Below are 52,500 nucleotides of genomic sequence, written 5' to 3' on the forward strand. Positions count from 1 at the left end.
CTTGATTACACATTTCTATAGTCTCGTTTGTCATTTATTCAGATGAACTCATGTTAACCTCAGTTCTTGTGGCTGTTTCTCTGTCACTATCGCTAATAACTACAGATTAACCCTATAACCCTTAACATATAACTTAAAAAACAATTTACTTCATGTATGACTCATTTTTTCCTGTCCTCAGATGGAGGTTTCATCATAAACACACACACAGCCGTGTCTCAGTTGTTTGTGAGTAAACACACAAACACACACTACTAATAAGTTTGTGCTGACAGACGTGTTTAACAAACAGCCGGAGCTCTCGACAGGTGTGTCAGGACGACTGACGCTTCCGACAGATCCGTTTTGAGTGCTGATAATCTGCAGGGGTCAGGGGTCACTGAGAAGGAAATGACCTCATGCATGGCCCCAGTGGCAGCCTGTTGTCATGGTAACAGGATTTTATCATCAACCCTAATGTTGAAGATGACATCTACATATGCATCTAAAATGAAAGTGTGTATATATATCAAGTTCAGCCATGAAACTCCAGATGACACAGGCTGATCGGTCCTGCAACCAATCACATCATTACTGAAGGACACAAGCTGACTGGCCTCTGCTGATCCTGCAGCCTTTTCAACATCAATAATAATCATAAATGTTTCTTGAGCAGCAAATCATCATATTAGAATGATTTCTGAAGGATCATGTGACACTGAAGACTGGAGTAATGATGCTGAAAATTCAGATTTGATCACAGGAATAAATTACACTTTACTATATATTCACATAGAAAACAGATATTTTAAATCATAAAAATATTTCACAAATTTTACTGTATTTTTGATCAAATAAATGCAGGCTTACTGACTCCAAACGTTTGAACGTATATACATATCGTTCCCTTTGAATTATGTTTATTTTTCTTGTTTTAAGCATAAACTTCTCCAAAAATGCATCTTAATTTAAGAGTGTTTATTTTTAGTGGAAAACAAGACAAAAACACTGAGGAAGAACATCAGTTTTTTGCAGAGCAGTGGAAACATCAGGACAGAAAGCTCTCGCACACCCTGATCCCGTGAGCGTTCACAGTTTAGTTTGGGTCTAATGAGCGGCAGTGAGCTGGAAATGAAGGAACATTCTAGAAAAGCAGCTGAAATAACCTGCTGTGCAGCTGCAGGCGCTTCAGATCCAGGTTTAGCTGGTCAATACGGTCCAGTTAGTCCCTGCTCTGGTTAATCATAGCGACACCATCTGAACACAAACAGCATCCGTATTCACTGATGAAGTAAACAGACTAGTAGATGTTTCATCAATGATTGAGGCTCTTAAAGCGGTGCTTCTCATCTTTTTTTACTCCAAAGCCCCTCACTGTCCACAAAAATATCAAAATATACCTGCGTTTATCATTTACAGGGAAAAAAAAAATGTCTGTAGATTAAAATAACTAACTAAAATAATTACACTGTAGAAATCCGGAAGTTTGGGGTTGAATCAAATTAAGAATTATCTTGATTTCTAAGGGGTGGTTGATTATGATTTCACTTTTTTAACTTTAGTTAGTGTGTAATGTTGCTGTTTGATCATAAACAACATCTGCAAAGTTACGACGCTCAAAGTTCAATGCAAAGAGAGATATTTTCTTTTACAGAAATCACTACAACAAACGGCTGGTAGGGACTACAACGAGCTTCTTCCTGGGTTAGTGACATCACTAACCCTAAAATTTACATAAACCCCGCCCCCGAGAACACACAACAAAGGGGGCGTGGCCATGTTGGGCTGCTTTAGAGAAGAGGAAGAGTTGTTGTAGTAGAGTGTTGTTGCCATGCTGTCATTTTACGCCGGACTGCTTCACAAACGAGGGTCAATTCAACGCTGGATTTGCACAAAAGATTAACATGACGGCACATGCTAGTCGATGAGTTGAATCAACTCCACAGCAACTACATAAATTTATCCACTAACCATTCAGAAACGTCTAAAAGTTGTAACTTCTTCCTGAGTCTCTCCATCAGTGTCGACTCCGGTTTGAACAATGTAAGGCTGAACACCGTTACTGACAATCCTCATTTTAGCTGCGTGAGATTCTCCAGCTTTGTTGTTGTTGAGCGACCAAAGCGTGAGCTGTTAAAGCTCCGCCCTCTTCTGGAAAGGGGGCCGGGAGCAGCAGCTCATTTGCATTTAAAGGGACACACACAAAAACGGTGTGATTTTGCTCACACCCAAATAGGGGCAAATTTGACAAGCTATAATAAATGATCTGTGGGGTATTTTGAGCTGAAACTTCACAGACAGTCTTAAAGTGTGAACTCCTCTCATATTTGTCCTGTTTTCTGTCAGCTCTCGTTCTTCTGAGTCTGTGTGCTGATGAACAGAACGCTGTTTCTGAGAATGGGATTTCTGATATCATGCGGAAACAATCCAAGGGAATCCTGAGGGGAATTTTCTTAGTATTACAGTGCAACAAGAAAACAAAACAAAATCCAATTCTTTCAAAATGCAAAGTTCCCATTAGAATCAAAAAGACTTTCCATGGACGTAATGGTTTTTATACTGTACAAACTGTATATTCTCTCCGCTTACACTAAACCTACCCATCACAGAAAACTTTCTGCATTTTACATTTTCAAAAAAACATAATTTAGTATGATTTCCTCATGGGGACAAGGATTTCAACACTGCCATCTTTATAGGCACATTTTGTCCTCATTATGAAGAGTTTAGCTGAACCACACTGTGAAAATGTGTCAAAATAAAGTGAGTTTGTACTTAAAACAAGAACAAATATCTGCCAATAATCTTGTTTTCCCATTGAATTCTTTTTTTTTTTTTTTGACGCCATTAACAGATATTTGATCTTGTTTCAGGCACAAACTCACTTCATTTTAATACATTTTTCAATAATATCTTCAGTCATTTTTCTTCTCCAGTAAATGTATCTTGATTTAAGAATGTTTAGATATTTGTGGTGGAAAACAAGACAGAAACACTGAGGAAGAAGTTGATTTTTTGCAGTGTAGGGAATCTCCAGCAGTGATTCAGCACTAGCTGCTAGTTACGGTTTAACTCGCCCTGTTCCGACAGGAGCTCAAGAGAAGAGCCTGTAATTATAACAGGAAGTAGAACGACTCTCAGGTGAGAGAACAGAGAAAAACACACACGACCAGGGGCTTTCCTCTCTCCCTCTGTGTGTGTGTGTGTGTGTGTGTGTGTGTGTTAATAGCAGCATGGCTCACAGCTGTGGCTCTCGCTCACTGACACTCCACACACATACACACACACACACACACATACACACAATGAGTGTGTGGTCACCTCTTTTATAGGATTACACCCCTTCTTTCTTCTTTCCTATTATCAGTGCTAAAGTCAAAGATCAAAGAGTTTTATACACACACACACAAGCTCTTTCAAATACACAGAAGTTTCACATTTACACTGATATTTTCAGCAGATGCTTTTACCAAAAGTGATTTAAATGAAAAACATAAGTGATTTATGCATGATACTGTGTAGAAGTAGAAAAAAAAGAGACAGAAATAAAAGATTAAACATTTGATATAAGTAATAAGATCACCGGACGCTGGAGTTTTCGGCATGTTCGACATAAACTAAGAGAAAAGTGACTTGGTGAATGTGATTATAAAAGGCCAAACCACGTCTCACTGAAACATCTGACTATCTGTTCTCCTCGTCTGAATCTCAGTTACGACTCTCTGGCTGTTTCTCCGGATGGATTTGATCCAGCAGAGGATTCTGGGAGAACGGCACAGCTGGCAGAAATATGCAGCTTTCTTTAGTCACACATGCCAGAGCAGCGTTTCCCAGCCGCAGATGGCATCACTCACACACACACACACACACACACACACACACCTCTAGAAACACCCAGATAAGATAGGTATATATGTATATATAGTAAAAATTTACAGTAAAAATTGTTGTTTAATGGACATTTCATGTAATTTTAAAAATTGTGAAATCTAGTTTTTGGTAGTGAAAAACGAGTCATAATTTACAGTAAAAAATAAATTGACATTCCCAGAATTCTCTGTGACGGCTCACATTTGATGGCTTTTCATTGAAATAACAGTTCCATTGTTTATTTCTAACCAGTTAATTCTGCTACAGTAGCTATTTTAAACAGTAATGTTCGGGCAATCACATCTGCTGGCTTTTTAGCGTAATGTCACAGATATTTCCACAGATATGCAGTTTTAGTGTTTCAATTCTGACTTTATATCTCACAATTCTGACTATATATCTCGCAATTCGGATTTTATATCATGCAATTCTGACTTTATAACTCACAATTCTGACTTTATAACACGTAATTCTGACTTTATAACACGTAATTCTGACTTTATTTCACACAATTCTGACTTTATAACTCAATTCAGACTTTATAACACGTAATTCTGACTTTATATCATACAATTCTGACTATATATCTCGCAATTCGGATTTTATATCATGCAATTCTGACTTTATAACTCAATTCAGACTTTATAACACAATTCTGACTTTATATCACACAATTCTGACTATATATCTTGCAATTCTGACTTTATATCTCACAATTCTGACTTTATAACACGTAATTCTGACTTTATAACTCACAATTCAGACTTTATAACACGTAATTCTGACTTTATATCATGCAATTCAGACTTTATAAATCACAATTCTGGTTTTATATCATGTAATTCTGACTATATAACTCGCACTTGTAAGTTTATATCTCGCAATTCTGACTTTATATCACACAATCCTGACTTTATAACTCAATTCAGACTTTATAACACGTAATTCTGACTTTATATCATACAATTCTGACTATATATCTCGCAATTCGGATTTTATATCATGCAATTCTGACTTTATAACTCAATTCAGACTTTATAACACGTAATTCTGACTTTATATCTCACAATTCTGACTTTATAACACATAATTCAGACTTTATAACACGTAATTCTGACTTTATAACTCACAATTCAGACTTTATAAATCACAATTCTGACTTTATATCATGTAATTCTGACTATATAACTCGCACTTGTAAGTTTATATCTAGGAATTCTGAAAAAAAAAGTCAGAATTGTGAGATAAAAAGCCGCAATTACCTTTTTTTTTATTTCATGGCGGAAACAAGCTACCATAGTATGCTGCGCGTCGGTGCGAATAATCTTTTCAGTCTTTCTAAACGTGATTAAAGCTTTGCAGCGGGATTGTGTGTGTCGTGATGTTCATGTTGGCGGGTTTTGTGCCGCGGGTCTGTTTGGATTCTCCAGCACAAGTAATGAGGGCATCATCAACAGACACACAGACAGAAACACCTGCGAGAGCGCGCGCTATCGGCGAGACTCATCTGAAAACACACAATGCGCCAGCATGAGCGCGTTAAACACCGCGATGCGACCGGCGGTTGTGACTCAGACCTTTTTATAACGGCTAAATATGGGGAGAACCGATGGAAGAGAGATACGGAGACACACTGAGGAGCAAGATGAGAATGAAAAGACGGAGAATGTGTGTGCGTGACGTACATCAGTTATCGGTAAAGCATATATGCCCACTGAAGCAGAACTTCCACCCCCATCTGAGAGACACCCACATGACAGACAGGTGTGTGTGTGTGTGTGTGTGTGTTTCCTGTAGGGTGGCCTAGGATATTACAACACTTATTCTGAAATTAGACAGTCCATCTATCCATTCATATTTTTACTAGAATCCTTTACGAAAATTAACCATGGTTTTATTATAGTAAAAGTGTAGTCGGCTAACCATTTTTATTTTTTGTTGTTGTTTGTTTGTTTGTTTTTTGGCGGATTTATTGCCATTTGTATAACCACAGTTTTACTACAAATGGTTTTTTGGTTTTATTTGTAGTAAAACCATGGTTAATTTTCGTAAGGGATGTCAGTAAGGTAATGCTGCAGTGCTCTAATATGAATTTTAAACACACAGTACTCACAAATAAAGTGTGCAGGAAGCAGTACATTAAAATTTGATCGAACTGTTTTTATCCATATTTATCCGCCTTGGCGGCGCGGCCATTTTGAATGTGCGAGACTTCCGGTGTCATTCGCTGTTATTTACAAAACAGTCGTTATGCTGCTTAAATATCTGCCAACTGGGTCTAAAAAATAATCTTGTTTTCCATGTGAAGTAAGTTTATTTTCCTGACCCCATTGGCACATATTTGTTCTTGTTTTAAGCTCAAACTCTCTTAATTTTATTAATTTTCCAGAAAACAAAACTTCATAACTGATTTTGCTTCTCTGGTAAACGGTATCTTGATTTAAATATCATCATGTTTACTAGCATTTAGTTTCTGACTCAACAGTTTTTACACAAAATTGAATTTAAAAAAAGAAAAAATAATGTTTATATTTATATTTCCAAGACATCTGAGTCTCTTCTTTGCATTTAAGACCCCAAACATCTACAGATCAAGGAGTCATGAGCACAAAAATCTATTTTCAGAGGAAATATAATGTGTGTGTGTGTGTGTGTGTGTGTGTGTTTTCTGCAGCTGCTGTCCAGATGAATTTCAAAAGTTCCTCTGTGCAGGTTCATCTCTCTCTCTCTCTCTCTCTCTCTCGCTTCTGTTCTTCATCATAATCATGTTGGAGAGGATTGTGGGATATAAAGGAACAGAAAGGCAAATATTTGAGCAGATTCTGCTTGTGTTTATCAGCAGATGTTGGGAGGATCTGCTCCCGTCTGCCCACAAATGTTCCTGGAGCTTCTGACAAATATATCTGTATTCCTCTGATTATGATGACGAGCCTCTAGATGGCGCCGATTACAACTGAACACAATCAGACTGAACACAGACTCACAAACAACAGTCATGAACTAACATCAACACCCAGCATTCATTCACTCTCATTCATCTATAGTCCGTCTCAGATCAGAGTCTGTCCACCTTTAGCTTCAGTTTCTTTCATGTGTCACTTCAAAGAACAATCATTCATCCTTCCCCTCTTTATGATTATTAAACACAAACATATGCAGCACATATTTCACATGTCACTCAGAAGTCTTTCAGGCATCACACACACACACACACACACACACACACACACCTGGTGCTTTACTGCCATCTCATGGCTCACAGTGGAGCTGCATTGTTTTATTATTATGGTCAGTTATGATTTTTGTGCCTCAAAAACATAATGTACCATTTGTAATATTTCAGATACTGTCAGAACTTCTGTGACAAGAAAAATATTTTACAACCAGCCAAATTTACATTTACATACAATTGCATTTATGCATTTAGCAGATGCTTTATTCCAAAGCAAACTACAATAAAAAAGCAATTAGTTTCAGATGTCAAAATCATACGGTGAACCGACTTTACACAATTAAAATAAACTGCAATCACTTTTTTACTGAGTATTTTTTGTCTTGTTTTCCAGTTAAAATATCTCAAAATCCTTGAAACAAGATGAATTAGATTCAGAAGTAACACTGCATGAGATATTAAGATCATTAGGATATTCAGTGAATGTGTCTTTAATACCAGTGTGTTTTGTCTGCAATTTTTTCACTATATGACTTTATAAATTGTTGAAAGACACATGTTAAAGACACAATCACTGAAAATGATCAGATCAGAATATCACAGATGTTTTTACATAATATCAGGTCAGTCCATCACCTGAACATCAGGACTTTGATAAGCAGTTCTTCAGTCACATTATAAAACTCACATTCGATCGGATTTGATCGTAAATTCCACGTCAAAATGAGGGGAAAAATGGCATATATTAAAGGTAGAAACTGATGTGAATAAGTTCTTATGTGTACGGCAGTGGAACAGCATGAAATCTTTTTCAGCTCATACACCAGTAATTAAAATAATCCAACACTGATTATAAAAATGTTAAAGGATTAGTTCACTTTGAAATGAAAATTAGCTTAAGCTTTACTCGCCCTCAAGCCATCCTATGTATGACTTTCTTCTTTCTGATGAACATGATCGCAGAAAAATTAATAAATATCCTGACGCATCCGAGCTTTATAATGGCAGTGATAGGGATCAATGAGTATGAGCTGAACAAAGTGCTTCCATCCACATCCATCCATCATAAATATGTGCTCCACACGGCTCCGGAGGGTTAATAAAGGCCTCCTGAAGCGAAACGATGTGTTTGTGTAAAACAAAATATCCATATATAACAAGTTATGAAGTAAAATATCTCGCTTCTGCACGAGCCACCTTCCGTATTGAAGTTACGAAGAAAGTGTAAAACTTGCAGTTCGCAAAGCTTACGCTACGTCATGCGCCTTCCCTATTATACTTACGGAAAAGGTGTAACTGACGTGACGCCAGTTTACACTTTCTTCGTAACTTCAATACGGAAGGTGGCTCGTGCAGAAGCGAGACATTTTACTTCATAACTTGTTAAATATGGATATTTTGTTTGACAAAAACACATCGTTTCGCTTCAGGAGGCCTTTATTAACCCTCCGGAGCCGTGTGGAGCACATATTTATGATGGATGGATGTGGATGGAGGCACTTTGTTCAGCTCATACTCATTGAACCCCTTCACTGCCATTATAAAGCTCGGATGCGTCAGGATATTTATTAATATATCTGTGAGAATGTTCATCAGAAAGAAGAAAGTTATATGCACCTAGGATGGCTTGAGGGTGAGTAAAGCTTAAGCTAATTTTTATTTGAAAGTGAAATAATTTTTTAAGAGAAATAGTGAATCACAGCAGAGTGAGTTAAATTATTGAATATAATACATACTTAAACTAAACTATGCAATTTTTTAGATGAAATATATGTATTTTTTTCCTTAAAGTGAATTGCATTTTAATTATTGTTAATCATGCACTGACAAAAAAGGTTTATCTTCTGATTCTGATTTCTGGCATTTCTGGTTTTAAAGCCCATAATGCCTGTGAAGTGTCTGAACATAAACACGTCCTGTTTGTCTAGAGAAAATGATTGTTTGATGTCCATGATTAACTATAGATAACATGTAATATCACTCGAACTGTTTGCCTATTGTGTGTGAACTTTACATGCTTCTTTTTCTTCCCAACATCATGTACTTAATGAGTGATGCACTAGAAGGCGCTGTTGACCAACACATGAAAATATTCTTCACTCGTGCCTCTTATAGGTTGTCTATTATGGCATCTATCTTTTATAAACACCCAATTTATACACTAAAAAATGAAAATGAGTTTCATATATTTTTTCTGCTCACATGTAGGCTACTGATAAATCCTATTATTTATTTGTTTATTTATTTATTTAATTTTAATCATCAACATCTAAACCTCTGTTAGTTTTCAATAGGACCTGTTGATGCATGACAGAAATAAAGTCAAACTTGTTAGTGGTAAGTAAACCTGGTAATGTTGTTTTATTAACTGCATTGGGATAATTAAATTACTGAAATTATATATATATATATATATATAAAGCACTTACTATAAAGATTAAATATTTTATTTGTTTACCTGCATGTGACCATTAACCAACATCAGAGTGTTAAATTATCGAATATATACAGTTGCAAGAAAAAGTATGTGAACCACTTACAGAATTTGTGAAAATGTGAAAAATTTTAACAAAATAAGAGAGATCATACAAAATGCATGTTATTTTTCATTTAGTACTGTCCTGAGTAAGATATTTTACATAAAAGATGTTTACATATAATCCATAAGACAAAAAAAATAGCTGAATTTATTAAAATAACCCCATTCATAAGTATGTGAACCATTGATTCTTAACACTGTGTGTGGTTACCTGGATGATCTACGACTGTTTGTTTGTTGTGTGATGGTTGTTCATGAGTCTCTTGTTTGTTCTGAACAGTTAAACTGAGCTCTGTTCTTCAGAAAAATCCTCCAGGTCCTGCAGATTCTTCAGTTTTCCAGCATTTTTTGCATATTTGAACCCTTTACAGCAGTGACTGAATGATTTTGAGATCCATGTTTTCACACTGAGGACAACTGAGGGACTCAAACACAACTATTAAAAAAGGTTCAAACATTCACTGATGCTCCAGAAGGAAACATGATGCATTAAGAGTCGGGGGGTGAAAACTTTTTGAATTTGAAGATCAAGGTAAATTGTACTTAATTTGTCTTCTGGGAAACATGTAAGTATCTTCTGTTGCTTCTGAAGGGCAGTACTAAATGAAAAAAAATTATATTTAAATGAAATAAGAAAAATTTGTACATCTTCATCCTGTTCAAAAGTTTTCACCCCCCGACTCTTAATGCTTCTTGTTTCCTTCTGGAGCATCAGTGAATGTTTGAACCTTTTTTAATAGTTGTGTTTGAGTCCCTCAGTTGTCCTCAGTGTGAAAAGATGGATCTCAAAATCATTCAGTCACTGCTGTAAAGGGTTCAAATATGCAAAAAAATCCTTGAAAACTGAAGAATCTCCAGGACCTGGAGGATTTTTCTGAAGAACAGAGCTCAGTTTAACTGTTCAGGACAAACAAGAGACTCATGAACAACCATCACAAAACAAACAAACAGTCGTAGATCATCCAGGTAACCACACACAGTATTAAGAATCAATGGTTCACATACTTATGGATGGGGTTATTTTAATAAATTCAGCTATTTTTTTTGTCTTATGGATTATATGTAAACATCTTTTATGTAAAATATCTTACTCAGGACAGTACTAAATGAAAAATAACATGCATTTTGTATGATCTCTCTTATTTTGTTAAAATTATTCACATTTTCACAAATTCTGCAAGTGGTTCACATACTTTTTCTTGCAACTGTATATTCAATAATTTAACACTCTGAATTATGCACCATTTATCATCTGTAATACCATGGTGTAACCACTAGATGGCTGTATAGCCCTATATATAAATATGTTTATGCTGTGTGTGCTGGGAACATTGTTTGCTGACATAATTACTTTATTGTGTTAGGTTTTGCATTTGGATATATATTTAGACTAACTTATTTAATTTTAATCATCAACATCTAAACCTCTGTTAATCCTAGTAATAAGTGAAGCTGGTAATGCTGTTTGTGGAGTTGTTTAATCAGATCTTGAGAGATTTAATGTCTTTTATCTTCAGTTGACTTCATCTATAAGGCTGTAGCTGAAGTCAGTTGTAGTTCTTGTGTTTCTCTTTTCTCCTTTCTTGTTGTTCCTGTTTCCTTCACTGATTCTGCTTGTTAGCAGCAGGTGTTCATCACTAATGCTCAGTCATCATTCATCTCTTAATTATATCAGTAGGCTTGTTCGAGAGCGTTTGGAGAGCATACAACTCCTTATGGTTTTGAATTGCTCTCGCGGTACTTTGATGTCATACGCCGATCGGTCTGTGAAGTGCCGATGCATCTCGAACAAGCCTATTAACTCCAAGAATGGTCTTGGTCTTGGAGGGTTTGATCTTGCAAAAATGGTGCATGTATATATTAAGTAAATCCAACACATCATTTTTTTTATCATTGACATTATACACTTCAGTGAATGATGTCATGAATAAGAATCTGCCAGAGGAAATCATCTCACAACACAAGCGTCTTTATCTGCTGTCCGTCATCGCTGGATTCCTGCGGCTCGGCTAATCTGAGATGTGACTGAAAATGATCTGAGAGGAATGTGTTGTTGAGGAGAGGGATTTTTCTTTGATTTATATCCTTAAACTCTGATAACTATCATGAATGTGAATGTGTCCAAGAAGAGCCCAAGGCTCTGTACAACACTTTACGCTGATGTAGTATCAGATGATCACCCAATGAAATCTCAGACTTCAGCTGTTCTTTCACAGACGACGTCGAACATCTTTGTAGAAAGCAGTGGTCATGTCTCAGATGGTTAATTATCTTCTTCTTTCACCTTCTGAAAAAAATGTAATGTAAAAATTTAATGTAATTCATCAAATCCACAGTCCTGTTAGAATCAAATGTTCACACTGTTGGTCATTTTAGAAATGCTACCTCACCATATATTCTTAAATGGGACATATCATGAAAATCTGACTTTTTTCGTGTTTAAGTGCTATAATCAGGTCCCAACCGAGAAAACGTGAAAAAGGACAACCCAGTAACTTTGTTTTGGCAAGCCTTTCTCTGCAAGTATGTGAAAAAACGAGCCGCTCAGATTTCACTCCTCTTGTGACGTAAGAAGGGGATCTTATTATAATATCACCGCCCCTTAATCTGCACGTTTCCACCCACGGCGCCACCATTTTGTTTTTGCAAGAGACAACGGAGTACCAGTTCTAACGCCATGGCAAAAGTTGGAGCAAAGCACGTTGACTGCACAGACGAGCACTGAACACTATTTAGAGTCTCGTTAGCTTGGATAGCCTGCAAGTTGACCCTGTTAAGCTCGATTGCTAAAAAAGGAGCGTTTCTGTCTGAGCTGTATTTTGGAAAAAATGTTAGACCATTCACAGCATTTGATGGCCATCATAAACATTAGCCTGGTGTGTATGGCTCTGTTTGGCAAACAGAGTTGAATCAACTCCAGAGTTGAATCAACTCCACAGCAACTACATAAATTTATCCACTAACCATTCAGAAACGTCCAGTTTCATTCTAAAAACTTCTTCCTGAGTCTCTCCATCAGTGTAGACTCTGGTTTGAACAATGTAAGGCTGAACACCGTTACTGACAATCCTCATTTTGGCTGCGTGAGATTCTCCAGCTTTGTTGTTGTTGAGCAAAGGGGGCGGGAGCAGCAGCTCATTTGCATTTAAAGGGACACACAAAAAAACAGCGTGTTTTTTTTTCACACCCAAATAGGGGCAAATTTGACAAGCTATAATAAATGATCTGTGGGGTATTTTGAGCTGAAACTTCACAGACACATTCTGGGGACACCAGAGACTTATATTACATCTTGTGAAAAGGGGCATTATAGGTCCCTTTTAACAAATCATTTATATTAGGCCTATAGATGTACATTTACTGTAAAATACTGTACAAATGTTTATTTAAAAGCAAAAAATATGAATTGCCATTTAATTTAATGTGACAGTAAACAGTAATATGTATTTTAGGTATTTTGCACATAAAAATTAACATGATGCATCACAATTGATTACATCTTGTTATTAGGTAATGTTGCCTCTTGCTTTTGTTTTGTTATATTTTCTTTGTTTATTGCATTGTTTTGGTGTCTCCTGTGCTTTGTGGACCGAATTACTGCCCCATAATGCACTGTAAAATTTATTTTTTGAAGTTGTAAATAAAGATTACTGGAGTATGCTTTACAAGAAAATACCATTTCAGTCTTTACTTAGAAAATCTTTTGTTTAATTCAATGCGTTATACTTATGGAAGCTTGTTTCCATCATGGAATAATATATATATATATATATATATAGCCTTTTTTTTTTTTTTTTTTAATAAAATAAAAATTTAAAAAAAGGGTAATTCTGACTTTTTATCTCGCATTTCTGACTTTATTCTCACAATTGCAAGTTTATAACTCACACTTACGAATTGTAAGATAAGAACTTAGAATTGCGAGTTATAAAGTCTGAAATGTAAGATAAAAAGTTGCAATTAGGCTACATTTTTATGTTTTATTCTGTGGCGGAAACAAGCTCCATATGGCCTGCTTGTTGTTTCTTTGTAATTATTTGTGAAATTTAGCAATTTCTGAGTGAAAATTGTCTCAAAGTAAATCCTACACCAATTATCTCCTTATTTTACTGTGACTATCTGACATCCACAGCTGCCGTTTTCCACTGTACCGTAGCCTACAGTAAATAAACAGGAGTATTTTTACTGTGCATGCTGGTGAAGGTGTGTGCTGTCAGTACACGACACACGAGATACAGAGATTCTGCACATCAAACCACAGGAATGTACAGGACGGTGTTACAGTACGTGCCGCGAACGCTTCATGTCTGGAGTGTGTGTGTGTGTGAGTTTTTGTGCTGACTGTGTTTAATACTGCTATTAGAGGAACTCAATACTCCAGCATTAAAGAGTGACGCAGCAGATCTGCGGCTGCTGAAGGCCTCCATCGTCTCTGTGATTCAGTCGAGCACAAACACACGCTGTGCTGCTTTCTGGACGGTGATGTGGCATAAACTCGCTCTATATGAGCACAACTCTCTCTCAGAGCTGATTCTGTCTGCATGATCACAGATCTCTGTGCTTTAACACAGCTAACAGATACATGTTCATAGAACGTTTCGCTTGTAATGCTCCCATCAAGATAAAACACTATCTCTGAATGTTTTTTTTTTTTTGGTTATAAAAGTCAAGGGAACATTCCATTTTATCATTTTTGGAATGTTCTGAAACATTTAAAAAAAACATTAGATAACCGTCTAATTAAAATGTTTCAGGGAAAAAATGTTTCATGACTGCTTTTTTGTACACTGTAAAAAAATAAGTAATAGTGTGTGTGTGTGTGTGTGTGTGTGTTTCTATGAGTCAGAGTGTGTAATGGTCACCTGGTTAAGCAGGTGAGAGCCTCTATATTTGTTATTTTACTGTAAAAGCGTCCCTTTCACAGCTTTCACACCCGGAGCTCGACACACGAGACAGAAACACCTGGAGATTAAAAAGAGATGAAAGAGAGAGAAATAAGTGCTGAAAGAGACAGAGAATTTATTGTTTTCTTCCGTTTCTCTTGGTTAAAAGAGAAAATCCACTCATCATCTACTCATCCTCACGTCACTCCAAACAGGTATGAAGATTCACTGGGCTTTTAATTGTGTTCACGGTGAGATTTTAAATATATTTAATGTTTTTTTCCCCATGTTTTCTTACTTTAAGAGGTTTAAGCAGCTCATGTTGTGATTGTCTCTGCTGCTGTAAAGCTGTTTTTTTTTTGAGTCTTGTCCATTAAAGCGGAAGTTGCTCTCGTCTTTTCTCTCCTATAGTGCCGTATATCCAAGTGAAACACTTCTGGAACAAGAACAAATGTAGGGCGGGGCTTGATTTTGTCTGTGGGGAATTGATTGGATGGTTGTGGTTTGCTATGACATGTTGCCCCGCCCTCATCATCAGAGAAGAGAAGAGATGCTGCAAGAGGGAGGAGAAGATATTCTGATTCAAGATTATGAGGAACATGAATTTAACACAATAATGATGTGCACTGATCAATCATCATACACTGCAATATTCTATAAAAAAAACAAGAATTGTGTCATCCAGGTATTTGTGCACTTCTTCTTTTTGGAATTTTAAGTGTGAACGCACTATTCACACAATTTGCATTACAAAATGGCATAGCACATAAGCAGAAAAGTCTTTCCCGAGTGTTTATGAGCTGCTGCTGTAGATCAAAACAAACACCATCAGTTCAAATTAATGCAAAGAATACATGAAACTTTAAAGACATGAATGTTGAGACAGACGGATGTGATTGTGTCTGAACTCCAGACAGACAGAGAGACGCTGGTGTCCATTACAGCCGCTGTGATTGTGTTATTCTGCCGGTTAATGGAAGAGCAACACAGCGGTGGTTTGATGCGTTTCCTCTGCAGCTTTTAAAAGGTACTTCATGCTGATGTATTTAAAAGAGTCGGCACAGATGCTTCACTGGGATAGGTCAGATGTGTGTGACAATCCCATAAGTCTGTAATATTAAACCATTGATGATTCCATGAAGAACATTTAACATCCATGGAACTTTTCCATTGGCAAAAGGTTCTTTATAGTGGAAAGGAAAAGGAAACTAAGGAAAAAATTGTTCAGGAAAGAAAAAAGACTTCATATATCTTCAGTCATTTTCCTTCTCAAGTAAATGCTCGAATAATGTTTTGATATTTGTGCTGGAAAACAAGACAAAAGAACTATGTAAGAAGATCATTTTTTTGCAGGGTGAGAGGCGACCCGACCCGTTGAATGTGATGATAACAGTAACAGGTGTTATAGACGGATCTGTGACTGTGTGTGGATGCGGGGCGGCGGCGGGTGAGAAACGCTGTTCACACTGCTGTTACAGGAACTCAAGCGCTCCGTCTCCACTGTGATATAATCTGAACCGCTGCAGACACAACACACACTGAGTTCAGGGTGAAAGAGATAACACTCAACACACACTTACACTAGAACACAAGACATCACACACACACTCTCTCACACACACTTACACTATAGAACACAAGAGATCAAACACACACTCACACTTACACAAATCAAATCAATGAGATCTTTATACCAGCATAAAACTCATATAAATATCAATATCTGCCAGTAATGTCTTAGTAAGATGATATTTAAATGCTTAGTTTTATGATCAAATCTCTGTAGTTTTAAAACATATAATGCAATACAATGATGATTGAGAGATGAACAAATAAGCAAATAATCAAGTAACAAATAATCAAGTAAAGCTGCTTCAATCCAGTTGAAATATTACTAACAATATCAAAGTTATTCTTACGCTTACTTGATAAAAATCAGTGCAGATTTGACAGCAGAAAGACACATGAAGCTCGAGCTGCAGGACGTTTGTACAGTTATACTAAAAGACTTTTACTGGATAAAACAGTCTAAACTCTAAAGTCTTTCTCCTTTTCTGCATTCATCCTCTGCTCTGAATATTATGGTTCTTAATGCAAATTACTTGCAGTACTCTTCATTTGTAAGTTGCTTTGGATAAAAGTGTTTGCTAAAAAAATGTATAATTTTGAGGTTTCTTCTGAAAGAGCAGCAGGTCAGTGTTCACATACAGAGATTCACAAAACATTGAAGTTTTCAATATCTCTATAGCTGCAGACAGGACAGAGATGAGAGGTCAGAACGCTGTTAACCTTTGACCTTCACACTTCAGAGGTCAGAGTGATGACACAAACCCTGTCAAACATTCATGAGAGATGCAAACATCTAATCTTTTTACTCCTTCTGTTTTCAGAAGAACACATTGTTACAGTTGCACTAATGGGAATTATTATTAGCATGTCTCTATTACTATTACTAGTGTAGTATGTTGAAATGAGTATTCAGAAGATACCCAGATGGTCTACTTTTTCCAGTTAATATCCGAAGTGTAGATCCGTGCACAGTCTAACAGCTAAATCCATTTCAAATTGGATTCGATTCGATTAGAACTACGAACATGAGTAAAAAGTGTTAAAAACTACAAACATGGCAGATGCAGCAGAGCGGTTTAGATAAAGGGGATTGAGTGATTAATAATCAGTATCTAACCTGATGAAAAGATATTTATTCAGTGTTATCCACATTATATTTCATCTGGTCAGATACGTTTAGTCATTAACTTTTAAATGCATCATTATGCAAACACATGAAAGAGCCACGACTGGCAGATCAACGTGCTGCTGCATTTCTCTCCCATACGGTGGGAAATTAAATGAAATTCAACTGTGAAGATGATTGACAGGGAAGTTTAAACGATGACAGGATACACATAACTAAGCGACAGAGCGACCGTTAAAGACGTAATTATGATGAGATATTATGTCCCAAAGCTTGCCTACTCTTCTGATACACACTCAAAAGTATGTTCTCAAAAGTACTTTTAGGGCATAGTATAAGTAGGTGAATGAGGATCACCCCCTTTTTGAGTATAGATCTGAATTTAAATGCTTCTAATTCATAAATGCTTTGAATACAGATCTAAAATTGGTGAAACCACTTCAAAAAATAAAAATGCACAGCAAAATCACCAGAGTTAAATCAACTCTGCTCGGAGTACATATGGTCCCTCTCTAAATAGTGTTAAAGTAACACTATTAAAGTTAATGTTAAAGTTAATGAGATAATTAAGTGATTAATTATACTATGCCCTAAAAGTGATGACTGAGCGTTAGTGATGAACACCTGCTGTTAACAAGCAGAATCAATGAAGAAAAGAGAAACACAAGAACTACAACTGACTTCAGCCACAGTCTTAGATGAAATCAACTGAAAATAAAAGACATTATATCTCTCAAGATCTCAGCAGAAGCGGATTATCTTTTCTTCAGTGATCCTGCTTGTTAACAGCAGGTGTTCATCACTAATGCTCATTTATCACTTAATTAATTGCTTAATTATCTCATTAACTTTATCTCTGCTTCAGTGTTACTTTAACACTTTTTAGAGAGGGACCATATGTACTCCGAGCAGAGGTTATTTAACTCTGGTGATTTTGCTGTGTGTATAAAAGTTTACTGTAAAGCATGTACTAAAACAAACATTTTTATCTTAAACAAAATATATATCTTACAAAATAATTTGGCCTCTAAAATTGCTAGAAAGTCAAAGCCATATATGTTGTGTACCATATTTGAAGTTAATATCACAAAAACTGGATGAATTTTAAGTGATTAAGCTTTTGAATGATACCTAATTTTTTATGATTACTAAAATATGTGATTGGGAAAAAAGGCAGTAAAAAAGCTGCTTCCGGGACCCTGCAGTTAACTGGATCTATATGCATCCAATCAAACAAAAAACTGCTCTACACAGCCACCACGAACAAATCATTTTCTGCATTTCACATATGTAAAGTGTCAACTAATAATGACTGCATTTTATAATAATGGTAATGCAGGAAAAAACCTGACAGATGTGTGAAGGACAGCCTGTAGGAGACAGATTGGCCAAGAGCACTTTACATATTCACAAAGCTCTGAGTGCCGGGGCCATTCAGACCCCCAAAGGCCTTTTCTTGGCCTCAGATTTGGCAGTTTTTCTCTGACCAACACAAAGAGAGAAAATTGCAGTAATTATCTCAGTTCTCTTGATTGGTTTGGCTGGGTTTCAGTCGAGTAGTTAACCAGAAAGGTTTAATATAATGCAGAAACATCAGCAGCCATATGTTTGATGTCAAAATGGAAAGTTTAAATATCATTTATGACTATAGCTAATATAACAAGAACTTTGCAACATTAATATAGTTATTTTCTTGTTTATTACTGTGAAGCTGCTTTGAAGTAATCAAAAGTGCCATATGTTTGACTATACCATTTACTATAAAGTTTTAATAATCATTCTGATTGAGAAGTTCACACAACTATGGCAATAAGGACACAGATGAATGATTGGAATCATTTTTCCAGCTGATGAATGATAAAAACATTGACAGCCAATCAGAATCCAACAAGTGCTCAGGGGTCATGAACTGCATTGTTTTATTGTTTTAGAGTGTTTCCTGGCTTTTTACATAAAAAAATTGTCATAATTTAGAAATAAAATAGAAGGCATTTTTCCAACCCTGATTTTATCCATCTGATTTGAACGCTCTGTTTTAAGGGGCGTGTCTGATGTGAGACTTCAGTGTAAACGCCCACTGCTGTGATTGGCTGACATATTTGCATTTAAAATAGCTAAGTATTACTCTCTCGAAAACTTTTAGCACATTTTTGCTATTACAGTTCTCAAGGTTAACTAATCGTGAAAAGTGTTGCATTACATTTAGCTCTATGGCATTATATTTACATTGTGGCATGAAAGGTTGCAGTGATGAACACTGTAGTCGATCACAGACATGTTGTTGAGCTCATGAAAGCAGTGATCTCGTCATTACAACTCAATTTCTGCACACTAACGAATGCTTTCATCATAACTAACAGTGCAAATGCGATGTAATTACGAGATTAGTTGAATAAAATGGGGGTTTTGGCCCGTGTCCAGAACTCAGTCACTGATAAACTTGTGCTGTTTGATTGACAGCTCCAGTGATTGCAAAGGGAGCGTTCTTTTAATCACTGTTTAAATTTTCATCCTACTAAGAGAAACAATGTAAAGTTGAGCGTTTAGTCACTGGTTTGATTTACTGACACATAGACAAAGAACATCTGACTGTACATGAATCATTACATATCAGATCAGGCATTAGAATTAACACAGTTACTGACACGTTGTTGCATTACTGACGAGTCCGTATCGTAAAAGTCTGTTTGCAAAGCCTGCGCCGAAATGCGATTGATTTACCAAAGAATCCACAGTGAAATTGCGAATGCAAATAAATAAAGCTCAACTAAGACATTCACATTGTTGAAAATAAATAGCCATATTCCTAGCATTAGGATCCTTTGAAAGGTAATGTTATTTTTGTCCTGTATCGCTCTTCTCTCCTCCTCATCTCACTAACACGCCAGTGGGCGGGGCTAACGTTGCAATGATGAAGTAAGCGTTGATTTCTTCTGCAGAGGCGGCGTTTCACGTCATAGATAGGCACATTCCAGGAATAAAAAGCTTTTATTGGACTAACAAGGAAGTTTTCAGTTCTGAAACTTACAGGATATTCTTATAGTCTGATGACCTCTTATATATCAAAAGCTCAAGGAAAAGTTGATTTCTCAATTCATGACCCCTTTAAAGCAGCAGATGACAAAACTGTGGTGGCGTGCACAAGAATAAACAGAACGTTAATATGCGTTATAATGATCATTCTTGATTTGAATTGTAACAGATAATAGACAGGATGATAAAGGTGATGATAAAAGAAACATGTAGTGGAACAAATTACATTTTTGGTATTATTAATTTGGTAATATTAATTTCTTTTGCAAAGTAAGTAATAATATAAATAACAAATTTTTATGCAAATATTTTATCTTTGTAACTTTATGTAGTTTATTTTACATTCCACGTTTTCTTTCTTATTTCCTTTTTATATGCAACGATTATTTATGTTTGCATTGGTTATGGTTAACGTCTGCTGGCGAATGTTTAACAGAACTACATGACCCATCATCCTCTGCGCATGCGTCACGACCAATGGGCGGAGTCTCGGGTTCAGCGAGTGTCGGTCTGCGGGAGGAGCTCCACAGAACAAACCGACACACAACCCGAGTGGAAAATGTGAAAGGAAGAATCGGGATTGGAAATAACGACAGAAAACCGGCATAAGAGTGTTCCTATGTGGATGAGACATGATATCTGAGAGGACAGAAGCGCTGAAGGTGAGATATCTATTAGATATTTAGCTGAAGTTCCACTCAGAGTCACCGCGTCTAGCCTGGACGCGAGTGACGCGACGCGACAAACTAGAACGCTCCCATTATGATCAACGCAACGCTTGCCGTGCCGACAGTTGCGTTGAATGTAACAGGAGCATTCTGTTGTTGATGCGTCGCGTCGCTCGCGCTTTGAGTAAACGGGCAGTTTTAGCCGTTAAAATAACCGGGTCGATTCAAATAAATGTTTTTATAGAAGAAAATTAATGTCTAATGGTGGGAAACTCGGACCCGTGTAATGTGTGTGTGTGTGTGTGTGTGTGTGTGTGTGTGGGTGTTCAGAGTCTTTGTCACCCGGGACGGGCGGAGCTCGGGGTTGGTTTATGTGACCCGTTAATGTACGTTTCTGTCGGGTTCTGATGGGTTCTGAACGGGTTTGTTTTGATGAGCCGTTTGAAGAATCGCGGCGCTCAGATTCGTTTTTGGCTCTTACAGACATTTGCTATGGTGACCAAAGTTTCCGTTAAAAACAATAGCGACTACAGTATAGTTATTCTTACCACAGTAAAACCCTGCTAACTTAGAATTATTATCAGCTACTGTCTTCAAAATGAAGACATTTGACAAATTAAAAAAAAAAAACTTACTGTCAAACTTACTGTTTTAGGGAGATCCCATATTATTTTAGCGTGATTTTACAGAAGTAACTGTGGTGAATTTGGTTTTGTTGGTTTTATTATTTGGCGACAGTCTTGGTTTGTTTTCTAATAGGAGACCCTGGCTGTGTGTCAAACCTAGTCAGCATTTTTGGGCCATCATAGTATCGTTGTGAATCAACAACATTTTTGGGGCAGCATCATATTATGTTATGATATGATAACATTTTAGGACTTCAAATGTAGCTGGCTATATTCATCCCTGATAGTCCCAAAATGCTGCTGATTCACGAGTTGTTCCTCCTCACAGTTGGCTCAATATTTGCATATGTTTCAGTGGTTCGTTGCTCTTTTGAATGTTGGCCAAAATGCTTGCAGCATGTGTATGTGATGCCAATGATGCTGTCTAGTTAGGCAGCACATCCGAGGTGCACTTGGAAGGAGCCATCGATGCTCCTCTGAGGTATTTGCATAGGTATTTTTGCGAAATAGCTTGCTTCCTAATCTAGTTGAGAAATAAACCTGTATATTGTGAATATTGTTGCTCTTTGACAGATTGCTTATGTTCACTTTTTAATGTCGCTTTGGAAAAAAGTGTCTGTTAAATCCATAAATGTAGATATAAAGTCAGCATGGCTCAGTGGTTGAGTAAATTTGCATGGATTTTATTCATGAAGTGTGATGGTGGACTGATAAAGTTATTATATTTTGATGAATGTTTTTCATTATTTATTTACATTAATACATTTGGCCGATGCTTTCTCCAAAGCGACTTTCATTGCATTCAATGTAAAGATTTTATCAGTTCATGCATTCTCTTGGGAATCGATCCCATGACTCTTGGGAATCGAACCAGTCAAACCCATGACTCTTGGGAGTCGAACCCATGGCTCTTGGGAGTCGAACCCATGGCTCTTGGGAGTCGAACCCATGGCTCTTGGGAGTCGAACCCATGACTCTTGGGTGTCGAACCAGTCAAACCCTTGACTCTTGGGGATCGAACCCATGACTCTTGGGGATTGAACCAGTCAAACATTTGACTCTTGGGAGTCGAACCCATGACTCTTGGGAGTCGAACCCATGGCTCTTGGGAGTCGATCCCATGGCTCTTGGGGATCGAACCCATGACTCTTGGGGATTGAACCAGTCAAACCCTTGACTCTTGGGAGTCAAACCCTTGACTCTTGGGAGTCAAACCCTTGACTCTTGGGAGTCAAACCCTTGACTCTTGGGAGTCGAACCCTTGACTCTTGGGGATCGAACCAGTCGAACCCATGACTCTTGGGAGTCGAACTCCTTGCTCGCACCATGTTTCAGCTGTTTGTTCACTAAAATAAGTGTTAAGAAAGTAAACGGGGGAATTTTGATTACATGTTTGCTTTAATGGTGACTGTGTGTGTTTGTTTCAGGGTGTTTCATCAGCCCGTTAGAGCTGCACTATGGAGACCTCACTGTGTAGGGTCTGAAACGCCCCCGACATTCAACCCCATTACCTTCAGGGTCCAGTTCTGCATTGGTCCTCTGCATTTGACGAAGGGAGGAACGGTCACTCAAACTCATCGTCATGATGATGAACGGGTGTCTAAGCAGACGCCCTCTCGGGGTTTGAGCATGCCCAGTACAATCTGAACGCCCCTCTTGACCCGCAGGACACAGATCATGGCCCAGACCAGCCTGCTGCAGGGCAAACGCTTCTACTGCCGCGAGTGGGTCTTCCACAAGATCCAGCACTGCCTTCAGGAGAAAACCAACAACCTCAGTGCTCCGGGAACCACCGAATCGCTCCACCCCGTCGGCGGGCCGGGGAAGGGCGGGTCGTGGGGGGTTCTGCTGGTCGGCGGTCCCGGCAGCGGGAAGACGGCTCTGTGTACGGAGTTACTGTGGCCCGGTTCTGTTCACGGCACCCACCGCGGGCTGCACCAGCACTGTCTGGGCTTCCACTTCTGCCGGCCGGAGGACTCGGACACGCTGTGTGTCAGCAGGTTCGTCCGCGGCCTGGTGTCTCAGATATGCCGGTCGGGACTTGTCCCAGATTACGAGGAGAAAGTGAGAGAGCCGGCGGTCCAGAGCGCACTGCAGCCGGGAGAGTGTGAGAGAAACCCAGCGGAGACGTTCAAGAGGTGAGGAACATTCATTTGTTAACTAACATTTATTTCTATAGAGCTTTATACAATACAGATTCAGAGAAATAAAAAGGAAAATAACAGTGTTGTGAAATGACTTCAACTTTTGACTTTTTAACTGTAAAGCAGTCGGTATTGTCAGTAGTAGTTCACATTCAATGTTAATTTGTCATTCAGAAGAGTAGATTTAAAACACTTGATGACTTGATTCCTGAACTACCAAAAGCACCTGAAACTGATAATAATCTTTGATTAAACGTCTTTGCTCTGTTAGTATTAGAATATATAAAGTTGGGCTGCATGATTAATTTAAAAAAAAAACAGTGATATGACATAGAGCGATTATCAAATCACTAGGGCTGCCCTCGACTAAAAAAAATTCTAGTCGACTAATAGTCATTCGTTTAAGTGATTAATAAATCATCATAATGAGCCTTTAATCACCTATATATAATACAGAGCCTAATCAGCGCTCGAACACACGCATAAAGCTTGCAGTAGCACACCGGCAAACTTAATGATTATGAATGTGGCATGAAAAAACAGAAGGAGACTATAATTTATTGATAAACTATTTGTGTGTTTTCGGCTGCAGAGATGAAGTTGGCAATGCTGACTCGTCATCTCCGCAGTAGTGGACATGCCTATATGCACGATTCATATAGATCACATAGTCTGAGAATATTTATTTTCCATTTGAATTGGTTCATTTAAAAGTAGACATTTCAAGCTTCCCATAGATATATTTCACATGACAGTGAGGCAAGTATATGCGAGTTTCGGTTCATTTTTGTCACACGCTCAAGTTCACAGAGACCGAGACGGCAGACAGCGCATCCTGTTTGTTTTCATTATTTCACAAAAGCACAATGTTTTGTTGTTATTGTGAGTCTACAGAAATAAAAGCAAATCATTTACAGTTTTGAATGTTTGGTTATTCTTATCTGTTTGACCAAAAATGATGGAGTGATCGCACTGGTGCCTCCATGTCATGCAGTAAGTGCGCTCTCCACACAAACACTTGGATATGCACCGAATAATAGCGCACGTTAACGTTAGACTGAGCGGACTTGTAAAGTTGCTACTACTTACATGTTTCAAGTGAGGATTTTTTTTCTGCGACTAACCGACTAATACCAGTTTTGGCTGATTAAGCCTCTTCTAGTCAACTAACGGTTAGTCGACTATTAGGGGACATCCCTACAATTCACAAAGGCTGCGATTGAATGAAATGTCTGTGCTGTGTGTTTCAGAGTGAAGCGCAGCACTGCGTTCATTTACATGTGAGCAGCTCACGATCCGTCTCAGAATCACATACTTGTGATGAGAAGCTCTTATTAACAAAAGAGAAGCTTTAAAAGAATCCCTGTGGTTTTCCACCAAAACAAAAGTTTGATGGTTTAAGGATTGAAAATGAAGAAATGAAGATAACCATATATATTAGTGAGGTCATTTTACAGTTGTAATGTAAAATAAAATTATTAATATTATTATTGTTCTGAAATACATTTTTTATTTCACTGTGATTTATTTTTTTATCTAGTAATATTAATACTTACTATTACTAAAAATATTATTATTATTATTATTATTAGGTTTGCACAGTATACCGGTACTATGGTAGTATCACGATACTAAAGCTTCAAAATACTGGCGATGCCTCTATTGTTTTATGGTAGTATCATAAATACAGTAGCACCATAAGTATTGTTGTGCAGCAGTTACACTGTTTAAAACGTTCATTCGAACACTTATGGCTGTAAAAACAATACAAGAGAGCTCTTGCCTTTCTGCTGTGCCCTGTGTAGTAAATGCTGTGTTGAATTCATGCCTTATTGAGTGTTATCTGATGTGTCAGTTCAAACACACGTCTGAGTGTGTGTGTGTGTGTGTGTGTGTGTGTGTGTGTGTGTGTGTGTGTGTGTGAACGGACTCTTGCCTTTGGACATGTGTTTTGATGTGACCTCGAGTGAAGGTCTCACCTGCAGCTCACACCTGAACTCTGTGAACTCTACAGTTCTGCTGAATATGAGCGAAGGTCTATAGATGATTGAAAGAGCTCTGTGTTTGTGTTAAGAGCTCGAGATGAATATGATTTATGAGTCAGCGTTTGATTTATTCAGTATCAGTTCTGTCTTTGCAGAATTTACACTAGGTTACTGTTAAAACGTTTGGGGCGAGTGTGTTTGTGAAAGAGTCTCTTCTGCTCTCCAAGCCTGCATTTATTTGATCAAAAATACAGTATAAATTGTGAAATATTTTTACAATTTAAAATATCTGTTTGCTATGTGAGTTTATAGTAAACTTTAATTTATTCCTGTGTTCAAAGCTGAATTGTCAGCGTCATTACTCCAGTCTTCAGTGTCACATAATCCTTCAGAAATCACTCTAATATGCTGATTTGCTGCCTTTCTTTACTTTGAGGGTGGGTTCAGGTCGTGTCGAGACAGCGTTTTGTTTATAGGCCGGCTTCAGCCTTCAGCTTTCGGATTCGATGAGGATCTGGTGCTGTTGTCAAAGGAAGCATCCGTTATGGTGGTAATCTGAAACTCATTGATCGGGTCACTGACATATACTGTGTTTTTACCGTGGTCAGCAGGCGGGTTAAGTGCTTTCACTGCTGATGAATCCTTGCAGGATATCTTTAAACATCTTCACGCTTTACGTGTCAACAACTGATTTCACTTCAAAGTCAGAAGAAATATAAATATGAAACCTGTTTTTTGTGTATGATAATTTTTGCACTGTGGTGTTGTTTTCATGACTTAAGCACTTAGACACACATGCAACAAAAGTGAGTCAGAGCTTGAGTCTCAAGCCGTTTCATCAGCTTTATTCTGGAGTAAAAAGCATGTGTGAAAACACACACACACACACACAGGCTCGGCTCTGAATCAGATGGGTCAGTTTGGACCGAACGCTGATCTGAAATCAGAATCGGTTCATTTATTCCAGCACAGTATATTGAGGGTTGGTCATGCGGTTAAGAACTAATGAAGGATGAACGTGCTGGATCTCTGTCTCTGTCGTTCTCTCAGAGAGATGATTCAGCAGTTTGTAGTCGATGGTTCAGACAACATTTAAAGACTCTTTTCCTCTGAACAGGTGCTGATGTCAGTGCATGGTTTGTGAACAATCATGTAGTTTGTATTTGATTTAATCAGTGTCTTTTCATGCAGGCATTGATTTATGGTTCACATTGCTCCGTGTTTTGGATATGCACATTGCGCACATTTGCATATTGTGGAGTTTGATATGCTTATAGTAGTTGTAGGTTGGAGTTATAAACTTGTATTGTGAGGATTTGTTTATAACAATTTGGTATATTGACGAACCTAATTACTATTTGGTGATGATGTGTGTCACTGACACGGTTAAATGATGCAATGACTGCTACCTGACAATCTGCTTGTATTTCTCTGCTGTAGTGCATGCTGGGAGATTTCAGGCCATGCGCCCACACTCATGTACAAACACACTCTGTTAGTGTGTGTGACGTGGGCTGAGTGCCCGGTTCACAATGAGACTCCATCAACCGCCATATTCAGACTCGTCTCTCTCTATCTGTACGTCCGAAGCGTTCGGTCAGATGTGCAGTATTTGAATAATGAAGCTGTGATATGGTGACTGATTTAACTGCTGACGTAAGAGAGTAGATGCTATTGAAACAGTCTTTGCTTAACCTTGAAACTGCACAAATCATCTTGTGTACATCAAATCCAATGTATTAAAATCCTTTTAATATGCTTATCATGTGCCTTCAACAGCTGCCAGTGTGATTTTATAAAGAGAAGCTTTGTAATCATTCCTGCTTTGATGATCTGTTTGATTATTCAAAGAACAATGTTATGCACACACAAACTCACAGCGCTTCACTGCAACCTGCCAAAATAAAAGTTCAGAAAACTATCGGCAGAAACACACAAACTCACAGCTCTTCACTGCAACACGCCAAAATAAAAGTTTGGTTTAACTTGAAGAAATTATGACAGAAATATATTACTATTGTACAGCAGAAAGTACTTCTCAAAGTAACAAGTAAAAAAGTCATTTATATTTTAAAGAATATCACACGATTTTTTCATCCATGTTTTAAAATAAACTGTAAACCATTGTAGTGCAGCACAAAAACATAAAAAAAAAATTGTTTAATTTGACAGCAATTTAAAAGATTATATAAATTGTTAGTTATATGCAATCATTTGATTACCACTGTTTTTGATAATAAATTTGTATTAAATCATAAAAATAAAAAACACATTTCATAGGGTCCTATTATTGTTAAAATTGAAATTGAAAGTGTTTAATTTAATAAAGTTTTATTAATGTGCATGTTTTGTTTTTAAACTTTGAAAACATTAAACATCTCGTTGTAAGAACCTGAGATACATGTTCATCTGTGTGTGTTTGTCTCTCAGGTGTGTGCTGTTGCCGTTGTTGAGCTGCAAGGCTCCGTCTCAGGCTCTGTTTGTGGTGGTGGACTCGGTGGACGAGGGCTGTTTGATCGGAGACAGAGACCAGAGGTCAGGAAACATCGCTGAGCTGCTGGCTGCCCATCACGAGCTGTTCCCGCCATGGCTCCTGCTCATCTGCTCCGCCCGCCGACAGAACAAACACATCACCAAACTCTTCACAGGTGACGCTCTTTACCTGCACTGTGTGTCTGTGATCATAGATGACCATAATCTGATTTTTTTTTTTTTTTTTTTATCATAGCAGCAACTGTACTGACTTACTGACACTGAGATGTGTTATACAGTGACAGGCTGATAGTGTGTTTCAAGGGCTGGGCATGGACACAAATTTCACGATTCAATTCGATTTCGATTCAGTTCCTATCTTAATTTATGTTGGGAACATTACTTTAATATTGAAGGTTAAAACTGATTTGTATACAAACATTTAAATACCACACGGCAGTTTTTATAATAATAACCTTGTAATGACATAATTGTTTCCACTCCAGTTAGCTTTTGAAATATGAACATTTGAACATTTTTATAATTCATTTGTTGAAAGTATTCTGTCTTTCTCTTTCATATGCTGGTTTTCCTCATTGTCTATGAAGAACAAAAATCGTCTTCAAGGTATTGTAAATGTGCTTAAAAATTATGGGTGTTCCTTTACGTAGTCTTACATCTTACTATGAGCAGAGGATGGCGCATAAAATAATGGTAGATAAGGAGAACTTGTTTTCATGATGAACTTATTCAAACACACAAAATATCGAAGAACAGGTTAAGTAAAAATATAGTGCATATGTTTACCAGAATGCTCTTCTAGAGTTATTTATTCTACCTAACTATTGAGTTTATGGTCATTGAGTGACTTTTCTGAGGTAAATGTGACGTTACGTGACCCAAGCTGTTTTATTGATGCTTTCCATGGTTAAAACACAGATCGATTACGTGAGACATGATTCATTTCAGTAAGTTGTTCTGTATCTTTCAACACCTTCTGATGTTCATTCATGTGTATTTGATGCTGTAACTAGTAGTAAAGAGAAAAAGATGATCGATTCAGTGATCTGTCACCACACATGAAAAAGCCACAAAAACACATTTATTAAATGAATTTAGTGATAAAACTGGCAGAATTTGAAAGCTGAGACTTTGTTTAATATCAAAAGTATCAAAGCAAAAAGATTGTTGTGATTATTAGATGGCAGGAGCTACAGATAATGTTTAGTGAAGTTTTGTTCACGCATCAACTGAAAACAGCACTAAAAGATTGATTCTTGAGATTTACCAATAAATATCGGTTCATCAAAATGAGAATTGATTGAAATCGAGAAATTTCGATTTTCAACCAGCCCTATGTGGTACTTTCGCTTACTTTTGGTTTTCAAGATGAATACAATATTATAATGTGTTCATTTTAATAATTATATGCCCCAATACTAGCAAAGAAAAGCAGTTGTTGTGTGTTCGGTCGAGATCAGACTGGATGAGTTTCTCAGCGCCTGCAGCAGGAAATCAGCACCAGATGTGTGAATATTTCTAATGAGCAGAAAGACAGTGAGCATGTGTTATGTGAGGACAGATAAACGCTGCTGTTTGTTTTGGCGGTATGGATTCTGTCTCCATAGCCGTCTGAAACAAAAACCGTCATTGACAGAGTTTGTTAAATCTGTCCTGTGTCTTTCCTACTCTGACGTTTCTTCATTTTTTTTCTGCATTTTTACTCTTGTAGCATATTATTCTTTCTCTGTTTTTATTAGAGATTCGTTTTTGCTTTTAATATATTTTCACATTTTAACCTTCATTTTGCCATGAAAATGACTAGAATCTGGCATGGCACTACAGAATCAAACATATTCTTTCTCAGTTGCAACTTGTAACATTAGTAAAGATTTCTTGCATTTAATTTACAAATTTCTTGATTTAATTTACATGGACCACCTGCAGACTGTAAAGTTTCAGGAGTGACGACCGCATTTAAATACAGGAGTGAATCCTCTAAATTATCGTTCTGTGTTTGTACGGAACACGACTCACTCCTGAGACTGTTATGATTGACACTGTGGTAACCATGGCAACTCTCTGGCATCCTGTGCATTTGGAATCCTCTATTGTTTTGACCAGAGTAATATTACAGCGACCAAATGCTAATTTAATTAAAGGGATCATGACATGGATTTTTTTAAAAAGTTTTAGAGGTTCACTTATAATGTTTATAAAGTTTATTTGCACAGGAAAAAACATATATATATATATATATATGTGGGAAAAACAATTTTTAACCCTCATTCTGACCTTCTGTCTGAAATAATCAATTTTTAAGGAGCGGCTCTTTTAAGGCTTGTCAGTAAACAGCCACTGTTATGATTGGCTAACGTCATTGTATAGGAAACCGTATCAATGTTTTGAAAACATTATCCATATAAAACCGTCATTTACAGACAAGGCATTATGAAATCATTTACTGATGGTTCATCTGTCAACAAAATTTCTTTGAGAACTCTACACTTTGCCTCGATTACAAAACAATATGTGGTCAAATGCTCCGAACAAACATATAATCCTCCGACGCAATCCAGGACACCATTAAAATAAACCATCCACTTGTTTCTGATGCTGGGATCCTTCTGAAGTCTGTTCCATTTGTCCTGTTGTCGACAGACTCAAGCGTGTGGAGTAAAAGAAACTGAACACGCATCTGTACACTGTACCAGTGTAGACAGCGTCAGTCATTATAATGACTTCTGTTTGCTTTTGACGTGACACTCACATCCAGTTTAGGCAAATGTAAGCTGTTAAATGACTTAACACCAGTGGGCGGGGCCTATGATGCAATGATGTATAACTATTGGTCGATGTCTTGCTCAGGAGGCGGGCATATGCAAATGTATTTGCCCGTGTGATGTCACAGATCCCACAGTATTCAAACAAGCCGTTTTTGGAGCTTGATTAAATAAATGCTTTGTTTCTAATGAGGAGGATGTTTTAAGCTCTGAAACTTTCAGGACGTTTTAATACAAAGACCTCTCATATGTCAAAAGATCGAGGAAAATTTGATTTCTCATGTCATGACCTTTTAACTAAACCACCGAGTTTTGTTTATGCTTGGGCTGCTTTGCATTGTCCATTTATTATAAGCATTTTTGGGTTTGTTGTTTTGGCTTTGATCATAAAACTGATTAAGTTTATGGAGTTATTAAAGTAGGCAGTTGCGGGTCATGATAGTTTGGTTGTATTTTCAATATTAAGCTTTTGGATGTATTCTGGGCTTCTTTTTGTTTGCTTTTTTCTAGCAATATCTTGCAACACGAATGAGTCAAGACTCAGACTAGTTCAACAATTAATTCAGTTTGCTTGTACACACTGCGTCAAGTTTTTGTAAAGGCGGTTGTCACTACATGCGTTTTTCGTGAGTTCATTCGTTTGTACGACTCTGTGTAAAGAACAGGATTAAGCACTAAAAGGTGAACTGACAGTCAAATTTATCTGCAGTGTGGACGTTGAGACGTTTGAATGTGGCATTGATGCATAAATGTGGCTAATTATATGTTGATGTGCTCAAGGTTATGATGTCAGATTTCTGGAGATGTTTTTGCAGTTTTGTTTCAGTAAATGCTCTTTTTTTTTTTTTTTTTTTTTTGTTCTGTGGTTTTGAGTTTTGAAAGTTGCCTGTTTTTGTAGAACACGCTGTCATATGCCACGCGTTCACAATTTTTGCAAACCACAAGCTGTAATATTGCACAAGCACATATTAGTCTTGTGATATTCAGTCGTTCCACATTGCTTTGTGTTGTGTTTGTGATGCTGAGATACTGTGATATCCCAGCTGGACTGAGAGGACTTTATTTGAGATTTTTTGGCATTTAGTGTGTGTGTGTGTCTCTCAGCACAGAAACAGGCGGCAGGCTTTCAGAATCCAGGTCAGTTTACGGTAGTAAAAATACACTCTGTTCGTGTGTGTGTGTGTGGTGTGGGGGGGGGCACACAGTAAACATCAGTGACCAGTAAACACTGACCTCAGACCAGAAGATCAACTGAAAGCCTGAAGTGGTTCATGTACAGCATTAATATCAGAAGCCTTAAACCACAGATTATAAACACCAGCATCACATGATCAAAATTCACTCGATTCTCTTTCTGAATTCACATTCATGCTCTTATTGTGCGCATTATTCTGTTTTCTGCTAACGTAAGGGTTGGTGGGGATGTTAATATTAGCTAGAAACACCATAGCATATCCAATCAACTACTTCTGGATGAAATCGGCAGATAATTAGAGTGTGATTGAGCAGGTGAAGTAGAGATGCACCAACACAACTGCTTTGTTCTGCGAGTCAGATGTCAGATTCACCCGACTACACGACATGCGCACACTTATTCATTAACACGTTTGACCGTTAGCTGTGTTTGGGTGCGAGGGGCAGATCTCTGTGACCTCTGTGCCATTCCCATGGTGACGGGGCTTGTGGGTCAAAGGTTAATCTGTGGGAAATAGTGCAGAACCTTCATACTGTCACACTGCTGCTGGTTTAAAAGACTTTGTCATAGGGTTGTCACAATACCAGCTAGGGTTGTACGATATTGACAAAAAATAATGTCTCCATTTGTTTTTGTGCTGGTCCGTTGGCTGGTTTAGGCCCGTTGTTGACAGCTGACTCCTGAAGCTTTTCATATTCTTCATATTCTGTGTGCTGATCAGTTCACAGCAATGACGGAAATTCATTTTTTTCATTAAGGTGCAATATTTGCCATCTTAAATTGATTTCCATGGACCTTTTAACCTTTTATATGGGCAGTTTTTCTTACTTCATTATGTGTATGCATTATCATGTAAAGTATATCATTATAATTCTGATATCAGTTAGAATTAAGTAATTCGTTTTTTGCGCTGCAGAAGTGCCACAGAAGCTGCATCTAAAGTAGCATTGAGATGTATTTACACTGCAATTACAACTGCATAAATAATGCTGAGATTAATGTTTAAAAAAAATATTCTGAATATTATTTTTTTATTTTATTTTTTTTAAGAATGAAATACTTTAAATATGAAACTGAAAAGGTAGGTGCAGCAAGTCACATTGAGTCATTAATTGAGATTCGTTCAAACGTCTTTCAGGAACAAAGTAAACAACTGTCTTTATGAATGGAACATTGATTCATTGATTTGTTCATAAATGATTCTGATTCATTCAGAAATGAAACACAGCTGTGTTTTGCTCAGAGACACACAAAGGTTCTGTCACAGCTTTGTTTGGAACTTTTTCATTGGCAAATAGAGCAAAAATGGACAATATTGACAAGATTGCATCTTGTCACAATAACTTCTTCTTTATTGAACTGTTGTATAAAATCAATAACACATTTGATATTTGGGGAAAACACTTGTGTATGAATGCTTCTGGTTTTCGCTTTCAGTGCTAAGAATCTGCACAGATCAGAAGGAAAAACTCTCTATACACACACACACACACACACACACACACACTCGCACTCGCACACACAGACACAGGTTTGTTTTGCTATCTTAGTGAGGACATTGCATAGACTTCTACTGATTTTATATCAGGTCAGTTATATTTTCTATCACCCAACTCAACCCCTACTCCTAAACCTACCCATCACAGAAACATGTGAAAACACTAGATTTAAATAAAAACATCTTTCGGTTGATTTTAAACTAGTCAATGTCCTCACTAGTGGGTTGTGAAAGTATTTCACAATGTAATTGAGGACATTTGGTCCTCACAAATATAGTCAAAACAAGTACACACACACACACACACACACACACACACACACACACACACACACACACACACACACACACACACACACACACAGAGAGAGAGAGAGAGAGAGAGCCCTTGTCCACATGTGAAGCATATGTAAGCCCTTTTATTTTTTTTTTATTTATTTTAAAGTTACAATTACCTCACCTAAGTCCTCTACAAACAGTCTTTGTTTAAAATAGCAGTAAAATAAGAACAAAAAAAATTACAAGCAGTAGCACAAATAAACACAATAGAATAAAGATAGAAATGAAAGTTGTAGTATTCAGGTACAGAAATACTACAAAAATTTAATAAAGTAATCAAATGAAATTAAAGTTACAAAAGTTATTTAGTCAAGAGCAGTGAGTGATTTTCTGTCTTTTGTTGTTTGATTAACTTTAATGACACAGACGGCAGCAGGTTTATTAGGTTGCTGTCACTTTAAGAGTGAATGCACAGATCCAATATACTGATACTCATGTTTTCTTTCTCAACTGTTTATGTTCAATAAAGACATAACCAACTGTGTTTGAGGATACTCACCAAGATGGGCATTTTGACATAACTTTTGTGTGTATTTGGCCATTTAAGAGCAATAAACCGAAAAAAGAACTCAATTTGGTACTTGTGAGCTGTTTGCGAGGCGGTTTTATGTGCCAAACGCATGAATATTTAAATTGGCAAGACTTAAAAAGACTATTGTGATGATACAAAAGTCGAAAGTCTTGTATCTGCACTACAATATGAATGTGTATCCCATTTGAGCTCATGCTTCATGCTGACTGAAAGAGGAGGAAGTGCCTGGTGTTGCTGTCTTTCCTGCAAACATCCCGTACCTTGAGCTGTCATCGTACAGATGATTGTCCTGTTTCCTGATTGGCTGACTTCTTTCTCTTTTTTCATATACTAGTTTTTAAAATAGTATGCTAGTATTGAGGTTTCTCATCAGACAGTGAGCTCAGTATACGTTGAGAGGACTATCCAGGTTCAGTACATCTTAAGCTCTGTTAACAATATCTGTGACATACAGTAAAACCAACGCCATCGCTACTGTTCATGTCACTGTGTATGAAGTGCTGTACTTCAGATATGCTAATGAGCATTTGGTTTCTGACCAATCATAACAGACTGGGCCATCTGACCAATCAGAGCAGAGCAGACTCTCAGAAAGGCGGGGCTTAGAGAGACCAAATCCTTGATTGAACCGTTTCAGACACTGAGAAAAGAGCTGATGCTGCAGTGGATATTATGAGAAAAGTAAAGTGTTTTTGACCTTGGATGAATGTAAACCTGTTGTAACAGACTCAAAACAACATTAGGAGCTTTTAAAATAGTATAATAGGGGCACTTTTAAGTAAAATAACATACTATGATATCATACTCTTCCACTATCCAGTTCAACAATAGAGCAACAGTCTTTCATCTCCGGCTGCAGCGGAGAACATGTCTGTACATGATTTTATGTTTGTATATAATGATTTTATCTCTCTCTCTCTCTCTCTCTCTCTCTCTCTCTCTCTCTCTCTCTCTCTCTCTCTCTCTCTCTCTCTGTGAGAGTGGTTGTGTCCTCTGACTCAACACACACCAAACTCACTGCTGAAACACTGCATTTGGATCAGAACTCTCTCTCTCACACACACACACACTTGAGCTTTGAATTGGGTAGCTTGTGTTCGGGAAGTTTGCTGATTCAAGTGTATTTTTAGGAAAGTTTGCTCTCTTTGGTAAGAGCTCATCTCACATAATTACAAACGTGGAGCAGCAGACGCTCGCATGTGTAGGGCGGTCGAGGGCGAGCGATGTTTCATTCATGCAGAACCCTCACCGCATGTACAGAGAGCGAGTTAAAATAGGACGTAATCAGGAGACACATGTGTGTGGGGTTTAGGGTTTCTGTGCGGCTTTAACATCTGACGGTCACGACTCTATTTCAGACAGACTGGAGAGGCCAAATCGACCCCAGATGATCTCAAAGACGCCATCCTAACTAATGATTGTTTTGATAATTGACTAATCTAATGATAATCTGAATAATGATGCTGAATTTGAACTACATTTAATCAACACTGAATTGAACTGAATCAGCATTGAACTAAATTTAACTGAATCAACGGTGTCTTTAGAGCACAATTTGAGACATTATTGAAACTCGTGTGAGATTACAGAGGTTCTTTTTGAGAAGCAGGAGACTTATGCAAAAGGTTTGATCTCAATGCAGACAATGTGAAACCATTGATCTCATTTGTGAAATCTCTTTCCTCTGGGAACTCACGCTCTCTTTATACGTGCATATGAAGGTTCACACACCCAAGTGCAGTTTACAATGGCCACTCCTTATGTAAGCACACCTGTCTGTCGTTCTGTCATATGATTGATGAATTCATTTATGGCTGAAGATCCAGTTTCCCCTCAAACAGCCTGCAGCATCTCCTGAGCCTGCGTGTGAATATAACAGCAGCGTGTCTTTTCTCTGTCGTTGTTGCTGTTAGACGGCTTTATCAGCAGGTGCTGTAGAGTTTCTGACCTGCCGTTCACATTGGACAAAAATGCGGTGAACTCTGTGTAAATGGCTAAATGCGCTTAATGCTTTTATCATGTGAAATGAATGTATTATGTTATGTGTTCAGGACAGGATATGTTCAAATAGACCTGTGCATTAGTGTGAATGCAGCCTATTAGACTTGCCGCAGCAATAATACTGAGAAAAAGAGAATAATCCCTTACTGTGCTTGTCTGGAAAACTTTCAGATACTTTCATACTTTCAGATACTCTCAGAATTTTTTATTGCTCGTAATGCATTTCTTTGTTCCATTTTATTACCGTATATTTGCTTGTATGGTTTGAAGCTATATTTAGTTACAAGTACTTAATTAGGGGTATCATGTCACAATAAATTGCAATACAAAAATGCAACAATATGTGTTGTGGATAGCAACAATATTTGTTGTATATATTTCACCCAAAATTAAAGTTTAGACAGAAATAATTTAGCATCAAATGTGATAAACCCAGAAGGTCACACTTTTGAGCTTCCATGTTTATTAATTATTATTAAAAGAAAAAAAATGTTATTTAATAAAATACAATATTTAAAGCCTTTTAAATGTATGTAGGCAGAGAGTGTAAAAAACATTTTTAGCTAAGCTGAATTATGAGTATTTCTATTCTGGTGTCTAATACTTAACATACAATTTGATTTATTATTAATTTCTAATTATTTCTAAGTAATTTAATAAAAATGAACAAATAAATTTGATATCCAAAGTCGCTAAACTAAAGTTTTATTAATAAAAAAATATAAATAGATCAAGACTTATTTTAGAATCGGATTGTGGTTTTTGGAATCGGATCACAAGGTGTCTAAAGATTCCCGCCCCTCCCCGAAGTAACACTGATAGAAATCAATTCTTTCATATGGCGCAGTATAGTATTGTTGTATTGATTGTATAAAATATTAATGATAAATTAGTAGTATCTGGCACAGAACCCCTTTTCTTCTAAGGAAACCTGGAGAACAGGGTCAGATTTGGCACTGGTATCCTGTTGCTAGAACAGGGCTTTCCTCGACCTCCCACCTCTCTGATTGAAAATACATGTGTTTGGTAGGATTCTGAAAACATAAAGAAAGAGGTTTAGTTTAAGATAAAACAATGCTAAATCTTGAATATGCTCTGAACTCTTGAAATGACTCCAGTGTTTACTAGATAGACAGTAATTTGTAACCCGTATTCTAAACCCTGTGAACTCTTTAACTGGTGGCAGCTTTCCAAACCCAACATCCCTTCAACCTACTTAAACAGATGAGTTAGTTACATGCAGGCCCGCTGGCCAAATAACATATTTGGGTCATCTGTTCCACTGCCCCACTTTTAGTCCCCCTACAAGGCCCCTTCCTCTTTCAGCCTTTCTATTTCCTTCATCAGGAGTCGCAGAAGCTCAAGGCATGGAGACTGTTGTGTGTTTTGAATGGCAGGGTGAAGGTCTGGGTCAGTTAGTGCACTAATGACAAAAACAACCCTCAGCCGGGCCGGGGCTCAAAGCAGGAACATGGGTTGTAACCTGCGGTACATGCTTTTGGCCCTGTTTACACCTGGTATTAAAGGGTTAGTTCATCCAAAAATGATCCCATATTTTACTCACCCACAAGCCATCCTAGGTGTATATGTTTTTCTTCTTTCAGTCAAACACAATTGGAGTTATTAATAATTATCCCAGCTCTTCCGAGTTTTATAATGGGAATGAATAGTAGCTGAGATTTTGAAGCCCAAAAGAAAGACATATACACCTAGGATGTTACCCTTTAAGATGCATTATGGTCGATCGGATCACAAGTAGATGACGGTGAAACATTCCCGTTTACACCTGGTGTTTTATTCTGTCTCTTTTGTCCTGATTTCTTCGAGGGGGGGTCTATGGGCAGGTAAATGTATGGGTTTTTTCAGATCTTTCGATCTACTGAATGAAATAAGCTCACACAATTTACCTATGAACAGAACCGGAGATGACGGAAAAACATACGGTGAGCAGCAGCTTTCATTTCTGCTCATAAAACCGCAAAAGACCAGCTAAAGGCTGTGAGTGTGTATTAGAAACCAGGAATGGTGAGAGAGCATTGTGCTTGGTACGTTTTTCATCTTCAAACCAAATTTGGGTCTTCGGCCGACAAAGTTTAAATCCTATCTGGCTAGAGCGCTTCTCATAATGTTTACACGTTAGGTCAGTTGGCGGAGAGTAGGCGGTCTTTTGTGTTGGTTTGAACACATTCGACCACATGAGCATCTACACTACGAAAGCAATCCAGTCGAATGCATTTTCGACTACCTCTGGAAGTGGTCGAAAGTGGACAAGCTCAAAACGTTTTAGAGCCCATTTACACCTGTATTTAGTGTCGTCCACTTGTGATCCGATCGACCAAATACATCTTAATACCAGGTGTGAACAGGTTATTGTGAGGTAAACTGGATCTAAATGTTATGCAATAACTGGATATTGAAAGCCAATGGTATGAAGGAGAAGAAGAAAAAAAGATGGCATGGAAGGCGGGATGATTTTCCACAGGTGTGCCTCTGTTGTCATTCATGCTCCGGTTTAAATTTCACACAGGTTTTATTTGGGAAACCTCAGCTGTTGACGGCAGCCCCGGGCCTTAAGCACCAGAGACAAAGAAAATAACTCCTGAGCCCTTTCAGAAAGATGGACGTTATATAATCTCATTCAAAAGGGGTTTTGTGAACTTTTCAAACACCAAGGGACTGGCCAGGAAAGATGTAATCTGTATTCTGTTTTTGTGTTGCTAGTTTGTCTTTCTGAAGAGCTGAAACACTTTTCTGGGGTTTGACTTGAAAAGTGTATTGTATTGACTTGGGATTGTTGTAAACATACTTATTTCAGAGAGGAAGAAGTCCTATTTTTATCCTCTTTCCCATAGAAAATAGACTTGTATAGATTGTATGAGTGAGTGACCAATTAAATTACATGGGGAAAAATGCTTTGCTACTCTCCCATCAGTGGGGGCTACAGAAAGATTAAGACATATGCGAACGACCTTAGAGAAGTTCATGTTTTTTCCTTTCCTTTGACCTCTGAGTTTGAGTCCATGGGAACTGTAAATAAAATCTGTGCATAAAATTCTTGATCTGCCCTTCAGGCCCTTGTTAAACAGGCATGCCGACCCAGATAAAACTATGGAATTTGCACTTATCTGAAGCAGAATGCCTAAGCTGTTGACATCTGTTGGCATAAGTGCTTGTTTGTAAAACTCTTGGTTCTGCCTTGTTTTATTCTGCAAAAGTCTCTTTACAGTTTACATGAAACTCTTGAGAACGCCTCAAACTGTGTGAAGTTGCAGATGTGACCTAGTTCTGCCACAGGAATCATTATACGTCTTGTTTTATTTGCTAGAGAAAACAAAGCAAATTCCACTCATCTTTTCTGCAGGAAAAGTGCCTTTATCGGTGACTTCTGGACTTGAGTTTTGTATATTCTGCAAGGTGATGAATGTCTCTCTCTCTCTCTCTCTCTCTCTCTCTCTCTCTCTCTCTCTCTGTCTCTCTTTGTTTGCAATGCTGATGATATAGTTGAGTGCATAAGTTTGCATTCCTCGTGTGGTATCTGCAAGATGTTTACTATTTAAAAAATGCATTTTGTTTTATGTTTAGTATTGGCCTGATGAAGCTATTTCACGTAACAGATATATCCCACAAGGCAAAAGAATAGCTGAACTGACTTAAATTATCCTGTTATCTTCATCTTTGTTTTTTCTGATTGTGTGATAATCAATGACTGTTTGTATGTTTTGTTATAGTTTTGAGTACTTACTTTGTCCTGAGTGGTGAAGCTGTCACATCACGTCACTTTCTTTAAAAAATCCTCCTGCATATTCTTTGAGCATTTCACATTGAGGACAAATGAGGGACACAAAAAACTATTACAATAGGTGCAAACATTTATTGATGCTCAAGAAGACACACTAGGAACCAAGGGGGTGGAAACTTTTGTAAACAGGATGAATAATGTAAATTTTTATTGGATTGTGGGAAATATACTTGTCTTTTATAGCTTCTGAAGGTCTTTTATCTCTTTGATTTGTATGAATTCTGCAATTTAGGAGACAAAAGGGGTTTTCAAACTCTGTAAATTTGTATTTTTGAACACACATTTTTCCACAGCGAACCAAAAACCTAATCGTTTTTTTGAAGATGCTTGTCAGTTGGTAGCTGACATCACCAGATCGAATATGCAGTCAGTGTTGTCTGCTCAAAGTTGTGTCCCAGTTTTCTAAAATTCAGTAAATGCTATGACTTTATCCACAATTTATGTGTCATATTCTCAGGCTGATACTCATAGCAATCTACAGCCATCAACTTTTTTTTTTTTTTTTTTTCATCTTAGAGTAATGTTATGTGTAAACTTCACTGTGATCAAATGTGACTACTGGCAATGTACAGACCTCAGGTCAAACTAATCGCTTTTTGTCTCTGTCCTCTTTGTAGGATTCCGAAAGATCAGCCTAGACGACCTACGGAAGGCCTACATCGTAAAAGATGTGCAGCAATACATCCTCCACCGGCTAGACCAGGAGGAGGCCCTACGGCAACACCTCACCAAGGAGACCGCAGAGATGCTGAACCAGCTTCACATCAAGAGCAGCGGCTGCTTCTTGTACCTTGAGCGTGTTCTTGACGGAGTGGTTGAGAACTTCATCATGCTGCGGGAAATTCGAGACATCCCGGGGACACTGAATGGACTTTACCTTTGGCTCTGCCAGAGACTGTTTGTCAGAAAGCAGTTTGCTAAAGTCCAGCCTATCTTAAACGTAATTCTGGCTGCCTGCAGGCCGCTGACTGTCAGGGAGCTCTATCATGCAGTCTGGACTAAAAACATGACTTTGACAATGGAGGACTTTCAGAAGAAGATGGACATTCTTTCCAAGCTGCTTATTAATGGACTCGGCAGCACTAAGATCTTATTTCACTACAGCTTTGCTGAATGGCTCCTGGATGTTAAACATTGCACACAAAAATACCTTTGCAATGCAGCAGAAGGACACAGAATGATGGCCATGAGTTACACATGCAGAGCGAAGCAGCTTAAACCTCTTGAGGTGCAAGAGTTTGCCTACCATCTGATCAACTCTAACCTGCAGATCGAACCCTTTAATCTCGCCCTTTGGATGGTGTGGAATGGCACCCCTGCTAAAGACTCCCTGTCCACTTCCATCCCAAAAGAACAGGAGGTGCTTCAACTACTTGTCAAAGCCGGCGCTCACGTTAGCAACGAAGATGACCATGCTTCATGCATTGTGCAACAGGCCTTGGAACGTGAGGACTCTATTCGAACTCTACTAGATAACGGCGCTTCTGTTAATCAAACTGACTCCAACGGGAGAACTCTTTTAGCCAATGCTGCATACAGCGGAAATCTGGATGTTGTGAACCTTCTTATCTCTAGAAGAGCCAACATGGAGTTGGAGGATAACCATGGACAGTCGGCACTTACTCTGGCCGCTAGACAGGGCCACACCAAGGTGGTCAACTGTCTCATCGGGTGTGATGCTAACATCAATCACACGGATCATGATGGCTGGACCGCCCTTAGGTCTGCAGCCTGGGGAGGCCACTCGGAAGTTGTGTCTGCACTCCTGTATGCAGGTGCTAAGGTGGACTGCGCTGACGCAGACAGTAGAACTGCCCTGAGAGCTGCTGCTTGGGGAGGTCATGAAGATATTGTCCTCAATCTTCTTCAGCATGGAGCTGAAGTCAACAAGGCAGATAATGAAGGACGAACAGCGCTGATCGCTGCAGCATACATGGGCCACAGAGAAATTGTGGAGCATCTGTTGGATCATGGGGCTGAGGTCAACCACGAGGATGTGGATGGCAGGACGGCACTCTCTGTCGCAGCTCTTTGCGTGCCAGCAAGCAAGGGCCACGGCGCAGTCGTGAGCCTACTGATCGACCGAGGAGCGGAGGTGGACCACTGCGACAAAGACTGCATGACTCCGCTTCTGGTGGCTGCCTACGAGGGCCATGTGGATGTGGTCGATCTGCTTCTAGAAGGAGGAGCGGATGTTGATCATACAGATAACAATGGGAGAACACCTCTGCTTGCTGCAGCGTCTATGGGACATGCTTCTGTTGTCAACACTCTGCTTTTCTGGGGTGCAGCAGTGGACAGTATTGACAGTGAAGGCAGGACCGTGCTGAGCATTGCATCTGCACAGGGGAACGTAGAAGTTGTTAGAACTCTGCTGGACAGAGGACTCGACGAAAACCACAGAGACGACGCAGGCTGGACACCTTTGCACATGGCCTCTTTTGAGGGACACAGGCAAGTATGTGATGCTCTCATTGAACAAGGTGCCCGCTGCATTGAGGTTGACAATGATGGACGTATCCCTTTGATCCTGGCTGCTCAAGAGGGTCATTACGATTGTGTGCACATCTTGGTGGAGAACAAGTCTTGTATTGACCAGAGAGGGTACGATGGGAGAAATGCTCTCCGAGTTGCAGCACTAGAGGGACACAGAGACATCGTGGAGTTGTTGCTGAGCCATGGGGCAGATATTGACTTCAAGGATGCAGACGGTCGCCCAACTCTTTACATCCTGGCACTTGAGAATCAGCTGGCAATGGCAGAGTACTTCCTCGAAAATGGAGCCAATGTTGAGGCTAGCGATATGGAAGGGAGAACGGCCTTGCATGTGTCATGTTGGCAAGGCCACGTAGAGATGGTCAGGTTGCTAATCAACTACCATGCGGATGTGAACTCGTGTGATAACGAGAAACGATCTGCTCTCCAGTCGGCAGCTTGGCAGGGTCACATAAAGGTTGTTCAGATCTTGATCGATAATGGCACTGTTGTAGACCACACGTGCAACCAGGGTGCTACAGCTCTGGGCATCGCCGCTCAGGAGGGGCACATTGATGTTGTTCAGATTCTTCTAGAACATGGTGCGGATCCTAATCATGCTGATCAATTTGGACGCACTGCCATGAGAGTGGCAGCCAAAGGTGGTCACAGCTCCATAATCAAACTCTTGGAGAAATATGGTGCCACAAGTCTCAATGGCTGTAACCCATCTCCCGTCCACACCATGGAGCAACAAATGCCAGTTTCAGTTGCAGGGAAAGTGCAGTCACTCACTATTAAGTCTAGCAGCTCTGGAAGCACAGGAGCTGGTGATGTGCATTCTGCAGGGCGAGGACAATCCAACGGACCTGTTCATGCTTTCAGCTCACCATCAGAGTCTCCAGATTCAACAGTGGACCGGCAGAAGTCCTCCCTCTCCAATAACTCACTCAAAAGTTCAAAGAACTCTTCACTGAGGACCACCTCATCTACTGCGACAGCCCAAACTGTCCCCATCGACAGCGTCCATGCCCTCTCTTTCATTGAGCAGATCCAGCAGCATTCGCTGCCTCGCAGTCGCAGTCGACAATCCATCGTTTCTCCCTCCTCTACCACTAGGTCCGTCGGCACTCAGCCTGGCTCTCCAACCAGCGAGTTTGACTGGAGCCAGGTGAAGCCAGGCCTCAAGTCCACCAAAGCATCCAAGAACGGCCAAAACTGCTCAAACAAGGGAACATCCGGTGAGAGGAAGAAAAGCAAGAATAGTTCTTATTCACAGGGCCAGGTTCTTGAGTATGAGCTGACTCAGTTTGATAAAAGGCTTGTACTCAATAAGCCGGTGTCCAGCATTGCAGTTAAAGATCCTCAGTGTAAGATTATAGTGGGCAGATCCAACACCGTAGATTCTGTCCAATCGCAAGAGCAATTTTACATTCAGCCCCAGAGCTGTGCAGAGAAGAAGAGGAACGGCATTATGACCAACCCCAAATACCACCTACAGGGAAACCAGGTTTTTCTTGGGAGAGTTTCAGTCCCCAGAACTGTTCCCAGCAGGGGCCACCAGGACCTACTGGACAATTACCCAATAGGGGAAACGGAATTAAGCCTGAAACAAGCCCTACAGCTCCAGATTGAAGGATCGGACCCTGGGTTGAACTGCAAAAAAGAGACGCCATTATAACTGGTGAGTACATGACATTTAAAGATGTTTATAAGATATATATATATATGTATTATATAATGTAATAAGATATATATATGTATTATATAATGTCATATATGTATTGTAAGAATGCCAATAACTTCTCAAATACTGACCCGGGTGGTTTTGATGCCGTTTCAGATGTCTTAATCTTTATTGGTCATTCAGAAAGAGACTGTGCCAAAGTGAACGCTTTCATCCGCAAAAGATCTGAAACCATTTCTCACATTTCTCTGTGGAACATCTCAAGAAGAAAGGAAAATGAAAGAACTGAAGGGGGCATTGTCGCCCAATGGTGATGCAAATTAATACTTGTGCCTGTCAATGCTCCAACCTTCTTGTGGTGACAACCTTCTTGATGCACACAGACGCTTTTAATTTAATGCATTAATATTTAATAGGCAGTGGATGCACTTTCTTCCTTTGTTTTCTTTTTTGAAAAAATCTAAATTGTATTTAGTTTTTTTTTTTTTTTTTTTTGCCTTTTAATGCTTTGTTTGTTTGTTTTTAACAGAGTTTACTTTAAAAAAAGAAATGTAATTTTTTTCGGTTGTTTTGTCTTGACCTGTATAAGTGCAACTGACAGCAATGTGCCGCTGGAGTACGTTGTTTCCTCTGACAAATATCACAAACTTTGTCATATTCACGTCTGAGTCTCTTAAAATCTCCATTAGTCCTTCGGTGCACTCATAAAATCATGAAACCAGTCTTAGTTTACTCTTCGCACATATTTATTTTGGAGAAAAAGCCGCTTCCGTGTGTGCTGTATTGCTATTATCATGGTGCTATGTTTTGGCGTCGCCGGCTATAATTTTTTTTATTATTTTTTCACAGGCCTGAACCACAAATGTCTTATTCTGTCATTTTAACGCTATATTATATTTGTAGCATTATTGATGCCCTTAAAGAAGAGTAACTCTGGCTTTACCATGCTTCATTATTTAGTCCCTGTGGGACCTGTCTTTGTTTATTTGTTTGTTTGTATTTTCCTCTATTTACATAATTGCATATTTAAACAACTGACGGTGTATCGTTAACTACAGAGTTTGGTGCTAAATGCAGAGTTCTCAGCGACTGAAGAAAATGCAACAAGGGTAGCTTGTGTCGCAGTGAGAAAGCGGCAGGCGATGTCAGGGACTTCTGATTATAAGGTCAGTGAAAGGTCATTGTGCTTTTTACTCATGCCAAGCAGCAAACCGCAGTAATATTTGGATTTCAGGATAGGGTTTTTGAAATGTATACTCCTCAAGCCAAAGTTAAAACACAGTGAGGATACAAAAAAGCCCACGGTCTTCTGAAGCCGGATCTCATGTCTCCGAGCCGTGGGTCTCTGTGGGGGAGGGTGAATCGGGTGGGTGTGGACTGGACTTCAGAAATCTGTTTGCTATGAGAGGAGACGCTCAGTAAGGCCATATTGGGTGTAACTGCATCAGAAAGCTTGTCCTCTGAAGAATTACAGAAAGGCACTTTACTAAGCCTGAGACAAGGACACTTTTAAGATGAAGATGAACCCTGGACAGTATTCAGAAATCTCAAGCCATCTGTGTTACTGATGTTTTTTTTCCCCTCCTTTGTTCAGCTGTTTTGGTTCTGAGCCTGGAGTTTGTTTAAAGAGAAGTTTGATTGTAAATAGCTGACCGTGTACATCGAAAATGTTCACATTTTGAAATTTAATTTCCTGTATTATATTGAGCTGAATTTTCTGACATATTAAAGTGCTTAATAAACATATCTGCTTTTCTGCCAAAGCAATTCATTCTTAATTTGTGGTGTTTTTTTTTAAGTCGATCATGACTGTCACTGTTGCTTATGCTGATTTGAGAAAAAATCCCACAGACTTGCATTGCAGGAAGGACTCGAGCACCATAGATACGCCCTGCCGACACCCGTGACAGAGATTTGCACGGGTAATCACCCACTCTAAAAAATAATAATCTAGGGGACCTGTTACCACAACTTAAATAAATGCATGGTTGCAAGCTAAAAAAAATTTTTTTTGTTTTAATTAAATTTTTTAAGTTGCAAACATTTATTTGTTGAGTTCTGTTGACATAATGTTGATCATTACATCAACTTAATATCGTCTGTAATTTAAACTCAAATTTCTGCATTAATTGGCTTTTAAAAAAAAAAATAGGTTGTAGTAACATAATGAAATTGTCTTGATAACTTCAGAAATTAGGCAGTGGATTTCTAGTTCCCAGCATGCTTTGCATAGGACTGGATAAGGAGAATAAATGTTGAAATTAAGTAATTATTTGTTTTTAGTGAAGGGAAAGACTTGTTAGTGCTGTTATGTTTGACATTTAAAAGAGTTTCTGTAATGTTGAAGTTTTTGTGGTTATCATTGTGCTGAAGAGTAAACACTACATTGAGCAATGACTGCGCTAATGCCAGTGACAAGTAATATCTTACTTGTTCATTAAATATGCAAGTTAAATAAGTTACATTTAACGTGATATGATAGCATTTGATTTGAACTGAAATAGATGAGATTAATTGGTTCGAGGGCTACAACTCCGGTAGTTGGAGCAACTTAATTTTTTTTGAGTAATCAACTTAAAAATGTATGTTTATGCTACAAATTATTAATTTCCTCTAACTCAATGTAGCTTGTTGGTTGAACATAAATTCACTCAAAGTTGTCATAACTTTGTGATGCAAAGTGTAGCGATTTAATTTTTTTTTTTTTTTTTTTTTTTTTTTGAAGAGCCAACACATTTTTAGAGTGTGGATGTAGACAAATGTCAAATCTACTTTACTTTAAGGCAAGAAAGCAATTTTAAGATTTTGGGCTACTTCTATAACAGACTGGTGGAAAGAAAACATCCAAATTCACATTTAAGTGTTTATTTTATTGCACTTTATCTATTTGCGTCTGTAGATTTCAATTGCAATACATAACTTTAAAGGCGGTGAGGTTTTTTTCTCCACTTCAGCAGTGCTTACATACACCAGAACTTACAGTTTTATTCGTATCTATATTCTGAAGATTTTTACTGAGGGGTTTGTTCATATATTATTCGCCTGATGTATATAACATTTTATTCCTATTAAAAATGGTGAAAATGTGTTTATTTCTGTCTGTTGACAGTATTTTCCCATTTATGGAGTGATTAAGAGAGATATCCAAAATCCCCTCAGTAAAAACCTTCAACGCTAATATGTCAACGAAATCAAACAAGAATTTTGAACCTGGTTTTATCCAATGTTCAAATACATCTGGAAATGTAAACAAGTGCATATTTTATTAGTTATTGCCCCATTTGCATATTTAAACATTTCAGGAAAATTGTAATGCAAACAATTGATATTAATTAGTTAATTTTTATCCTAATGATTCACCTGTAGTGTTTTGCCTTAAAATCTTTTCTAAACATCTCTCACTGTAAGTTATACAGTATTTGGATGTGGGCACAGTGCCCTGATTCAACACAAGCCCTGTATACACCATGGCAAAAAAAATGCTGTTTTTACCCATATCACAAGACTGGATCTCTCACTGAAAGGAGCCAGCGATATCTCTAACAGCTTTCACACATGAAATATATCTTGTGTTTTCAGAGACCCAATGATAAGACAGAAGCTTTTCAGAAAAAAAAAACTGATTCTGTGCCACAAGTCTTCATGACTGTATGTGAAGTATGACAAGAACACATGCATCCAAACAAAAACTGTGAACGCTGACTGTCTGAAATTTGTATCTAAATATTTGCAAGTACACTGTTAAAAATAATGCTTCCGTGAAGATCCTTTAACATCCCTGAAACCTTTCCATTCCACAAAAGGTTCTTTAGATTATTAAAATGTTCTTCACACTAAGAAAAAAAAATTCTTCCAAGAAACATTGACTGAAGGGTTCTTTGGGGAACCAAAAATGGTTCTTTCATGGCATCACTGCGACAACCCCCTTTTGAAACCTTTATTTTTAATAGTGTATGGTATTTAAATGATTTTTTTCTGTAAAACACAAAAAATATTGCACAATCTCTAAACTATTTGTGCATACAATGAAAAAGAAAGGGACTGTGGCTTTCTAAAAAAGTACTTTGCTTTAAATAGATTTGTGTAGGCTGTATAGCTCTCAAATCTCATTCGTGCTTGTGTTTAGGCCAGGTTTGACATCATGAGAGAACCAGTGACGTTTAACGGTTGATGGTCAAACCTGCTGAGACACGTCTGCATCGGAGGGTAAGATTTTCAATGAATGACTTGTTTTTGATCCATATCACTCAAAGCTGTCATAAGATTTCTCAAGACTTGGAATAAGTACACTGTAAAAGATGTGAAATGTGAATTTTACAGTTAAAAACGCTAGAAATTTACTGTAAAAAATATACTATAAATATATATTATCTATACAGATTTGATGGTTTCTTCTCAGCTCTTTCTTATCAATTATGTACGTTAGGGACTGTACCTTTAAATGAGATATTTCACCCGGCTCAGACCTTTATAAAGCATGTAAACCCCTTGCTAACTCTATGAATCTGACAGAACTAAAGGAGTCAAATGGATGAGCAGCAGAAAATGCTGGTATTACTCCAGTTTTCCTCAGTCTTTCCATCATTTGTCTTGCGGTGAGGGCCGTAATTACACTGAGCTGCACGTGGCAGCCGTAGGTTGAGGGGCTGCAGCTCAAACCTCAAACTTTTTACCCGTGTCATGCTTATTACGCTGACCCGACAGATTTATATTTATAAGCTACGTGACGCTGACCCACGTAACAGGCCGCAGAAGTACACTGTGAAAACGTTCAGGGTCTCTTAAGAATCTTGTTCTGCGTTCATTCAGCTGTCTGAGGCGTTTTGTTAATTGAAATAAAGGTGAAATAAAATATAAATATTAGATGAAAAAACTTGAAAATTAGAAATGTTACTTTGGCAACTACTGAAAAATAATTCACGTTGAAACACTTAAATTACTAACTGAAATAAAAACCTAAATAAATCTAAATAGTAATATTTAAAAAAAAAAAAAAAAAAAAACATAAAAATGACAAAAGCACATAAAATTTCTTAAAAATTAAACTAAAATGAAAACTGGAAATATAAAAATAAAAGCAAATTCAAAATAAATACTAAAATGCTATATAAATTATACTAAAATAACACTGAGCAACTAATTAACTGCTGAAAGTTATTTTTTGAACTTATAAATAGGTTTTTTTTTTTACAAGAAAATACTATTTCAATCTTAAAAATGCCTTAATTCATTGTGCTACTTGCTGTTTCTTTGGAATTATTTGTGCAATTTACCTCTTTTCCAGTGTACAGAATATATTAGGTGAATTTTATTACATAATATTCAAGAAATTAATAAAAACTAAAATAGTATATAAATAATAATAAAATTACACTTATTGGAGGCAGATTTCCAAATAGTTTTCCATCTTTTCCATCGTATAATGTGATGTTTTGACACCTCATTTCGGCTGAAACGTGATTTCACTAAATGTTTGTCTTTTATGGCAAAGCAAAACAGTGTAGATTTATTAGTGTCAGTAATCACTGGCCAAAATGTCTATATCAGTGCATTTGTAGAGAAAAAGTCTTGTGTTCATGGACAGATGTGTATGGAGAGAAACTAATTCAGTATTCACTGAAACACTCAGATATTCACTTTGGGTTTGTGTGTTGAACTCTGTTAATCTCTGTATCTCAACAGCTGTGTGTGTGTGTGTGTGTGTGTGTGTGTGTGTGTGTGTGTGTGTGTGTGTGTGTGTGTTTTCTGTGGGAGTGTTTTGGATGCCTTGGTAGGATTTCTTGGAGTGTGTGTGTGTGTGTGTGTGTGAGCATGTGTTCAGAGTTGAGCTGAGGACACGTCTCTACTGTCGGGGAATTACAGTCTGCATGAGCAGAACTTACAGTTTACTGGAACTTCCTGTAGACACACACACACACAGTCTGTTAAAAAGCCTGAGACACAAAGGTGGGTGTGTTTTAGTTTCCTGGTGCTTTTAAGCGTCTCTTGATTGTGCTGGTGAGTGAGGAGGGGTGACTGTGTGTGTGTGCTATACACAGGTGTGACACAATAGAACACTGAATAATTTATGCACGCCATCATGTTATCACGTGACTTTAAGCTCTATCAGCCTTTTTACCATCTTCAGACTAACAGGGTTGTGCAGTGTATGTATATATACAGTATATATAAGCCATGGATGTTTTCTTTCTGTCACACACTCAAATTTAATACTCAGTGTTAGAGGTTTGATCACATCACTGTGAGCACTTTTAGTTTAAAACCTCTATATTTAAATAAGTAACATTATGATAATTGATCTTATAATATTCTTTCTAATTTTCACAGTTTAGTCTCTTCAGATCAAACATGTTCCCAGACTGATAAAGACAGAAAACACCTGCCGGGCAAATGAATCCACATACGTCTGTCTGCATTCATTACTGTAATCGTTAAATGCCAAGAAAGACTCGTCACCCTGCTGAACGCATGGGTCAGAGGTCACGCAGGGTCAAACCTCGAATGTGTGTGTGAGAGAGAAGCCAAATGTGCAATTTTAGTATTGTTGTGGTTCGTTCTCTATAGTGTCTAAAATCAGTGTTTCTCATCTGGCTTTCAATTATTCATTTATTTATTCAATTATTCATTGTCATTTAAAATCAAACACTGAAACTGATTCAGAATTATTTTGAACTGCAAATGCAAGATTTTACCAGCTGTCTAATATATATATATATATATATATATATATATATTATATTAGTAAATTTGACAAATATTTTAAATTAGAAACACTGATGTGATGATGATATGTCCATCACACTTCTGTCAGAGTAACTAATGATTGAGGTTCATTCAAGGACAACAGTGTGTGTGTGTGTGTGTGTGTGTGTGTGTGTGTGTGTGTGTGTGGCTAAATTTATGTCACTGTGTTTCAGCTCTCAGTGTTCGATCCACATCTCTCTCTCTCTGTGTGTGTGTGTGTGTGTGTGTGTGTTTGTCCATTACCATATAAATGGGTCTCTGAGAGATTTCAGCTGTTGTCACGCTGCAGGGCATTATGGGAGGGGAAACACAGACAGGTGTTTAAACTGATCACAATCATATTAGTGTTACTGTTACACACACATGCTGCGTCCTAATTCGCCTACTTACACTACGCCCTAAAAATATGTACTCTTTTTATGAACAAAAAGTACATTACTTTTTGAGTGTGTAGCAAAAGAGTAGACAAGCTTCAGGACATATTATCATACGCATCCTGTCATCGTAAACCGTCCTGTCAATCATCTTCAATCCTCCACATTTCATTTCCTACCATGTCGTAGAGAAATGCAGCAGCACGTTGATCTGCAGTCGCGGGTCTTTCATGCGGAGACTCTCCTCATATTAATCCATAATGATGCATTTAAAAATTAATGGTTAAACGGATCTTTATAAAAGTCCACATTGTTATTACAGATGAAATATAACATGGATAACATTAATTATTTTTATTTTTTTTTATCAGGTTAAACTGATTATTAGTCACTCAAACCTTTATCTAAACCTCTCACCGTCGGTCGTGCATATCCGCCATGTTTTGTAGTTTTTTAACACTTTTTACTCATGTTTGTAGTTCTGAACTGAATCCTCCTCCAAAGCGCAATGAGTTGTGGACAATATTAGCCGTTATAGTGTGCACGGATCCACACTTCAAAAATCTACTGGAAATAGTAGACCATCCGGGGACTTTTGGCATACTCTTTTCAACATACTATGCTTTGGGACACACTTATTTTAATCTCACATACTCTTTAGGATGGATAGTATGGACACTGGGACGCAGGGATAGTCAAAACAACCACACATTTAAAGAACAGACATGATTGACCTGTATGTCAGTCCTGAAGCTCAGTTTATCATCAGTAATGTCCTGTGTGACTGAAACATGCTCTGTCTCATTTTTAGCATTTGTTGTTATTGTATTTTTATTTCAGAACACATAATGGCATGTATGAACAGGCAGATCTCAAGATCATAGACATCTGAAATCTCTCTCAGCGTCACTCATTTCTCAGAGGATCAGAGAACATCACAGGTTCTGATGGGTTTTGTTGCTCTAAAGAAACCTGTATGTTCATCCCGCAGCGTCCTGTCAACCTCA

At 38.0% G+C, this 52,500-nt stretch overlaps 1 protein-coding gene across 2 annotated transcripts; it reads left to right on the plus strand.

The window, feature by feature from the left end:
* Positions 1 to 20,656: 20,656 nt before the first annotated feature.
* On the plus strand, positions 20,657 to 46,153 carry ankrd50 (ankyrin repeat domain 50). 2 transcript variants are annotated; one of them, XM_051859948.1, is made up of 5 exons: positions 20,657 to 20,833; positions 22,893 to 23,603; positions 28,025 to 28,242; positions 40,831 to 44,372; positions 44,532 to 46,153. In XM_051859948.1, exons 2-4 carry the CDS (start codon positions 23,143 to 23,145, stop codon positions 44,367 to 44,369), a joined length of 4,218 nt encoding a protein of 1,405 aa, XP_051715908.1. In that variant the 5' UTR covers positions 20,657 to 20,833; positions 22,893 to 23,142; the 3' UTR covers positions 44,370 to 44,372; positions 44,532 to 46,153. The 2 variants fall into 2 exon arrangements, with proteins under 2 accessions (XP_051715908.1, XP_051715909.1); XM_051859949.1 differs by lacking the exon at positions 44,532 to 46,153 and adding an exon at positions 28,675 to 28,693 and having other exon boundaries at positions 40,831 to 41,240.
* The last annotated feature ends 6,347 nt before the right edge of the window (positions 46,154 to 52,500 follow it).

The sequence above is a fragment of the Ctenopharyngodon idella genome, chromosome 14, assembly GCF_019924925.1.
Source record: "Ctenopharyngodon idella isolate HZGC_01 chromosome 14, HZGC01, whole genome shotgun sequence".
Taxonomy (NCBI): Eukaryota; Metazoa; Chordata; class Actinopteri; order Cypriniformes; family Xenocyprididae; genus Ctenopharyngodon; species Ctenopharyngodon idella.

Bases quoted from the DNA above. Each gene is read 5' to 3' on its own strand.
- ankrd50 (XM_051859948.1), top strand. From the start codon at position 23,143: ATGGCCCAGACCAGCCTGCTGCAGGGCAAACGCTTCTACTGCCGCGAG. The intron at 23,604-28,024 runs GTGAGGAACATT...TTTGTCTCTCAG, and splicing joins CCAGCGGAGACGTTCAAGAG to GTGTGTGCTGTTGCCGTTGT. The intron at 28,243-40,830 runs GTGACGCTCTTT...TCCTCTTTGTAG, and splicing joins CATCACCAAACTCTTCACAG to GATTCCGAAAGATCAGCCTA.